Raw genomic sequence first — 52,623 nt, forward strand, 5'->3', positions numbered from 1 at the left:
CTATTGAGATAGAGGCCTGACCTGGTTCGGTAACTTCTTCTCTTTAGTACAGAGAACATTGCACTTGACTCTGGAGAACACGAACCAAAGTCCAGTATAACAAAACCCCTTGAGTAAATTGTATCACTGATAGACTTTTAGACATCTGTTTGGATGCAGTTGTAGTTGTATTAAATAGCCTCTTGCTATGTGATCTCCTTATGATTTCCATTACCAATTAATAACATGAATGTGGAAGAAAGAACTAGTTAAAAAAGGCTATTTAGAGACTCCATATTGAAAGGTTTAAATCCAAGTTGATTGAATGATTTTATTTATTTTTATTGATTGAACTTGATTTAGTTGAACTTGATTTGTAATGTCATGATTAATTTGCCAGTAATATTGATTGAATGACTTTGTTTTGTTAAATATATATGTCCTGCCACCAATGTTAATTTGCCAGTTTTTTATTCTTATGGATGGCCAAGTTAATTTGTATGGATGTTCTTGCCCATTGCTTTGTTTTCTCTATGAAGCAGGCACTCACATGTGAATTTAATTATACATGTATAGATCTATGCATCACTAGTATAGGTTGTACTATTTGTTTTGTTTGAATATTTGCTTCAACAAAACCTGCTGGAGTACATCTGTACCCTGCTTGATATTTTAAACCAAGATTTATAGTTCAGATAAGAGTCACGGTTCGACTTGCTATTGAGATAGAGGCCTGGCCTGGTTCAGTAACTTCTTCTCTTTAGTACAGAGAACATTGCACTTGTCTCTGGAGAACATGAACCAAAGTTCAGTACAACAAAACCCCTTAAATACTTAGATCAAGAGTTAAAATAAGTGTAAAATGAGATTTTGATTACAAAGCTTCAACCTCTCTTAATTAATCATGTATGGAGTGTTATTTCTCCTGTAGGACTTTGGAATTGGGTTGGCCATGTGTTTTTAATTATTGTTATCTGTTTTTAATTGATTGAAGTGAATTGTATCACTGATAGACTTTTAGACATATGTTTGGATGCAGTTGTAGTTGTATTAAATAGCCTCTTGCTATGTGATCTCCTTATAGTTTCCATTATCAATTAACAACTTGAATGTGGGAGAAAGAACTAGTTAAAAAGGCTATTTAGAGACTCCATATTGAAAGGTTTAAATCCAAGTTGATTGAATGACTTTATTTATATTGATTGAACTTGATTTAGTTAAACTTGATTTGTAATGTCATGATTAATTTGCCAGTAATATAGATCGAATGACTTTACTTTGTTAAATATATATGTCCTGCCACCAATGTTAATTTGCCAGTTTTTTATTCTTATGGATGACCAAGTTAATTTGTATGGATGTTCTTGCCCATTTCTTTGTTTTCTCTATGAAGCAGGCACTCACATGTCATTTTAATTATACATGTATAGATATCTGCATCACTAGTATAGGTTATACAAACATCTGACTTTCGCACATCTGTTAATAGTGCCAGATGCTGAGCTATTCAGTATAAGGTTGCATTAAATGTTGGATGAAATAGAGGGCATCACTGGATACATAGACTATTGTTGTTCTGACAAAATTTCCAACCTAGAGCTAATAAGTATGGCCAAGGAATTTTGTTTAGATATTGAAGGGTCTACATTTGGCTGGTTAGATATAAGGAGTGGTGAGAAAGGGTATAAGGAGATCAAAACTGACTGAGATGCCCTAACAATGTCAATGTCTGTTGGGTGTAGTAAAGATGTGTATGTTTTCATTAATCTTCCCAGTCGTGGTAGGCCATCAAATCATGGTATTGGTGTTGATGTTTGCAATGATGAAGGTGTGGGATTAGGTGAAAGTATTGAGCCTGTACTATTAAAATATGTAGCAGAGAAGAAAGATGAGGCTGTAGATGATGCAGACTTGGAGAAAATTGTAGTCATGGGTACTGATAGGGGGAAAATGGTTGATGAGGATGGTGATTTCCATGATTTAGACTATAGTTTTACTGAGGAATCAGAAGATGAAGTCATAGGCAATCTTGGTAAATCTACTGTAGATGGTGATTTAGATGGTAAAGCTGCACATGATGGAAATGATGATGATGCAGAATCTGTCTATGTTGGTTCAGAGGAGTTACAATCCTGTTCTTCCACAAATGAAGATGTACAGCTCCTACCTAGACCTAGGTATTCTGAATTTAATAATGAAGTTGACATGAAGAACCCACACTTCAAAATTGGAATGTAATTTAGAGATTTCAAACAATTTAAAGAGGCTGTAAAAACTTATGGAATTAAAAATAGGTATGTGATGAACTTTATGCCTAACACCAAGAAGAAATGCAAGGCTTTTGCAAGAAAGGGTGTCCTTTATACTTATAGGCCTCACCAATGGTGACAGACCAAAGCACAGTGCAAATAAAGTATAGAGTGCTAAAGCATGAATGCGCTAGAGATCATAATAATAGACATGTTAGTGTAGAGTGGATAGCAAAGAATTACCTTGAACAATTTAGGGCAGACCCCAGTTGGAGAGTTGTTGGCATTGTGTAAGCTGTGAAAACTAATCAGAAAGTAGACATTAGTCTATTGAAAGCCTTCAGAGCCAAGTGTATTGCTCAAAGGTGATCTAAATCTTGTTTATAGCGATTTTTTTTAATAGTTCTCAACACAACTTGTGGGATCTAAATCTAAACTTCTCCCATGTTTTCTAATATGATGTAAAGGATCATAGATGGTGATGAGGAATCACAAATGGCCAGGTTGTATGACTATAGGCTAGATTTAGTGAGGACTCACCCAGGCTCAACAATAATAATTAACTGAAATGAAGAGGTCTTTGAAAGTATGTATGTTTGCCTAGCTCCATTGAGAGCAGGTTTCTTAGCAGGTTGCAGGAAATTGGTGTCACTGCATGGATGCTTCCTAAAAGGATTGTATGGAGGGCAAATATTGTGTGTAGTTAGGATAGATGCACATGACTGCATCTACCCCATTGCATGGGCTATTGTCAGTAAGGAGAACAAGGAAAATTGGACATGGTTTCTACAAATACTTGCTCAAGACCTCATGATCAATGATAGCCACCAATGGGCCTTCATGACTGATAGGCAGAAGGTAAACGAATCCATTATGCTCAAAAACTTCCAATTTTTAATGCATTGGCCATTTTGTTTTTTTCCTAATTTTTTTTATGGACTACATGATGTCTTACATTCTATATATATATTTGGAAAATTGGATGCTTTGTCCTGGTTTTTGTTTTGCATATGTATGTGTCCCGGCTTTTAACAGTGCATCTGAACTGGTTATGTATGTGTCCTGGCTTTTAGAATACATATCATGAACTAGTTACGTACTTGTAATGTTTGGCGTGTACTTGTTAGTGTCATGGTTTTTAGTGTTATGGTTAGTGTACTGGTTATGTATGTGTGGGTTATGAACTTGTTATGTGTGCTTGAATCTTCTGATTTTGTTTTACTACAACTACATGATTTTTTATATGTGCTAAATCCTTATCAGTGTCCTGGCTTTTAGTGCATATTTAACTTGTTATATATGTGTTTGAATCTTATGATTTTTTTATTTTTATTTTTTTGTATCTCGAAAACTCTCCATCTTTTTTTTTTGTTATGGATGCTTTGTCCTTATGTGCATATTTAACTTGTTATATGTGCTTGAATCTTCTGATTTTTTTCACAACAAAGCTATGTTGACAAAAAGAGAAAAGTCTGGGTGCCCCCAAGAGTTGGAACCCCTGCTGGTGCATCAGATGTTTACAAAAAAGCTCTTTGAGTAACACAGATGCTTGCAGCTCCTTTTATTTTTATTTTTATTTTTATTTTGTTTTGTGAAGTATAACTACGAGATGAAATTTTAGTGGCATCATTTTTTTAAAGCATTGTCATGCAGTGCCTATGTATATACAACACTATCTTTCCAAAATTGACTTGCAGAAAATTTTAATAAATAAAATTTTACAAGGGCTAAAAGCAAAAAAATAAAAATAAAAATTTATCCTTTTCTCTAATCCAATTCCTTTTAATATATATATATATATATATATATATTTCTTTCTTCAAGTCCTCATCGGCCCGTGTCTTCTCTCTTCTCTCTAGTTCATTATTGATGATGAGATATTTGATGTTTCTGAAAATATTTGATTTTTGTTTATATTACTTAGTATTGATAAAAGTTTTTCTTATTTTTGTTGGGAAGGGAATAATATACGATTTTAATTTTTTTTAAATTATAAGTTTACTATATTTGTTATTTATATAATGTTTCCCCAATAAAACTTAAATTTGGATCTGAATATCTGATATTCGATTTGGTTTAAACAGGGTACTCGATTTTTAGTATTTGATTTGAAATAGGTCGGATACGTGTTGAATTTTTATCGATCAGATAAAATAGGGTTCCCGCTCCGTTTTTAAAAACCGAATTGGGTGCCTGGTTTTGCTCACCACTAACCCAAACATCTACAAAATTAGCTCTCCATTAAAGGAGAGCAAGAATCCAAACAACAAGGCGCAACAAACAAAGAAACCATGAAAACCCCCTTGCGCTAAAAGGTGATTGCCGTAGAACTCCCAAGGACCTTCCACAAATGCCACCAAGACAACCATTGATGACTCCAATCCCTCTAATCCAAGCTAGGTAGGCTAATTTTCCTTCTTGATTCAGCTCCAAAGCCTTGAAAATCCACTCCTTTTCTTTTCCCAAACGTCACCATTGAATAAAACAAAAGATACCCACAAAACCCTCATCAGAAATATTTATATCTAGCCATTTCCAGGTTGCTTACGAGCTTAAGAATGCTGTTGTAAGGAGCTGGAATAATGGGTCGCCAGTCTAACGGGATCACTTACAACTGTAAGTCCCATATGTAAGTCTTGTGTTACGGTCCAGCTTATGGCCGTAAGAAGTGTACCATAAGCTTCTCTATGACAAGACAGACTTTCCTCTACCTAATAAATAGATCATCATTATTCTTGGTTTGTTATAAATTCATTATGCATGATTACTTATATGGGCTGTCATTGGATTCTGGCTCCCTGTAACAAGCTTCACAAAACTTTAGTTTATGTTCATCAAAATAAAATTTCAACATCTAATGCTAATCATAGAATGCAATAGTTCTTGCACATTGTAAAATTGAAACCTTTGAAAGGACAGAGATGGATTTGTATCCTCCATTCTTCTATTGAGAATTGAAGCCCTCGATAGCTGCATGATACATTTGTATCCTCTATTCTTCTATTGGTGGCAAACTGACCTCAGAAGTTAGCTAATTCAGATATTCAATCTATAGTTGAAGATCATATGGGATTAATTGAGTGATGGCAGTTCAATGAAAATAAGGAGACTAAAATGCAACTGTTACCAACCTCATTGGGATGAAGACTGTGAGTATGATGCTTTGGTCATACTACATGCTCTAATTCCTAATAATATGCTTCAATTGATGCCATCATGGTCTCTTTTGATGGTAACACCACTTTGCTGGATAAAACATGAGCTATCCTCTTGGACTGTAACCATAAAGTAAAGATAAAAATCACCTGGGAAAAATAGCTAGCTCAAAATAATCAAGTATTTGACTGCCAAAGATTGGATAGTTCCACTAAGATTTATTTAATTATGGATTTTCAATTGCTTGCATGGAAAATCTTAAATCCTATTTATAATGTATTTATAATTTCAGATGTATTAGTAAACCTTGTTAGGTATTCCCACAAAAGAAAGCCAAGGAGCCACAACAGGAGGTAAAACATGCTTACATAGAGATCCATGATGAGTGTACATTGTTCACGTAATTCATATCTATTTTGACACTCTTTTGGCATGCATTAGAGCCATAATGGGGAATTTGATGCTAAATATAGTGTGTTTTGCATTAACAGGCCTAGGGCAGTGCTTAAAGGCAAGAGAGATCCAAAAGAAGCAATTTAGACCAAAAACGATGAAGTTAGAGCTCTCTCAGCATCATTACAACAAGGATAAGGCAAACTGGGTGGCTTACGAGCAGCTTATGGTCCACCTTACGGCCATAAGTATAGTCTAGAAAACCTTACGGCCATTCTTATGCCCGTAAGGAAGGTTCAGAGTTAATGCAAAGGACTTTACGGGCAAGGCTTACGCCCATAAACACCATCTATAGGAGCTTACGACCATAGTGTACACCCGTAAGGGTAGTCGCAAGAAACAGATAGAGAAGCTTTCAATCCAGCACTTATGGCTGTAAGGTGGACTATAACATATTCAAAAGATCTTATAGATGAAGCTTACGACCGTAAGCGTTTCCGTAAGGCTCGCGACTATCTTTCCCAGCTCCCTTATGGCCTAGTGATTGACAAGGGGATTTTTATGGATCCTATGTTTACATTTATCCCTTGTATCTTGAATGCTTGCCCTCCATTAATGGAGGGTTAATTTGTAGATATTTGAGCATAGTTGAACTCTAGGGTTTATATTTTGTGACTTTGGTTGTTGGATCTCTTATGCTTTAATTGATTTCTCATTTGCAATCATATCTATTTTAGTATAATTGTGTGAATGGATGCTTGATGGCTAACGAGGCAAAAGCCCTAGCTCTCATATCTTGTATTGCTAAGTGACGACAAGAAATTCCCACCTAGCATAGGCTTACTGCAATTCGAGAGGATAGTGGGTGCCCTCTGGTTAGGGTATTTAGGAGACTTTGTCTCCCATAATCCTTCCGAGTGGGTTGATGATAATCTTCGTTCTTTTTGCAATCATGTGGAGTAGATTTTAGGAGAAATCGCTTTTATACTCTGTATTCAGATAAAGAACAATCTCTCTTTAGGGGGAAGATTGTCTACTTAAGATATTATCATTAGCCCATAATAATGTTTCATAGAGTGTTAATGTAATTGTGTGGATGTCTATATCAGCTCTGAACCGATTCAATTACACTTTGCCTAAGAAATCGGGGTTTTGTATACTTTTGGAAACCTTTCGGTTCAAATAGAATTGCATGCATGCTTAGACAACCATTGTCCTGTACTTCATAACTCTAGAGGGATGCTATGCCCTGACATCATTCTCTTCCTTGAATTCTCTCTTGTGATTTTCCCGTATTTCCTAGTTTTCTTTTGGTTTTATTTTCACACACTTCACACACTTCATTACACTATTTTTTGGATTCAGAAGGATTAGAGTAAGTTCGAGGCAGCCTAAGTGAGTGGAGGTTAAGTGGTTGAATCGTTTAGGTTGAGACATGTGTATGATGACTAAGCTTAGTTTTTGTTTTTCTGTTATTTAAGCTTGTTCTGTAACTTTGTTTTAAAATAGGTTGGTTTTTATGTTTGAGTTCTTATGACTTACACTACTTGATGTAATTTTCCTTGCTAATAGAAGAGTTTTTAGCTCATGATCTCTTCAATAAAATTGTTCCTCTGGTGTCAAGGTTTCTAACATCTTTTAAAAATCTTCTCTATGATGAAAATGACAACTTCTTAAATAACAAGTAGTTGTGAGCTGTTTCTTGTTGTGATTTGGCATGTGTTTCCATAAACATAGGAACTTTTTTTATTCTTTTTGGGCTTCAACTATGTCCTATAAGGCTCCATATTATGCAATATCATCAATCATGGATGCAGTTTGGGCAGGGCACAGGTTCTTAAATAGTGTTGTTATTTATGTTCAATTTTAGTTCCTCACACTTTTGAGAAAAGATATTTCATTTGAAGACATCTGATGCTATTCTTTTATTACTCTGTAGAGGATGATACTAGCATTCCAACTGAAGTTAAAGTGCCAATTTTGCAGGCATTCATCGCCACATATATGATCGTGATTGGGCCTTCTCCTGTTAGTCATTTTGAATACCTTCACTTTTATTTTTCATCTTTCATCATGTTCAGTTTATTATTTTTCTATTTTAGTCATAAGTCAAAACCCCATGAAATTTTAACTTACTCCACTTGTCGTTATATAAAGACATTTTATACGAACCTAGTATTGGATTCTAGTGGTGTTTTATATGACTATGCAAGATGTTGTCACCTTGGTGCAAGTTTTCAATATCAATTCAACATTCCAAGCTTATGGAAACTCCTTTAGAAATGGTTAGTGATGTATAGGATAGTTTTTCTGTTAATAAAATCATTAAGTCTTTACATTCCATCGATGCAAAACAAGACACAAGACTATCTGAGCCTATTTAAAATTGATATTTCTAACTTGCTGTAACCTGAATATTATTGTCACATGTGCTTAACTTTTTTTTTAAATAAATAACATATGCATAACTTTTGCTGAGTATTCTTTGTTGGAATTTATATCCGTGATATTCGATTAAAAAGCATGGCATATATTGGAAGAAAAAAAAACAAATGAACATGGTCTCACTTTGTTTATATTTGAGTAACGTCATATGCAATAATTTAGGAGTTGTTATATCTTTTATTCACTGTGCAGTGACGAACACTACACAAAAAAAAAGTATTTTTGAGGCGGTTTTCAAGTCCTATAGAGGCGGTTATAACCGCCTCTATAGGTATAGTGTTGGTTTTTTAACCCGCCTTTAACCCGCCACGTATCAAGTCGGCTCTACACTTTAGAGCCGGTTTGTACCAACCGTTGGGGTAAGTTTTATCTATAGAAGCTGTTTTTAATAACAAGAGTATAGGCGGTTATAACCGCCTCTATAGCTACTAAGTTTTCATTACTCCTCAATAGTTTTAGAGGCGGTTATAACCGCCTCTATAGCTACTAAGTTTTCATTACCCTTCAATAGTTTTAGAGGTGGTTATAACCGCCTCTATAGCTACTAAGTTTTCATGCTCCTCAATAGTTTTAGAGGTGGTTATAATCACCTCTAAAAATTATAAGTGGTAGAGACAGTTATAACTGCCTCTATAGCTACTAATTTTTCATTAATCCTCAATAGTTTTTAGAGGTGGTTATAACCATCTCTAAAAATTATAAATGGTAGAGACGGTTATAACCGCCTCTATAGCTAATAATTTCTTGCATGTTCATACTTTTAGAGGTGGTTATAACCACCTCCAAATTTGTTCATTAATTGAATTGAATTAAATTTTAATTTTTTCCCCTATTAATAATAAATAAATTCGTTTAACCTGTAAACCATAAACATAAATTTTTCATTACATTCAAAAATATCCTAAATTCAATTTCATTGACCTTTATTGACATGTTATTAGTTAAAGTGCAATGCATTTTGAGTAATAACAAAATGTAAGAGTTTACACTATTTATGTACTTTCATTACAAAGTATTTTTTGAGTTAATTACACAAAGTAAAAAAGCTTCATGTATCCTCATCTTCAACCCTCTTGATCTTTAACTATGAATTCTCCAAAATCTGCAAAAACATTAAAAAAATCCAATCTTATTCAATCAAAATCCAATCTTGCATTTAGAATGACCAAATAAAACCTACACACAATACACTAATTTTAAAAAACCTTAATTGCAAATCTGATATTTTCAAAGGGCAGAAAGGTAAAAACAGACAAGCAAAGAAACAAACAATCTAATAATGTCAATCAATGCACTTATTGAACCCACAAATGGTTAAGATAAAGAAAAGATATTACACTGGTGTTTAACCAGAATGATCAGTTGAGTTAGAATAATGGTTAAGCATCAGTTATTAATTACACACTGAAAAGTATCCACTACCCACTCAAATTACAAATCTATCTATTTTAAATAATGCTCTAATTGTGCAAATGCTAAGAAGAGAAGATAAGTTTATATGTGGGGTGCATGCGTTTTAGCTTTTATGCAACCTTTTCATTTAAAAGTGTGTCTACACTACAACAAATGTAGACTATAGCGACTGATGTTAACAGTTGTGTCTTGCTATTCTTCTTCAATGATGGGCTCCTTGCCATTCTTGACTTGGTAGTTGTGTCTTCGATGGAATCCATGCGATGGTCTCAGCGGTGAAGGTTTGTGAGTTTTTCTTTTTTGTTTGTGGATTTTAAGATTGGATTTGGTGTTGATGGTGGTAATTATTAGCTATGCAGGGTTCATGCTGGTGAGGTTTAGAGAAATGGTGGATTTGGACTCCTATGGTGCGTTGTCGGGGTGAGATGGAGGCGGTGGTGAGAACCCTTGCAAGTGGGTTAGTTGGTTGTTTAGATGGGAGAGTAGTGGATCTGTGAGTGTTCTTAATTTATTTCAATTTCAGTTCCTTTTTTTTTTTTTGGCTGATGCTATGAATTGGATGTGAGTCTTGGTTTGATATAAACAGTTGATAAAGCTATGAATTGAGTGTGCATACATCTTGGATTGTTAAATGAATAGCTCCTTTTTTTAACATGATACCCTGTTCTTCATTTGTTTTTGAATAAACAAGACAATCTTGTGGCTGCATTCATGGTGTTGTTTATGCTGTTTAAGAATCCTAAGTCAAATGGATTTATTATGGTTGTTGGATTGTGCTCACCATGTCTAAAGTCTAAAGTCTAAAGTCTAAAGTGATGTGTGCTAACTTTTTGTGTACCAGTGGATGATTCTTGAATTTTTTGTGCTGATGTTGGCCTAATTTGTATAGGGATATGTTATGACATACGCTTCCAGGAGCTTGCAGCGTTGTATGTGGCAAGAGGTCTGTTCTTTCTTGATTGGCCAACATGCTTGCCTTATATATTTTAGAATAAAATAATTGATATTTGAAATCAAATATCTGGAAGACAGGAAAGAGTAACTTCTTAGTAAATATGTATACTTTATCGACAATATTTTTTTGGATAATTTTGAATTTTAAGAACTATGCATGTTTCTGTACTTGCTATATGACAGTGTTGATGCCAGGTGCTCATTTGATATGCTATCCTGGTGCATTCAACATGACTACTGGTCCATTGCATTGGGAATTGCTGCAAAGTTCAAGGTATCTTTATTTTGGAGCTCATTGTTGTTCCATCACCAAACTTATGGCTATGCTTATATGCAATATCCAAGGGCACATGATAAGAGCACATGATAAGAAATGTAATGTTTAGTTGGAGTGCTCTGCTACTTATTGCCTAACTAGACTAGCAAAGACAAGGATCCATAGTAATTTAATTATCACTAAGGAAAAAAATTAGATTTGAGTAAAAGAACATATCGTTAAACATGGATATAATTTTATCTGAAATTATCTTCATACCTAGGTGAGGATTACGTGTCTTTCTATTTTCTACTCCTAACTTTTATCTATTCATGAAGTTTCCAATTGTATTTGTTCTCTTGACAGGGCTATTGATAATCAGGTACATGAAACCTCCCTGGTGTGTTTTTGAGTCATTATCCATTGTAAGAAGTAAGAACATAGCTAATGGATAAAGCTTTCTAATTATGCAATTTTCCTATTCAGGATTATCTTTTTGTTGAATCAGACCTTCCATTTGTCACCATAGAACTGGATATTCAAATGTGGTAGTCGAAGTTTAGGAGTGACCTGCTTTCTGGTTAGATAACTGCTTTCTGGTTAGATAATTACCTAGTTATTATCCTTATTTTGGAGAAGTTAGAGCTTTATTATTGTGAGGTTTTTGTTGTGCTGATGCTGTGAAGGGTACTGCCCAAAAGTGAAGAATCATTTGATCTTGAAAATAGAAATATACTCATGGTGATGTGTGTCTTATATTTAAATTTGGAAATTATCATAATATATGTCCGATCGGATTAAATTACGCCTCTTGGATTCACCTTGCTCACTTGTTTCTCAGTTATTTGTTGCAACTTGTTCTCCAGCCTGTGATGCTAGTGCAGGCTACATAGCTTGGGGTCACTCAACACTTGTTGGACCAGTAAGTATTAATATTAACAATAATAAAAAGGAAAAATGTAGATGTTACTGATGTTCATACAGTCAAAATGTTTAAAATTTTGTTAAATGAATAGCTCCTGTTTTTTAAAGTGTTTGATAAACCAAGCTTAATTGTGAAATTCTTAATGATAAAGATATGTCCATCTATTTGTGGAACTTAATTACAGCTATCTACTCTATATGTTGCAGCTCAACATATGATATGGGTGGACAACTGAACATGCTTCTTTTTCTAGTGTTTGTGAATTTTGCTAATGGAAACTAGAGGGTGAAAGCTGTAAATAATGATGATGTCTGAAAGTTCATACGCATCAGTACCTTACGCATGAAATCATTGTCCCTTGAAGGGCTGGTTTGCATTTGGAAAGAATGCTTAATATTTTCAATATTATTGTTAGGTTTTTCTCAATTCTAGTTATCTATAAAAAAATAAGGGCCAAGTCCCCTTGAGTTTTTTTTGGAATATTGTTTAATACTTAGATCTTATGGTTTTGTCCTTAGAGAAAAGTGAAAATACCGGAAGCACTTCTCTTTTGAGTCTTGGTTACGAGGGTTGAGTGTGGAAAGGTCGATAAAAGGTGCTCCTCTAAAAGCTGTTTTTGCTTGGGAAAGTTATTATTATGCTGTAGTTCTTGGAAACATTTCATTATATGATGTTGATAACCCTTTGAACTTGTTTTGCACGAAGAAAATGTTCAACTCGTCAAGATAAAAGTCGATAGAGGTGAGAATAAACTGATATAGGATGACTTCAAACCAATGGAATTCACCAAATCCGTCAGCCACATGCTTTGATGGATTCTCTTTAGTAGTTGCTCTCTTAGCCATCGAAAGTCTTATTTAAAGTCAATATCTATTAGTTCTTGTGTTTTAATACTAATTGCCTTATTTAAGTTGAGATTTGTTCTTCAATTTGCTATTGTTGATGATGTAAACATTGTGTATAATTCTTTTAAATTTTAATGTTAATTTATGTTTATAAATTTTGAATTCTGTTTATAAAGGCTGCAATTATTATTATTATTATTATTATTATTATTATTATTATTATTATTGATATTAATTTTTTATCAAAAATTAAATATTAAACCAATTGCGGTGGATATATCCGCCGCTATAGATTTATTCTACCGCTATAAATCTTTTATAATCCCACCAAATAAGCCGCTATAGATGTACATATCTGCCGCAAATCTTATTGTGATTGAGGATTTAGTTGCAATTTTTGGATCCGCCTCTATAGATCTATAGAGGCAAATTAAGCCTTATAGCGGCAGATTTTTCCGCCGCTATATGTTGGTTTTCTTGTAGTGCTAAGAGCATGATTGAACCATAGTTTTTCACCAAAACAACATTTAATTAAAACACAATACTTGATATATTAAAGTTTATTTGTTAGTGTTATCATCAGAGATATATATATATATATATACATATATATGTTTTTTACATTTGAATCAGAGGTAAAAACACACCCTAGATGACAACAAGCCAGTACTTCTAATTAAAAATCAAACATGTACCAAAAACATCAATAACAATGTAGATAATAGAAGTTTGCAGTCACAACATAAACATCAATTCATGAAGGTCTAGATATAGTGGCATATGCTCATGATGTCTCACAGGTTCCATATCTTTTTATCTCTTTAGATAGACATCTCCTGGGCCTGATAAAAAGAAGTAAACAGCTGTGTTACTAAAGAAAAAAATGTGGGGACAAATGGGAATATTCAGAGGCTCGTTATGCCACGTATAGGCATCTGAGGCTTTTCTTTTTTCTTTTTTTAATAAGTGCATGGACTTTATTAGTTCTTGTTAGGTGTGGGTGTGCATGGAATCATGGATTATCTAAAAAGGCTCCTAGAGCTTCTTTGGTTCATGTAGGGCTGGTGAGAATGTCTGATAGCTTTAGCGTGCGGCGAAGAGATGAGGGGTAGAAAAGCATGAGACAAATGCAAAGGGAGTGTAAAAATAACAAAAGGAAATGTAGGAAACAGTGGCTTAAGCTTAGGCTTTTTGTGTGTGTGTGTGCTTGCTTTAGTAACTCAAGTCCATTTCCTGTGGCTTTCTTTTGTATGATAACCATTTCTCTTATCTTCTTTCTTTCCTTCTTAAGAAGCTATGATTTTTTGATAGAGGTGGTCCTGTCATGTTACAGAGAGAGTAAATTGTTTTACATCATTTACAAAACAAACTGGCACGGGACAAGAGTTGTTTGATATGATCAAGGAAAAATGACTGATGTGTATATACAAAATTACAGAAGGGAAAAATTCAGAGAACAAATGGTGATATCAGAAGGAACTACAGAGTTTCTGAACTTGCTTTCTATTCTGCATGCACAGGTTAAAAATTTTTGCCACTTTTTCTTATGCAGAGTTTATATAGACAATTAATTAATCCATCAACTATTCTGTCAACAGAACTTGCTATTCAATTCTTTAAGGTCAAACTCTCTATTTACTAAAGAAAACAAATCTCACTCATCACTGCTAAATTTTCAGTAATTTCGTGCAAAGATAAAATGCGAATTCTCTGTAGATTGATCTACTAGTGTAGGCAGTTCAGATGTCACCAAAATAGAAGCTATGCTAGTGTCAACAACCTCAGCACTAAATATGGCATTCCATAATCTACTGACGAAGAAGCAATATTCATCTGAAAAATGAGAATTCCGGAAAAGGAACAGAAATGACAGGAAGTGAATTGTTCCCCTAGTACAGCCTAATTTTATTAGCCCACCAATTCCTTCAACATCACCATGAAATCATGTTTGCTTTCTTCTGAGTGTATTACCAATTTTGCTCTGCAAGTTTTTTTAATTTTTAACTAAAGATTATTGTCTCATATGTTAAATTAACTGTGAAGATAAATAAAGTAATTAATGATTACTACAGTTCATTTTTCTTGTCATGAGAGATGATAACAACAACATTACCTGAGCTTCAATGACTTTGATCAACAAATCTTGACAGCATGGAGCTGAAAGTTCTCCAAATTATAGTACTAAAGCAACCTCTTCTCTGGAAAGCAAATTTAGGAGGATCAATACACAAGGCTATAAAAATTAACAAAAGTTAAAAATATGAAAATAGAAATAGCTAGCGAGACACACCTAAATAGTGTTCACTATCTAGAACTTCTAGGATGTGGTGGTGGTTAGCAACTAATTAGCCCCATCTGCTTCAAGTTCCTCGCATCTTCTCTACTCTATATACTTCAAATCATTAGTATAAACACACACAGAGAAAATATTGGTATTCATACATAGTAAACCCAAAATGAAAACACAAAGACCAAAAAATTAGGCAGATTAAATATTAAACTTTGTATCATGCAATCTCACAAATCAATCTACTCAAGTTATCAGGTAATTATAAACAAAATGAAGTTTATAGTAATGATCAATGATAAGGGGAATCACAAGATCAAGATGTAGTGAAATCACTACAGCTTCCCCAGGCTCCTTAATTGGAACAAACCTTGCTGATTTCTTTGCACCAACACTCTTATCCAGAACACACTTTGTTAGAATATTATCATTGTATTCTGCATCTTCAGGTCTTTTATCTGCGACACAAATTTTTAGAAATCAAATCCATTAGCAACTGAATAGGAATACTGAATGTAGCCTTTTACTGATCATAAAAGCCAAAATCTAAATCAGCTCGTTGATAATCCCTTATCGTCAGCTGTGCCTATCACCCTTTCAAAATTAATTATAACGTCGCAGGTAATGTCATGGACATCTTCCTTTAGACTTCTATACTGTTGCAGGAAATCATAATAGTCTTTCACAGTCTCCTCTTCTTCAATTACAATTGAGTCCCATTTTGCTTCCAGTTCTTTGGCTTGCTTCTGCAGGATTCAAAGGGCCATGAAAATTTTAACAAAACAATAAGAACATCCTTTTTTAGAAAAAGCCTTTCAATTTATTTTTACATCAATGAAGTGTGTAGATAAGATCACTGCATTGAAGCTTCTAGGCCAGTAATCATTCATTTGTATGGTTAAAATGATATGTTCCCCTTGCTATCAAGGCAAGAATAGGGAGACTCTAAAACTGGACAAATAATAGAGGCATGAAGTGATATAGGCTCTGGATTGGAATAGGATGATCTAGGGACTGGTTTTAATTGTTGGTGGTCAAACCACAAAGCCAATGAGATTCAAGGCTCATCATAATCTCCTGACATAAGCATAACACAGTGCTCAAGATCAAGCATCCTTCAACTTTTCTCAGCCACTAAGAATAAATAATCTAGGAACTCATCTATCACATACTAATTTGCTCATATATCCAAGCTTAAATTCAATAACTCATCATCATTCAAACCACTCAAGATGAACAATTTAGGGTCTTATTTACCATTAGACCAATCAATTCAAGGAGATTGTTCAAAGAAAACCATAACTTCTTAATGTGATCCTTCTCTCTTGCCATTCACTAAAGCAAATACAATGAAGCATATATTCTAAATCCTTCCAAAAGGTAAGCAATTCCACATATAATTTTGATGCTTTTTCATGTAAATATGTTCTTTCAAATCAGTATGAACTAGTAAAAAAAGATTGGGTATACTAAATCCATAAGCATAGGTGGCATAACCATTGGAGAAAATTTTGTGCCTTAGTAGTTAGTAACATCGTTTGATTGTGTAGTTTATCTAATGGAGACATCAGATATCAAGGGGAAGGAAGGATCCAACAACATAGACATGCCTCAATAATAAACAATATCTCATCTGGCTAAGATATAAAAAATAGAGCTTTCAAATTCCAATATGTTGATGTGCTTAAAATTTATTCCCAGTAAATTTCACATATTGTCTTCAGACATATCCTGACATCACCATATATACTCACACACCACAGTTTGAATAGCATAAACATATCCTTTACATTCTTAATTAATTAATGACACACAAAACTTGCTATGCAAAAGAAGATGAGCTTGCGGAAACTGTGTGGTTGGATGCTAATTTACATAGATTGATCAGCATAACTGTGATGAAAAAAAATGTGGAAAAAATGAAGAAATAAGTTATATGGCTTGTCTTGTTTTAACTTGGAAATTCTGAGATTTAGATGGGAAGAGGAAGGAGAGTAGAAGAAGAAGAAGAAGAATGATAGAGGAAGAAAACAAGAGGATAGGAGAAAATTATGGCTGAAGATGTCGTTCATTGTATTCCTCATTCAATTATATAGCCATATCAAGAGAATCCTTACAATCATTTCCATTTTGGCATTTCCTCAAACATGTGATATGCCAAGATATTCTAGCTAGCTGTAACAATCCCTCTAAGTTCCTATGAATGGAAATTACAACTCATTCATTTATTTATTACGTACTAATTAATAATAACTAATTACTAATTAGCACTAACTGCTCCCATGATGAAGTCTACGAATTTGGCTTGATTCTCTCCTTTGTTTCTCCTTATGCTTTGCCTATTGATTACATTGTTTTGCTGGGCCCCATCAGGATTGCTTCCCATAAAAATAAGTTGATTGCCAAAGGGAAGCACAAAGAATAGATACTCATTCATCAATTGCAGCAACTACAACAACTAAACACTTCAAAACCCTAAAAGTAACCATCCTTAATCATGTGCAATCATAGAAATCTCATCCAATTCCAATTAATAATGGCATATATGTATTAAAAACCTGGTAAAAAAAACAAGATGATTTGTTTCCCAATTTTAAATAGTTCTGCATCATGATGTTCAAGTGTTCCTAATCCATAACATCAGGAAATATTGGAAGAATAGTACAACATTATGTCAAGAAGCTCGTACCACATCGTATTTATCTTCCATAAGACTAGACATGTATCGGAGTGAAATTTTTCCTAAATATAATTGATAAAATCTGCTAGTTTAGTCTCGTACCACACAGAATTTATCTTCCATAATACATCTTTATGTCAAGAAGCTTGCAGCACACAGTATAATTCTAAAAATTACCATGAATTTAACCATGACAACCACTTTCAGCAACATGGATGAAAATTAGATGTTAGGAATATCAGCTTACAGTGCCGGTAAGAGCATATGCCACCACAAGTGGAGGTGAAGCAAGATAATAGCCCCAGTCAAAGGATGCACTCTGCCCTCAAAGTTGTGGTTTCCAGAAAGCACAGCAGCAACAACAATGAAATTACAGCTCCTAATTGACAAGGCATTTTGGGTCAATACAGATTAGAATGGAAGAAACTATGATTTCAAATTTTCATTCAAGAAAACCAAAACCACATCGGCCAGAGTTAGTTTTGGTCTTTAATGTTGGTGTGAGCTGGTGATGTGATCGAAGCATGGTATGGCGAGGTCGTAAGCTCGTCATGGGAGGAATGGCGAACCTTAATGCTCGAGCATGGCTGTGGGATGGAGATTAGCGCCAGATGCGCAGTGTGGGTTGGAGAATGGAGCTTGTACTGAAGCTCAGATGTTTGACTGGAGTGTATTAGTGTTTTGAGATACTTAATATTATATAGTATCCTGTTTAAGATTTTAGGCCAATTAGAATCAAGTTAGTGGATTATGTTGGCTAATGAGAACTAAGTTAAATGGTTACTTTTTGTGTTTACCTTTTCTAATATAAAGTAAAGGAGAAGACCGGATGCTGGTTGGTTGCTGAAGCTAGTCAAGTGCTTCTTTCTCTTGTGACTTTTACTTTGACTGGTTGTTTCTCTTCTTTGCTCTTTCTCTCCAGTAGTTTCAGGTGGTGTTAGTGACTCACCGGCGATGGGATCCTCAATAGTGTGGTATCAGAGACAATGGTGCACATGGCGAATGACACTCCGGTGAGTCTTTCACAGCACTGCATACCAGCATTCAAGGGTGATGAGTACGGTAGATGGAGCTTGAGAATAAAGACTGTTTTTCAGTCTCAAGAGCTCTAGGAGATGGTGGAGAAAGTCATTCCTAAAGGAGAAGATGATGGGAAGGCTAGATAGAGCAAGGAGAAGGACGATAAAGTACTTTGCCTTATCCAACAGTTAGTAGATGGCCTGATACCTGATAGGATCGCTAAAGCTGAGACGGCACATGAAGCCTGGGAGGTTATCAAGAAGCAGTATCAAGGGTCTGAGAAGATGAAGACGGTGAGGAAGCAAGCGCTCAAGCAAAGCTTCGAAACCTTACAAATGGAAGACGGGGAGAGCATTCAAAACTACTTTGCCAGGGTGGTGGTGATTGTTAACCAAGTGAAGGGACTTGGGGAGAAGCTCACTGAAGCTGAGATGGTAGCCAAGATGCTGCGAAGTTTACCTTCGAAGTTTTACTATGTAGCTGCTGTGATGAAGGAGTCCCGAGACCTCTCAAAACTCACTCTTGACGAGCTTTGTGGATCCCCACAAGCTCATGAAATCGGGGTAAACTGATCTTCAGGGAAATCAGGCAAGAAAGCTCTGTACTTAAAGGGTGAGAGCTCACCAGTACAGGCCAAGGAGAAGTGTAGCTCTATTCCTTCTACTGGGGGGAGTCCAACCAGAGGGCGCGAGAGAGGTTACTTCCGAGGCAGAGGAAGAGGGAGGTGGTGTAGAGGTCAAGAGAGTGACTCTAAAGCTAATATATACAGTGTTTTCACTGTAAAAAATTAGGGCATGTAAAGGCTGAATACCGTGAGAGGAGTAAATCTTTAGAGAAGTGAGCATCCTTGATTGTGGAGGAACGAGATAGCAGGAATGTCTTCATTGCTACCAGTGATGCAGTCGCAACCTTAAGCTCAGTCTGGTTGGTAGACTCAGGATGTTCAAATGACATGACGGGCGAGAGGGGTTTATTCACAAGTCTGGATGAGTCACAAAGAGTCACTGTTCGACTTGGTGATGATAGAGAGATGGAGGTACTTGGAGTGGGTCTAGTTGCTATCAGTATGAAGAATGGTGAACTCAAGCAGCTTCAAGGAGTTTAGTTGGTCTCCGGGTTGGCTCACAACTTGCTCAGCGTTGGACAGTTGCTCATCAAGGGGTACTCAGTCATATTTCATGAAGACAAGTGTATCATCACTGATAATTTTACAGGAGAATCGATGATTGAGATACCTAGGACGAGTAATAGCATGTTCCTAGTGAATCTCTCAAAGACGGAGAGACTGAATTTAGCTGTAAACAAGCATCTTGTGCCCAAGTTGTGTATCCAAGGTTTGTGCATTTGAATTATAGAAGTTTGGAGATACTTGCAAGAAGGAAGGATGTTCTTGGCTTGCCTAAGCTGCACAATGTATCTCAGTGGGAAGAATGTGCATTGTGTAAGCATGCAAGAGGCCAATTCCCAGCAACAAGGTCCAGGAGAAGTTCAAGTTGTTTGTAGCTGGTACATATGGATTTATGTGGACCGATGAGTGTGTCTTCGTTGGGAGGTAATAAATACTTTCTTCTACTGGTTGATGATTATAGCAGGATGTATTGGGTCTATTTCTTAAAGAGCAAAGGAGAGGCTTTTGATTATTTCAAAAGGTTCCATGAAATGGCGGAGAGGGGGACCGGGAGGAAGTTGAAGACATTGAGGAGCGACTGTGGAGGAGAATTCACCTCCCATGCATTCAATGAGTACTATGAAGAACTCAGGATTAGAGGGGAGTTCTCAAATCCCTACGCACCTCAACAGAATGGTGTAGTGGAAAGCAATAATAGGACGGTTGTTGAGATGGCTCGGTGTTTGCTCAAGGATGGAGGGCTCCCAACTGAATTCTTGGCCGAGGTAATGGCAACATCAGTATATTTGATTAACAGGTATCCTACTCATGCTCTCGAAGGCAAGACACCGTATGAAATGTGGCATGAAGAAAAGCCAGATGTAAGACATTTTAGAGTATTTGGAAGCATTGTGTTTGCGCTAACTCCCGCGCAGAAGCTTAGTAAGTTGGAGGAGAAGTCTGTGAAGTGTGTATTGGTGGGGTATTGCTTAGAATCCAAGGCCTATAGAGTGTTTGATCCTATAGCTTCCAAAATCATTATGAGTAGAGATGTAATATTTTACGAAAATTCAAGGTGGAACTGAGAAGCTAGTGCAAGTGGGTCCGTGATTACATTAGAGGAGCTGAATTCAAGTGAAGATGGTGACAAAAATAATCCATATGGAGAGAGGACAAATCACAGTGAAGGTCCTTTGAGCTCAAGTGATGCTGCCAGTGACTCAAGCTCTTCGGAAGAGTCCAGTGATGAATCACCACCAAGGAGGACAAGGTCTCTAGCTGAGGTATATAATTTTTGCTCCTATGCTCTATATGTAGGTGATCTACAGGTATATAGAGAGGCCATGAAGCATAAAGAATGGCAGGAGGCCATGAATGTTGAATTGGCTGCAATCAGAAGCAACAACACCTGGGAGCTAACTGAATTACCACCCGGTAGGAAGGCCATGGGTCTTAAATGGGTGTACAAGACTAAGCTGGGAGCAGACAGGAAGACCCAAAAGCATAAAGCAAGGGTAGTGACCAAAGGATACGTGCAGGAATTTGGCTTGGACTATGAAGAAGTTTTCTCACCTGTGGCTCGCCTTGAAATAGTGTGAATTATCCTTGTACTTGCTGCTCAAGTTTGTCAATTGGTGTATCATTTTGATGTGCGGTTAGCTTTCCTTAATGGAGAAATCTCTAAGGAGGTTTATGTGACTCAACCTAAGGATTACGAGATCAGTGGTAAAGAACACATGGTGTATCAATTGAAGAAGGCCCTCTACGGGCTCAAGCAAGCACCGAGAGCATGGTACAGCAAGATCAATGCTCATTTTAGACAACATGGATATGAGAGAAATGAATCTGAGCATACGTTATATAGAAAGGAAGATGGAAAAAGAAAGTGCATTCTAATTAGTCTCTATGTGGAAAACATGGTGTATACTAGTGGCTCTCAAGCTTTGATCGAGCAATTTAAAATGGAGATGATGAGAACGTTCGACATGTCAGACTTGGGTGAAATTAAGTTCTTTCTTGGATTGGAAATACATCAGGGAAGTGATGGTATTTCCATCTCGCAGAGGAGATACATTGAAGACCTTGTAACACTGATGAACATGAAACCCAACAAGCATGTGGAGACACCAATGGGAGTCAATGAAAAATTCTCACTTGAATACAATGAAGAATTAGCAGATGGTACATTATATAGGAGCCTTATTAGCAAGTTTCTATACATTGTACATACAAGACCAGATATTTACTATGCTGTCAACTTTCTATCAAGGTTCATGAGTAAGCTAAGTGTCGAGCACCTCAATGCAGCTAAAAGAGTCGTGAAGTATCTCTCAGGGACTACAAGTTTTGGCTTGTTTTATCCCAGTGGAAGAGATGGTTGCTTGGAAGGGTTTACAGACTAAGATTAGGGTGGAGGATGGCTCTCTGAATGATAGAAAGAGCACATCAGGCATGGTTTGCAAAATTGGAAGATGCTCAGTTACTTGGTCTTCGAAGAGGCAGGATGTGGTGGCTTTATCAATAACTGAGGCCGAATATATAGCTGCAACTTCGGCTGCTTGTCAATTGGTGTAGCTGAGAAGGATCCTCAGTGATTGTGGAAGGAAGTGTGAAGGGTCATATGTGCTCTGGTGTGATAATCAATCGACCATTGCTGTTGCAAAGAACCCGTCCTATCATGGGAGAACCAAACATATAGATATGAGGTTTCATTTCATTCGAAGTCTTGTAACAGAAGGTTCGATAACACTCAAGCATTGTAACATTGGGGACCAATTAGCGGATGTATTCACCAAGCCCTTGCCCGCAGAGAAGCACCAGAAGATGAGAGCTCAATTAGGAGTGAGGATGCTTCAATCAAGGGGGGGTGTTGGTGCTGAGCTGGTGATGTGATCGAAGCATGGTGTGGCGCAGTCCTGAGCTCGGCATGGGAGGAATGGCGAACCTTAATGCTCGAGCATGGCTGCGGCATGGAGATGAGCGCCAGATGCGCAGTGTGGGTTGGTGAATGGAGCTTGTACTGAAGCTCAGATGTTTAACTGGAGTGCATTAGTGTTTTGAGATACTTAATATTATATAGTATCCTGTTTAAGGTTTTAGGCCAATTAGAATCAAGTTAGTGGATTATGTTGGCCAATGAGAACTAAGCTAAGTGGTTACTTTTTGTGTTTACCTTTTCTAATATAAAGTAAAGGAGAAGAACGAATGTTGGTTGGCTGTTGAAGCTAGTCAAGTTCTTGTTTCTCTTGTGACTTTTACTTTGATTGGTTGCTTCTCTTCTTTGCTCTTTCTCTCCAACAGCTACAGGTGGTGTTAGTGACTCGCCGGTGATCCCCCCTTTCACTGTTGCTTCTCCTTCTCCTCCTCGTAGCTCCTACAATGGCGGCTGCGAGAGAGTGAGAGGAGCAATGAATAGAGAGATAAAAAAAAAGAAGGAGACGATGCCAATGGTGAGGAAGCTTCAATGGAGGCAGGGAATTAGGGTTGGTGAGCAAGAGAGTCGGGGCTTTATATGTTTTAAGAAATAAATTTTGTTTTTTTCTTTTTTTTCTTTTAATTGTTATAACTAATAAATATTAATTTATTAAATATTAATATTTGTGATGTGTCTCTGTTTAATAAAAATGCAAAAATATATTTAACATATTAATATATTAAATATATTTTTCGCACCATATTTGACACAATATTAATATATTTATATTTTTGGCACTGTATTTGATACCGTATTAATAAATTAATATTTTTTGGTACGATATTTGGCACGGTATTCATATATTATTATATTTATATTTTTGGCACTGTATTTGGCACAGTATTAATATATTATTATATTTATATTTGACACGGTATTTGGCACGGCATTAATATATTAATATATTTATATATTTGTCACGGTATTTGGCACGATATTAATATATTAATATATTTATATTATTGCTACAATATTTGACACGGTATTAATAAATTAATATTTTTGCTACGATATTTGGCACGGTATTTAAATATTATTATATTTTTATTTTTGGAACCATATTTGGCACGGTATTAATATATTATTATATTTATATTTGGCACGGTATTTGGCAAGGCATTAATATATTAATATATTTGTCACGGTATTTGACACGATATTAATATATTAATATATTTATATTTTTTGCACTATATTGGACACGGTATTAATAAATTAATATGTTTTTGGACGGTATTTAGCACTGTATTTATATATTATTATATTTATATTTTTGGAACTGTATTTGGCACGGTATTAATATATTATTATCTTTATATTAATGTATTTGTATATTTGTCACGGTATTTGGTATGATATTAATATATTTATATTTTTGCAATGTATTTGACACGACATTAATAAATTAAAATTTTTGGTACGGTATTTGGCACAATATTCATATATTATTATATTTATATTTTTTGCACTGTATTTGGCATTGCATTAATATATTATTTTATTTATGTTTGGCACAGTATTCACGGCATTAATATATTAATATATTTATATATTTTTCACGGTATTTGGCACGATATAAACATATTAATATATTTATATTTTTGGCACTGTATTTGATATGGTATTAATAAATTAATATTTTTAGTATGATATTTGGCACGGTATTCATATATTATTATATTTATATTTTTGGCACTATATATTTCACGGTATTAATATATTATTATATTTACATTTGACATGGTATTTGGCACGGCATTAATATATTAATATATTTATATATTTGTCATGGTATTTGGCATGATATTAATATATTAATATATTTATATTTTTGACACGGTATTAATAAATTAATATTTTTTGGACGATATTTATATATTATTATTGTCACGCCCCGAACCCAGCTCGCCTAACCTGGTGTGCGGACAAATGGCCGCACAGTTAAAAAGCCACGTCCCAGTAGACGTGCAAGGCCTCAAAACCCAGTTCTCAAAGCGATGAGCTATTAAACTCTTGATTTTAAAAAAAATTAAACAACAGATTATGAGCTTAATAGCCCAGTAGGTACCCACTAAAAAAATATCGGGATCATTATATTTCAAAATTCCAAAACTCAAACAAGTATAATAAAATACAAGTTTATCAGAATAAGATTCAGAAGTTTAGTTTTTCAATAAAACATAACTGATAAAAAAGTCAAGCATATATGTCCCACAAATAACTATTGCCAAAACAAAATGTCAGAGGTCATATGTTTACCCTCGGTGACTTGAGCCAGAATATCAGAGGTCATAAGTTTACCCTCGATGACCCGAGCCAGAATTATCAGAAGCCGTTATTCTTCACCGACGGAACAGTGGGAAACTATAGTTTCTATTTCACAGATACATGTCAACACGATCAATGTTTAACCCCCAATGACAGGGTTATTGCAAAGTTAGTTGGGGACTACAAGTTGCTATGTCAAAATGATTAATGTCTAAAAAATTATCAGAATAGAATTTTCACCAATTGAGTTTTCTTAGGAAGTCCTATATTTTGACATAACCCATCAGAATTACAATTAAACAAATTCTAAAATTCACACGAATGCAAAAACATATTCAAACACTAACAAAATTACCAAGGTCGAGACTAACAACCAATTCCCCTACGAACCTTAAGATTGAAAACAGTATAGTTTTGCAAATTCTAACCCAAATAAAAAAAAAATCAATCTTCTGAGAAAACTAGACATCTACATCTATAACATATCCAAAACTCCCAATGATTTGAGATCTACAGAATTTAAGACATTACTTTTAAAAATCATAATTATGCAAACCAACAATTTCAGACATTCCTCTTTCAATAAAAATATCTCACAACATATAACTTTAAATAAGATCAAACTTTAAGAGCATATAACTAACTGAAAATGGAACAATGTTCTTATAAAACATGAGTCCTGATTCAACCTCTAAGATCATCAAATTCTCAAATCAATCTTTATGCTTTCTACAGAAATGCCTTTGGGCACACCTATAGAAATCTGATCATATCTCACAATTTACAGTGGTAAAAATTCTAAAATTTGGCAGAGGCAAAGATAAATTCATCTTCTACAACTTTATTATATAAGTCTAAATCTAAATCAGAATCTACAATCATGAAATAAATTAATAAATTCTCAAGTGCTGCACAAAAAAGTTGTTCGTGTCACCTGAGTTTAAAGCCTATAATTTACAGGATACTACCCCAAAAATTCTAAAATTTGGCAGGTCCTTAGCTAACATCAAACTCTACAAGTTTATTATTTTAGTCTCATCCAAATTATGCATTTAAGATCCCTAAAATCGAAGATGTATTTCTGTGATTATCAAAAACGAAATCTGAAACCAATTAAATTAATCTCAAACTCCTCAAACAAAAGCTAACCTTACCCAACCATCACTAATATCCAACATTAATATATGGGTAAGTATCACTGGTGGCCAGAAATGTTTCATAAGTATAACGCTGTGGCCACATACATTTTTTTTGTAACGATATGGCCACGAAACTTGTCTCCAGTCATACTCATGGCCACAATTTCATATTTGGGGGCTGTTTTCGGCGAAGGTACTGAGGTAAACAGCCCCCAAACATGAAATTGTGGCCATGAGTGTGACCGGAGACAAGTTTCGTGGCCACATCGTTACAAAAAAAATGTATGTGGCTACAGCGTTATACTTACGAAACATTTGTGGCCACCAGTGATACTTACCCATTAATATATCAAGATCTAGAAAAATAACAATAATAATTCTACACTATTCTTCAAAGATCCGAGGAATAGGGTTCTTACCTCAACAATAAGGGGATTGTTCCCCTCGTGGCCACAAATATTTGCTCTTATAACGCTATGGCCACAAAACTTTTTTTTGTAACACAAAGGCCACTTAACTTTTTTTCGGTTACACTTGTGGCCATAACAGCTTGTTTTAAGGCTGTTTCCGGCGCCATGTCAGCACCACATCAGCGCCACATCAGCAAACTCGCCGGAAACCGCCTTAAAAAATGACATTATGGCCACACGTGCAACCGGAGAAAAGTTAAGTGGCTTTCGTGTTACAAAAAAAAGGTTTGTGGCCACAGCGATATAAATTAAAAACATTTGTGGCCATGAGGGTAATTACCCCCAACAATAAGGGGGTGTTTGTTTGGGAGGAGTGGAATGGGTTTCATTGCTTAAGTCATGTATACCTTTGTTTGGGTGTGCATCAATGGGATTAGGGAAGACATGGGAGAGTAATGAATTTGTACGGATGGATGAATGACAATCCTCCCAAAATTGGGAGGATTGTTGATTCCTTGCATGTAAAATGTCCAGTTTGCCCTTTACCCTTGATATGTATTGTTTATGACAAATTTATATAATTTTTAAAATATAATATAATTAATTTTTGATATGATAACATAAAAATTAATTTCATTTATTTATTTAAATAATTAATTTATAATAATTAAAATACATGATTTTAAAAGTAAATTATGTGGTTAAGGTAATTGTTATAGGTATGTTAAATTAGATAATAATTACAATTAAAAATTTATTGTAAATATTAAATTATAATAACTGAAAAAATTATATCCAAAATATTTGATTTAACTTTAACTCATTAACTCGTTATTTTATAATGATATAATTTATTTATTTATTATAATGGTATCCATATAATTTTTATAATTAAAAAATAATTATCATTTTTTATAACATTTATTTTATATATAATATCATTTGCATAAAGGGCATAATAGTCATTTTATCATTTTTTTTTTCACTTTTCACATTCCCAATAAACTACTTTTCCAATCCTTCCAACAAAACATAGTTTTCATTCACATTCCTTTTTCAATCCCCCTCATTGTCATTACTCTTCCACTCCTCTCCGTTCCATTCCTTACAACCAAACGGCCCCTAATACTAAATCAACCATGGATGACGAGACCTTTATTTCTCCCATCCTCGCCGCCAACACCATCCGTAAACGGGGAAAGAAAGATGAGACTAGGCTTTTCTTTTTTTCTAGCAAAGATCTAAATCCGGAGGGAGGTGAAGAGGCGTCTAGCGTTTTTTAACTAAAAAACACAATCAATGGCTAGGATTAAAATAATAATATCAATGGCTAGGATTTAATTAAAGGTGGGCTCACAATTATATTTATATTTTTGGCACTGTATTTGGCACGATATTAATATATTATTATATTTATATTTGGCACAGTATTTGGCACGGCATTAATATATTAATATATTTATATATTTGTTACGGTATCTGACACGATATTAATATATTAATATATTTATATTTTTGGCAGTGTATATGACACGGTATTAATAAATTAATATTTTCGGTACGGTATTTGGCAAAGTATTAATATATTATTATATTTATATTTGGCACGATATTTGGCACGGCATTAATATATTAATATATTTAAATATTTGTCACGGAAATTGGCATGATATTAATATATTAATATATTTATATTTTTTGCACTATATTTGACACGATATTAATAAATTAATATTTTTTGGACGGTATTTAGAACGGTATTTATATATTATTATATTTATATTTTTGGCATTGTATTTGACACGGTATTAATATATTATTATATTTATATTTGGCACGGTAGTTGCCACGCCATTAATATATTAATATATTTATATATTTGTCACGGTATTTGGCACGATATTAATATATTAATATATTTATATTTTTGGCATTGTATTTGACACGTTATTAATAAATTAATATTTTTGGTACGGTATTTGGCATGGTATTCATATATTATTATATTTATATTTTTGGTACGGATTTAATATATTATTATATTTATATTTGGCACAGTATTTGGCACGGCATTAATATATTAATATATTTGTCACGGTATTTAACATGATATTAATATATTAATATATTTATATTTTTGGCACTGTATTTGACATGGTATTAATAAATTCATATTTTTGGTACAGTATTTTGCAAGGTATTCATATATTATTATATTTATATTTGGCACGGCATTAATATATTAATATATTTATATATTTGTCACGATAATTGGCACGATATTAATATATTAATATATTTTATATTGTTGGCACGGTATTAATATATTATTATATATATTTTTTTGGCATGGCGTTTGTCACGGAAGTAATATAATATAATATTTTTATTTTTGGCACAGTATTTGGCACGATATTAATATAATATTATATTTGTATTTTGGCACGACATTTTGGCACGATATTAATATATTATTATATTTGGGTTTTTGGCATGGTATTAATAAATTATTTTTTTTTAAAAAATTTGTTTGGCACTGCATTCGGCACTGTCATGTATAATTATTAAATTTGTATATTTGGCACAGTATTTGGCGCGGATGTAAAAAATATTTTTTAAAAAATCATATATTTGACACGGTTTGCTAGTTCCGTGTCAAATCTTAAAACAACATTGTCATGATTTTTTTTCCGTACCGATTTGAAATTTTTCTTGTAGTGAATTTGCTTATTTACAATAACTTGAGAAAATATTTGAGTTATTATTTTCAAAGCAGCATCTATTCTATTCAAACTAAATATATTAGGGAAGTTATATGAGAAGGCTATAAACATATTATAAACATTAATATAATATAATATAATATAATATAATATAATATATATAATATAATATTTAGTCCAATTAAAGAACAAATAAAGATTGTTAATTATTTGGATATTAGAAAACAATGGTTTGCTATCTTTCACTAAGAAAATGAATTATGTTTTCTAATTCTAAATTATTTATTTGATGATTCAATGTTAAATTTGAAATCGGTATTGATTGTCCTATATCTAAGGGAACTTATGTCCTCGCCAATATTGGTTGTATCAAACCTAGACTTGTACATTTGTTGATAAAATCAAACTCACTGTTAGCTAAAAAAAAAATTAGTTGAAAAATTGCATTCAAGCAGGAAATTGGTTGAAAGATATATATATATATATATATATATATATATATATATATATATATATGAGGTTGAGTTTACTACGAACGTCCGTAGATTTGAAATATACGGACGTTTCACTCAACCGTTGGATTTAAATCCAACAGTGATGGACTATTTTGGCAATAGTAACACTATACTTATGAACAGTGAAAAGTGGGATGCACATCAATCGCAACCGTTCAATCTCATTTCTACTGGACCTACAGTGCAAGAACCAGTTAACAGTTTCGGCCACTATTCATGAACCTCTTTCTCTTTGTCTCTCTCTTCTTTAGCATCTCTCTAGGTTTTTTTAATTCTGGGGGCGTTCCTGTGAATGTCTCCAGAATACATTTACTCTATATATATATATATATATATATATATACATAATCTAATAGATTTGATTTCTATTTTAAAAAAAAATTAGAATAAAAGATTTTTCTTGTAGTGTATGCTTGAAGAAAAATATATATATGAACCCTTCTTATATTCTCTCTCTATATATACCCTTCATTCCTTCACAATTGTAAACCCACTACCAAATATTTTTGGTACGGTATTTAGCATGGTATTCATATATTATTATATTTATATTTTTGGCATGGTATTAATATATTATTATATTTATATTTGGCACGGCATTAATATATTGATATATTTATATATTTGTCACGGTATTTGGCATGATATTAATATATTAATATATTTATATTTTGGCATTGTATTTGACATGTTATTAATAAATTAATATTTTTGGTACAGTGTTTGGCAAGGTATTCATATATTATTATATTTATATTTATCACGGCATTAATATATTAATATATTTATATATTTGTCACGGTATTTGGCACGATATTAATATATTAATATATTTATATTGTTGGCATAATATTAATATTATATATATATATATATATATTTGGCATGGCATTTGTCACGGAAGTAATATAATATAATATTTTTATTTTTGACACAGTATTTGGCACGATATTAATATAATATTATATTTGTATTTTGGCACGACATTTTGGCACGATATTAATATATTATTATATTTGGGTTTTTGGCATGGTATTAATAAATTATTTTTTTAAAAAAAAATTTGTTTGGCACTGCATTCGGCATTGTCATGTATAATTATTAAATTTGTATATTTGGCACAGTATTTGGCGCGGATGTAAAAAATATTTTTTTAAAAAATCATATATTTGACACGGTTTGCTAGTTCCGTGTCAAATCTTAAAACAACATTGTCATGATTTTTTTTCCGTAAAGATTTGAAATTTTTCTTGTAGTGAATTTGCTTATTTACAATAACTTGAGAAAATATTTGAGTTATTATTTTCAAAGCAGCATCTATTCTATTCAAACTAAATATATTAGGGAAGTTATATGAGAAGGCTATAAACATATTATAAACATTAATATAATATAATATAATATAATATAATATAATATTTAGTCCAATTAAAGAACAAATAAAGATTGTTAATTATTTGGATATTAGAAAACAATGGTTTGCTATCTTTCACTAAGAAAATGAATTATGTTTTCTAATTCTAAATTATTTATTTGATGATTCAATGTTAAATTTGAAATCGGTATTGATTGTCCTATCTAAGGGAACTTATGTCCTCGCCAATATTGGTTGTATCAAACCTAGACTTGTACATTTGTTGATAAAATCAAACTCACTGTTAGCTAAAAAAAAAATTAGTTAAAAAATTGCATTCAAGCAGGAAATTGGTTGAAAGATATATATATATATATATATATATATACATAATCTAATAGATTTGATTTTTATTTAAAAAAAAAATTAGAATAAAAGATTTTTCTTGTAGTGTACGCTTGAAGAAAAATATATATATGAACCCTTCTTATATTCTCTCTATATATACCCTTCATTCCTTCACAATTGTAAACCCACTACCACCTTCTCATCAAGAACTACCTGCTAACTGGTCCAATGGCTTCTTCCAAGTCTTCAGCATCCATTTGTGGTCTCTTCCTCATCTTCAACCTTCTCTTCTTCACCTTTGGGACTAGCTATTCCGGTGGTTACTCCTGCAGCATCACCACCAAGCGGTGGCCAATGCCCTCCGCTTGGTGCATGTGTTACTCTGGTCGATTACATTCGCGAGTATACGAAACTTGAAAGACCCCCTATCGAACCATGCTGCTCACTTATTAAGGGTTTGCTAAACCATGAAGTTGCGGAGTGTCTATGCGCTGAACTTAAAGTCAATGTCGAGGAATCCATCATCATTGACTTCGACGACGACCTTCAGTTAGTCTTCGACAACTGTGGCATGCAAGCTCCTCCTGGGTTCCATTGTTCTATCGGACCTGTCTAGAACAATGGTCCGGGGTTTCATCATCAGCAAGTTGGAAATGAAGTTGGTTACTGGTTTCTCTTAATATAATATAATATAATAAAAGAGAAGAAAGATAAATAAATGCTAAATAAGAACCAATTCCATATATAGATATATATATGTGGAGGGCTAATTTATAAGAAGCTAAAATTATAATAATCCTTGTAAGCATTTCTCTTACAGTGTAAACTCGTTGAATGCATGGGAGTGTTTACGATCGAGATCTAGTACTTGATATTTAATTATCCTTGTTCTTAGTTATGCTACCATGCATGAGTGTGTGTGAGAGAGAGAGTGAGAGAGATTAAATAACCCTAATTAACTTTCTATTATTTGTTTTTCATTTTAAATCACTTATCATTAAAGAGAAAATTAAAGGGTGTTGAGTGTATATCATCACTCAAATCAAAAGAGCAGCCATAGAAAATCTCGTCCAATATTAATGGTCAATGCTTCCTGTGTATATATATATCGTTGCTCCATATATCTACCTTTACTGAAGGATTTCAACTTATTACAAATGAATGCAAAATATTTAGAAACACCCCACTAATCAACATGCAAAATAATTATCTTAAAGTAAATTAAGTGTTTATTTACAAAATGAGGTTTTTTATATAAGAAAGCTCAAATGATACAAAAGTACAATAAAAGAACAAAAGACAACTGTATTATCATGATCACTTCTATTCGTTGCTCTTCGCAGACTCCAAAGATTTCTGTGGGCCCCGGCTTTTGTCTCCATTCATTTGTAAAATCCATCCAAGCCTGGATTCCCTGCCGGAATTTTTGCAAACTTTGAAGCAATTATGAAGCCTTGTTTTTTATCACCTTTTTGCAAATAGCAATCTTGACCTTCTCCTACCTGGATTCAGAAAAAGAAAAATAAGAAGAATAAGAAGAGAAAAGGAAGGATGAGATCCATTGTAGGTCAAGAATCAAGATGAACATGTGAAGAAACCTCTTGTAGTGTGCATCCCTTATCCAGCACAAGGCCACATAACCCCATGCTCAAGCTTGCCAAGATCATTCACTCCAATGGCTTTCACATAATTACTTTCATCAACTCTAAATACAAGCACAAACGTCTCCTCAATTCCAGAAGCCCATCTTCTCTTGATGGCCTCCATGACTTCCAATACAAGACCATTCCTAATGGTCTCCCTTCTTCCCGTTTTGATGATACCCAAGACATCCCTTCTTTGTGCTACTCTACCATGACCACTTGCTTGCCATTCTTTGGCTAACTTCTTATTGATCTCATGCATCCACGTGCCAATTCTGGCTTCCCTTCGGTTACATGCATCATTGCCGACGGCGTCATGAGTTTCACTCTTGATGCTGATGTGGAGTTGGGCATCCCTGAATTCTTGTTCGGGACTACTAACGCCTGTGGCTTCATGTGTTATCTTCACTATCACCATCTTATTGCCAAGTTCTTGGCTCCTCTCTAATGACTTTTTGTGTAGGTTGGCATTTTCGCTCAATCTCAGGAACCCACCCTAAGGATTATATCATGTTTGCTCATTCTTTTGGTATTTAGCAAATTGAGGTTGTTCCTTTTGAAGCCATGTTTAGTTGCATGTTGTGTGATTCAATGGTTTTCTTATTCTAAGACCTTTTGTGGAAGGTTAAGATTTGGTGTTCGGATGGGATTCGGGGTTTTGACTTGTAACAGGTAAGTAATCCACTTAAACTCTGTCATTTTTTTTGAAATTTCGTAATTTCTTGTAACTTATGCACAGTTTTTTCAATTATTACTAGGTTATTTGCTATTTACTCAATTTTTGGAGAAAATAATAATTCTCTTATTTAATTATTTATTTTTTTATTACCTTTGTTATTTGCTTTAGTTATTGAGTAAATTAATTGCAAGTGTCATTTGAGAATATTTATTTACTATATTATTTTTTTATTTAATTAAATTCTAATTGTGATTGTATATCCGATTAACATGGATTTATCAGCATTAAACTTTGTTTTTATTGATTTTTATTTTTATATTCAATTGTTTATCTTTTTACTATTCAGTTACCCTTTAATCTATTTCAATTATTATTGTTATCCACCACTTTATTGGGACTCATTATATTCCTACATGAGTTGCTTTTAAAATTTGTATTTGATTATTTTGAATATATATATTTGAATTTTGCCTGAGAAATTATTTGAATGGATCATAGTCTTTCCTCGATTATATATTTACTAAAATTATGAGGATGGCATTTGGGAAATAAATTAGATCATTTGGTTGCTTAGAGCCAATATTTTCCAGGTTTATTGGGTTAGGTTTATGTGGATTTAAGATTGTGATGTTGAATGCTTCATGCATGAAATTGCCAATGAATTTTCAAGTTATGATAATGAGTTGAATGGAAATTGTGGCCAAAATTCAGAGGTCAAAGAGGCAGAATTTATAAAAGATTAAAATTGAAAAGTTGTAATGAATTGTTTGATCTATTTACCTGCCAAGCTTCAAGTTTATTGGAAATATAGATTAGGAGTTATGATCTATTAAAAAGACTTGTGCAGGATGATGTCTCTACGTAAAATGTTTAGGTGTAGCATGATTAACTCACTCTTGGAGACTAAATTTGGAGAACTATTAAACAAGGAAAATGTTCAGGATTGTCCTAAGTTATGTTATGCCAAGTATTTCTGCATTTGAGAGTATTTTCTTAGTGTTATGTGTTATGATGTGAGACATGTTTAGAAGTGTTATTACGCGGAGAAGTGTAAGATGTAAATTTACAGAGTGAATTGTGTAGAGTCTAACACCTTGTGAAATCTGAATATGTTGAAGCTCTATGTGTCTAGTGTCATTAAAAGAAAAGTTTAGATGAGTTGTAAGGGTGCGGAAATGATATTTGAGGAAAAAATCTACAGGGGTCTTAAGAGGTTGCTTAATTATTTAAACATTCAGACGAGGCTATTGCAATCATATTGTCCTGGTGGCGATTGAAATCTTGAGTGAGATCTTGAAATTCTAAATTTATGCTCATTTGAATATTTGAGAAAAATTGTCAATACTCTGTACTTCGACTACGAGTTTTGTTTCAATGATTTAATGTATTATTTGCTTAATTCTTTATATAATTTAATTTTTGTTTATCTATTTATTTTCCCTAATGTGGGATCTTGTATTTTATCAGTATTTTTGGATATTTGTGAACTTGAGAAATTTAAGAAATTTTGAACTCGTACTCTGCAAATATTTTGTATCCGAATGTTTTGGTCTCCAAATAAGCAATATGCAACCCTGTCAGTGGGTTCACTTGCTCTTTGTGTTATTGATTCCTATGTATATTTCAGACACAAACTGTTTTGTCCAGCCTTGAATTTTCTGTTATTTTGAGATCGTATTTTTGGGTTTCGAATTTTGGTGAATGACATATTTGGAAATATTCTTTTATTAGAATATTATACTCTGTATTTTGTTTAAATTATGATTTTGGAAGCTTATGTTATTTTGGAAATCCAGTATATTCCTAAACCACACTTTTGAATTTTTTGGTTTAGTTAATTGAAAAATAATTATGTTTTGGAGACCTATGCTCATTTATGGTGAATTATTATATTTTTTTGATTTGCAGTTTTGAAATATGGTATTCTTTTTATTACAGTATTCTTGAATATAGGTATTACCTAAGAATTATATCTCTTGATGAATTATTTATTTTGTACTTGTCTAAACTCTATTTAAACTTTGAATTATTCTCGGTATTTGAAGTTGAGTTTTACAAATCATGTTAAGTAAATATTCAATTTCTGGATTACTTACTGGGCTAGTGAGCTTATGGATTTGTTTTAAATCCTTTTCATATCAAGGGTGGTAGACCAGTGTGGGCTTTGTGATGCTGTTTGTAGCCGTTGTCTTGTCCCGTTGTAAAATTTGAGTTCTTGTCATTATCTGTTCCTGTATCCCCGTATTTGGTATTTTGGACTTCTTGTACCCCTATATTGTATACTCTATAGAGTCTGTAATCTTATAACTCAGTTGGTTTGTTTTAGTTTTGTCTACTTTGTATCAGGTTTTTAGGCCTTGCATGTTTATGGGATTCACACCCTATGGGTCTATGGCCGTTTGTCCGCACGTTGTGTCCGGCGAGCCGGATTCAGGGCGTAACAATTTCAACCTAAATATCCTGTGCTTATGTAAACTGTACTTGACAAATATTCAAAGCTACTACTGATCCATATGCAAAATACTTATAGATTAATAAATGAAGTGATTATTTTCAAAGGATAGTGCCATATATGCAAATTTCATGACATATTATTAAAATTAATATGATATAATATTTAGTAATTGATTTGACAGCAATTTCCTTGCACTACACATGCATATATATATATATATATATATATATATTCTCATCAACCCATGCAACACAAGAACCCGGAGTTAATAGAAGAAGAATTGTAAACCATTCACTGATCAGGAGCAATAATTTAGTGACTTCTATTAAACAGAATTAACTATGATTCTAACAACTTATTTATGTGATGATTTAGTGATAAATTTCAAATTGAAAGTGATAATTATAATTAATTATAATTATAATTATAATTTTATTGGTGTGATTGTCCTAGCTAGTGACACCCATTTGTGACCTTATTAATAATTAATATCAGTTGTGTCTTACCCAAAAAGCTAACTAGATTGGTACATGTGTTTTCAAAAGTGAGCACTTGCAGGTATAACCAAACCCACAGCCAGTTCATAATAAATAGATTAGAAAAGTACATCGAAGTCGGAAATTTCGATCATAACCTAATGCGGGTTTCTACTTAAACAATCAAATAAAATAAAAAGTCAAACTAAATCCTACAACTTCATTTAAAATCAACACCACAATTCATAAATTTTTTTTTTAAAAAAAAGAAATTTGTAAACAGCATCTATGCACTTCGGATTTCCATATTTCTATATTTCAAAGTTTATGTCTCGAGCCATGAAGTTGAGCTGAGGGCTCAATATCTACTCCTATAATAAACATTTAATTAAGAACGCATAATTAACTTACGTACTAATATTGATATACTCCACTTGTACACTCATCAGGTAGCTTTCACTCACTAAAAAGGTAGCTCTTTCTCTCGTTAGGGCATACATAGTATCTGACTTATTCAGAGTATTTTTACACTTTTAATAGGGTAGCTTTTTCCATTTCTCAACTTTTCTCTTTCCTTTTCATTTTCCAAAACAAATATTTTGAAATTTGCAAAAACTTTTTCAAAGAAGTAAAGTGACCAAAACTAAAAGAAGTCTGACACGGTCTAAGTTGCTACAATAGAGAGTTGTGTACTCTAATTAGAAACATAGCCAAGAATACAGTACACACTAAAGAAAATATAACTCAAAATGGAACAATCTTGCATGTGTCCACCCTAATACTAAGAAACTCCCACTACATTTCATATGCACTGTCATAAGTCTGTCTTGGCATGTAACAGAGTTAACAATGAACCTTAAACCCCTCTCCCACACTTAATTCATACATTGTTCTCACTGTATGTAACTATAAGCATACAAGGCAATGTAAACAAATAGAAGGGGAGTGGAATATGATTACTTCTCCTGTTCACATTGAAGAGGTCATTGATACTTGGAACCGGCCTAGTGTGCCCATTGTTGTGCCTTAGCAGTTGGGGGTCACTCAAGGTTAAGAAATGACCAAGTAAGCATCCCGTTTGTATTGAGGATGATGAGTGTTGAAAATAAGTCCTGCAAAGTATAAGGAAAAAACAATAAAGCTCAACAAAATAAAATAACAAAAACAGAAATAAAATCCAATAAAAGTCTCAAAATAGATACAAAATAGGCAGGACCAACCCTTGCAGGAAAACTGAATACAAAGTCTGAGAATGAAAATACAAAATGAAATAAAAGAAAGAAACTAGTGCTCAGTTGCGTCTGATGGCGTAGAGTTGATCGGAAGATGTGCAGATGATAGGGGAATAGTTGTAAGAGAAGCTAGAGTCGGAGGAAGGACCATACGGGATAAGAGGTCCAAAGCATAGAGCACGGCTAAGGTCGGCCTCAAGCCGTGCCTAGGTTGCTATGATAGTCTATTGGCCCTCCCGTAACTGTACCATGGCAACCTATAACTCCTGAATATATGATCTGCATTTCGGAGGAACTGCTCGACTGAATGATTCTGCTGGCTCTATGGCCAACGACAGGAAAGACTCGCTGTCAAACCCGTCGTCTAACTCGATCTCCTACGTCCTCATTCCTTGTTGCCGGCTGCTCGGTCTAACCCGGGGAAAGGATATACCAGGATCCGCGCCGAATGATCATCCCTCATGGAGCGGAGGGTCTCATTCCCAAGAGGAGTTGGAGTACTAACTGTCGGTAGGCCCTCAAGACGCTCCAGGAGTCCCATCCTTCGCACGAGTCGTGTGATATATGGCCCGGCGAAGATGGCGCTCAGGCGCACATGTTGGCCCTGATGTGCAAGGAAATCAGCCAACATGTACTACCTTAGGTGGATGGGGCGGTGATCCACCATGCTCTGCTGATAGGGACGTAAGTGTACGTGCCGATCGCGTAATAAAGTGTGTGTAAGTGCAGAGTGTCGGTTCACGGAAAGAAAGTGAATACTAGTAATAACTCTAAATCCGAAAAATAGTCTGAATAGTGTAGTACTTGTGTGTGAACAAGAGAAAAAAAAAGACAAGAAAATACGGGAAATAGTAGGAGGGAAATCAAGGAAGAAAATGATACCCGGCCATAGTATCCCTCTAGGGTTGTTGAATACAGGACAATAATCATCTAAACATGCAATCCTATTTGAACCGAGAAGTTTCTAAAGTTATACTAAACCCCGAATTCTCAGGAGAAGAGTAACTGGATAAATGCTGAGCTGATATAAACATCCACACAATCACATTATATACATATTTTCAAATTTAATTATAAAGGCAGAAAAACATATGGTTGAGACTTAATAATAAATATGTGTGGTGACTTATTTATTATTAAAAATTAATAATAATAATAATTAAAAAATTATTTTATTCGTATAGTGCTAATACCATTTCGATGTTTTACCATATGAAGAAAAACATTTGAGTGTAAGCACAGCCAAGAAGCTTAATTTTTCTCAAACACAGATGACATTATTATATAATAATTAAGATTCCATAAACACAATTCAAGTAGGTACATCCCCTCCATATTGATATATATATATATATATATATATATATGATGTTTGGTAATTAATTTGACCATTGGAATCCAACCCATTGAGCATATCCTTGCCCTCATCTGCCGATGCAACACAAAAGCGTTACATACACAGTTAAAAAGGAAGGCAAACGATTGTTAATTATTTGCTAATCGGAAGAAGCAATGATTTGGTAACATTTATTAAAGAAAATGAATTATAATTTTAATAAAATATTTAATTGCTGATTTAATGATAAATTTCAAATTCATGTTGATAATTATATGGGTGCGACTGTCCTACCAAGTGGCACTTATTTGTGCCTTCGCCGATAACAGTTGTGTCTAGCCCAAAACCTAGCTAGGTAAATACTACATGTATTTTAAGAATTACGACGGCCCACTATGGATACAAACAAACCCACAGCTAGCTTGTAATAAATAGATTTAACAAATGCATGCAAGTGGAAAATTTCATGCAGTCCACGTGTGTGTGTTTATATATATATATATATATATATATATATATATATAGCGTTTAAACATAACGTCTTGAGTTATTACTTATGAGGAAAATTAAAATAAAAAAGTCTAACAATTACCTTAGATTCTAAAACATCATTATAAACTAATACCAAAATTGATATAATTTTGGAACAAAACAATAAGAGGATTCTTGATGCCGGGCATATTGAGGAGCAAGCCAGTGTCTTTCTAGACAAATGGGACGTGACCTAATAAGTGTATTTTGGTAATTTATCAAGCGGTGGATTTTTAGTTTTTAAGGGTCTCACTTGAAGGAAAATGGGTCAACGAGCACAAGTCACTAGATTTGCTTGTGAGTCATGCTAGTTTTCGGCTGAATTCCATCATCTTGGCCTCGAAAACAGCAATTTTGCCATGTTAGGAAAGATTTGATTTCATTATATATTAGGCTATAAATCTCTGATTTGTAAGCCTTTTGTGGCAATAGTCTTTATTTTGTTAAACTTTTTATTTCTTGCTGATATTTGAGAATTTACCATTTTTGATAAAATTTCAAATTATCTCCTTTCTTATTGCTATTTTCACCTATTTATTGTAAGCCTACGGGTAAGAGAAAATCAGTTTTGTGATCATCATTTTCATTGAGTAATAAGATTTTACTCTTTCCCAATCCTGGTTATCGTTGATCAACAGGTGTTGGAAGGCTTGTTATCGAGTATTCGTGCGTGAATCAACTGTCTCAAGTATACCGTTGCATCAGTTTGGTACTAGAGCCGAATCGATCATGCCATCGCGAGAACGAGGTGTGGGTCAGCCTACACAAAGGCTGGAGGAGATCTACAATCAGGATGACGATGCTAGATTTGAGCAGCAAGTTGGCCGCCTCTTAGACCGCAGGGTAAAGCTGATGATGGAGGAGTTAACTGAACGGTTTACCCAAATGATGGGTAACATCAATCAAGGGTGTGTCTCTAAAAGTGGGAGCGACGACACCATTGAGGAAGACAATGGCTACTTTTCTGACATTGCCCTGGCAGGGCGACGAGGTGGGCAAGATCATGGGGGTGACACTTAATGCCACCGCGATGAAGATAGGTGTTGGGAATATGGTATACGGGTCAATATTCCAGAATTCCATGGTGGACTACAAGCGGAGGAGTTCCTTGATTGGCTAACCACTGTCGAGGAGGTCTTGGAGTTCAAAGGGGGTCCCGGATGATAGAAAAGTGGCGCTAGTGGCAACACGGCTGTGTGGGCGCGCAACCGCATGATGGCAACAACTGAAGCTCAACCGTATAACGTTGAGGAAGGACGAGATCAACTCTTGGGAGAAGATGAAGAAACACATGCACTCCAATTTCCTACCCCACAATTACCAGCACATGATTTTTTCAGTCAATTGCATAATCTACACCAAGGAACTCGCACCGTGGAGGAGTACACCAAGGAGTTCTATCAGTTGCTGGCTCGAAACGAAGTTCAAGAATCAACAGACCTGTTGGTGGCAAGGTACATTGGCGGCTTGCGGACCCAGATCCAGGATACCGTCAACCTGTTTGACCTAGTCTCCATCTCGGCGGCCCATCAGCAAGCTTTGATTATTGAGCGGCAACAGCGGCGTTCAGTCACATTAAGTTTTGGGGGGACACCTAGAGGAGGCCATCCAATTCCCTCTACTACAGGTGGGCCAGCCCACGGGGGAGTTACTTTTGAGCGTTCCAAGGGAACTAGCATGACCAGAGGAACCAATAGCACCATTTAGTGGTTCAGTTGTGGAGAAAAGGGGAATCGCCAAGCGGATCACAGGAAGTTAGGGAAAAGAGTTATGCTTGCCGAGGAAGAAGAGGATACGGGAGACATTCTTCCGCCTGTATTTGATGAAGATGTCCTTGATGAGGAGATTATTGAGGGTGACGTTGGTACAACATTGGTTGTACGAAGGTCCTGCTTGACACCCAAGACTACTGAAGACGATTGGCGATAATCTAACATCTTCCAGTCCACCTGTACTATCCTTGGGAAGGTATGCAAGTTTGTAATTGATGCAAGTAGTTGTGCAATTGAAGAGGCAATCCCAGATATTGTGAAGGCAATTGTAGCTGAATTCAAAGACGTATGTCCTGAAGAACTACCTGATAAGCTACCACCATTAACTGATGTTCAACATCAGATTAGTGTGGGCCTTCCAAATCAAGGGCGAATTCGAGGGCGAATTCTGTTCAACCTAGGGAGAATGATGCGGGCGTATTGAGGAGCAAGCCAATGTTTTTCTGGACAAATGGGGCATGGCCTAACAAGGGTATTCTGCTAATTTTTCAAGCGGTGGGTTTTTGGTTTTTAAGGGTCTCACTTGAAGGAAAACGGGTCAACGAGCACAAGTCACTAGCTTTTCTTGTGAGTCATGCCAGTTTTCGGCCGAATTCCATCATCTTGGCCTCGAAAACAACAATTTTGCCATTTTAGGAAAGATTTGATTTCATTATATATTAGGCTATAAATCTCTTATTTGTAAGCCGTTTGTGGCAATAGTCTTTATTTTGTTAAACCTTTTATTTCTTGCTGATATTTGAAAATTTACCATTTTTGGTAAATTTTCAAATTATCTCTTTTCTTATTGCTGTTTTTGCCTATTTATTGTAAGCAGGCAAGAGAAAATCAGTTTTGTGATCATCATTTTCATTGAGTAATAAGATTTTACTCTTTCCCAATCCTGGTTATCATTAATCAACAAATATTGGAAGGCTTGTTATCAAGTATTCGTGCGTGAATCAACGGTCTCATGTATACCGCTGCATCTATTCTGAACTGATAAAGAATATATATATATATGACTTTTGGAACCAATAAATGATTGATATATATGTATATATACATATTCATGCTTACGAAGGGACGTAGAAAAATGTCTAAGAGATTCCTCCGATTGTAAGTTTCTTAACAAGAAGAGGCAAATACTGAATTTTATATTATATAGTTTTAAAATATTATATTATAAGATTTAAAAAAAAATAAAGATATTTTTAGCCTTTGGTTTTGAACATATTATTTATTTTTATTTGTATATTCTAAAATTTAATATTCAATATGATCCCCATTTATTTAAAATAAATATTTAGTATTGGCTTCGGTCACTTAGCATATGTTCATATATATATATATATATATATATATATATATACACACATACATGAATCTTATAATTATTTCAATATTTTGCCATGTGATAATCTATCTAGAACTTGATATGTCATATGCCATGTTTTATTTTAACTAATATCATCTCAACATTACTGTGCTATAAAAATATTTTGTAATATTATTTTTCAAGAGATATACGATAAAATTGCAATGTTAAATAATTCTTATTTTTCACATGACAAAGACTAAACAGGAAAATAAAGACCAGGACAAACAAGACATGACTAGAGAGTTAGAAACAAAGTCCGGAAGTCAAGAAGGCTCTCTTTACCAAATGAGAAGAAGCCATGTAGTCGTATGCCACAGTGGAGTCAATCCGAAGTTTCTATTGAAGAATGATGTAAAGTATGTGTTTAATGTTTTAGCGGTCTGAGTATTTCAAAATAAACTGAACCTAAATCTGTAAAATGTTAAGCCACCAAGTCTTAATTTATTATTTCACCTAAACTTAATTTATAGATTATGCCAATAAACATCTATCATTTGTTCTTGATCAATTTATCTACTTTGTACACCAACAAACATTCTCATTTGTATTTTATTTCCATCCATACCGCTTTATATATACATATATTTTTTTTCTCTATTTTTGGTCGATTGCTCAAGGCTCTAAATCCCCTCAAATCAATTCCTCTTACTCCAAATGCACTAAATAAAACCTGAATCCAAATGATAATAATTAAGCACTAAATGGACTAGAATTTATCAAATGTAAATGCAAAATACCTCACATTATGATATAAAAATATGTACAATCTTTCATTCATTAGTGAAGAAGAGGATCAAAATACCCTTGGAAATTATAAGTATCGAACAAACTAACACTTGTGTTATTAAGTGTTGACGGTGTTTGTGTTGTGAAGAATGCTGGATTTTTTAATTAATTACATAGCTTTAAGAGATTTGAATTTGTTGCCGATTAATTGCGGCATTAGAAAATTAGGCTCTGCTAATAACTAAATATGTGTGTGTGTCTGTGTGGAGGACGAACCCTGTATATAATACATATAGATGGCAAGCGTTTGACAATCTCTTTACCTCATGTCCCAAAGCCCGAATATATCTTCTTGTCTATCATCTGCACAATTTTGAAGAAGAACATTCACTTCCCAAATGGACTGTCTAATGGCCTTTGGTTAACCTCTTGTTCTCCCAGCACTTCTTTGTTTCTGAAGTCTGTCATAGCGGTTGGTGCTTGGATGTAATTATGGAAATCCCGCTGTAACTTGGTTTTCAACGATGAGGCTCCGGACCTAAATTTAGGCCTTATTTGGATTGGCTTAAGAGAAAAATATTTTTTTTTTCAATTTGGTAGGATTTTTTAAAAAAGTGTTTTTCAGAGTAAGTTAAGTTTTTTTTATATTTTATGTTTGGATAAGTCAATTCAGAAGAATTTTTATATGTGTACCGTTGTTTGGATGTGCATTCTTAAAATGACATTTTTTAATGTCAAATTACTAAAATAGGCCTTCGTTGAGTTATTATAATAAATACTGATATTAATACTAACATACTAATATATACTAATACTAATACTAACATGCTAATAATAATACAAACACAAATATAAATACTAGTATATTAACATACTAATACTAACACTAATATAATAATATTAATACTAATAATAATACTAACACAAATACAAATATACTAATACTAATACTAATATACTCATAATAATACTAATACTAACACTAATATACCAATATTAAAACTAATACTAATACAAATATACAAATGTACTAATAATAATACTAATAATAATAATATAAATATTAATACTAATATATTAATATACTAATACTAATATACTAATAATAATACTAATACTAACACTAATAGTAATACTAATAGTAATAGTAATATAATCCTAATACAAATACACAAATGTACAAATGTACTAATACTAATATACAATTGTACTAATAATAATAACTAATACTAATACTAATACTAATAAACTAATAATAATAATAATAACACTAATAGTAATACTAATACTAATACAAAATACACAAATGTACTAATACACTACTACTACTACTACTACTACTACTACTAATAATAATAATAATAATAATAATAATAATAATAATAATAAACAAAAAGTATAAAAACAAAGTTATTCCTCTATTTGATAAGGGTAACTTAATAATTTTACAACCTCTATGGGCTTGTTTGGATGAGCTTTTGGAAAACCCAGAAGTGCTTTTTTATAAGTTAAGCACTTCTGCGTTCAAAAAAAATTGTTTGTATTGGCTTTTTTCAGAGCGAGTCGTAAAAAGTCGAAAAACAGCTTTTTTTCGAAGCTAGTCATGAGCGACTCGAAAAAGCTATTTTTTTAGCTTATTTTTACTGACTTTCGCTTACGTAAAAATCTAATACAAACACAAAATATAAAAAATTGCTTAACTTACTCTGGAAAAGCACTTTTTTCCAGAAGAACTTCTACTAAACTTAAAAAAAGTGCTTTTTTGAGAAGCCAACCCAAACAAGGCCTATAACAGCTTTTGAGAAGTGCTTTTTTCAAAAACACCACACTGCTAGCATTTGAAAATAGTTGTTTTTCAGCTTTTTTCATAAGCTTTTGCTTCGCCCAAAAGCCCAAACAAACATGTTTTTTAAAACCCAGAAGTGCTTTACTTATAAAAAAGCACTTCTGAGCATAAAATAAGCACATCCAAATAACCCCTTAATCGCAAAAAAAATGATAGCTCACATCAGGGAGTTCTCTTCCTCTCCTCTTCCGTGTACTAGTAAATGTTTAATTCTTCACAACTTGATAACGGGCGCATAGATGAATTGGCATGTGCGTACATGGAGAAGTTCGATACAAGGGTATTTTGGTAATTTGGCGGGCTATGGGATTTTATAGTTCTACCGGGTCCATTTGACGAGAAACGGGTCAAGGAACACAAGTCACCAATTTGTGTCCCGCAAACTCGTGAGTGATGGGGATTTTGGCCAAATTTATTCGTTTAGCCCCCGGCCCGAAAATATTGATTTTTTTCTATTTTTTTAGTAATAATTGATTCGGTTTTAACTTTGGCTAGTAATCCCAGATTGGGTCGCCGTTTCCGGCAATATTCTTATTTTGTTAATTTCTTTATTTCCTTCTATTATTTGGAAATTTGCCAGTTTTGGCAAATTTTTGAATCTTTTAGTATTTTGAATAAGTCTATTAATTGTAAGCCTAGGGGGAAGAAAGGGCAATTTTTGGAATGAAATTTTATTCTTGAGTAAAACTTTACCCTCGTTCTTCCTTCCTGGCTATCTTTGATCAATAGGTTGGAAGGCTCCTGACTGGCATCTACTCCCGGATCAACAATCCAAAGTACACCGCTGCATCACAACTTCTCTTTTAATGATGGACCTTTCATGTTCTCAGCTGGTGCCTGGAAGGAGAACTCTAATACTGGAGCTGCAGGATTTCTGGTTGCAAATCACAACTCTTCTGCCCTATTGGCAGGCAGCTGTCCATTTTTTCTGATTCTAATGCTTCATCAGTGGAGGCCATGGCTTTGTTTTTAATTAGCCATGGAAACCATCAAGGAAAGGCACTCTTCTATTCAACATATATTTATTTCCAGCAGAGAACTTCAAGATGCATCACTTCTGGCTTAAATCAACATCAATGGTGGGCAGACACTTGGATTAGGCGCATCAACTAAACCTTATATTAACTATTGGTAGCTTGGAAACCCATTATATTCCATGTAATTGGAATGCTGCAGTTCTCAGATTAGCATTGTATGGTCTGAGCATACATTCTATTTCTTTATTTCATATACCAAGGCAAGGACCTGCCCCACTAGCTCATGAAACCTTATTAGCTTTTGTTCTTTTTTGTATTCTTTCCCTTCCTCGTCTTGCTTTCCTTTGTAACTTTTTGTTTTCCGATTATCTTTTTCTAATAAATAGGGCCTGCTGACTCTTTTTATATATAAAAAAAGTGTAAGTACTTTGAAACTGTTGGTATATATATTGAGAGATGGATAAAAAGATGAGAGATGACTTAATTTGTCATGATAACTCATTTTCAGCAAGGGAAGATAAGAACAAATGTTTAATATATGAATTTATGTATCATTAAAATAGGTTTTTTATAAGATCAATTAATTGATGAACAAATTGTGAACAGTTTGAATGTTCATTTTGTCGGAACCGAGCCTTGGATATAAAGCTTTTGAACCATCACCATGTACTTATGCACTGAAAATTTAGTAAGGATGCATGGAATGCATAGAAAGATATATATATATATATATATATATATATATGAGTCATACTATTTGAATCGAAAAAATTTCACGAAAACCTCGCACGACTTACATGGTTGCCTTACGTGGCATCCACGTCACTTCATTTTTTTATTCTCTTCTGGTGCATTTCCATTGTCTTCTTCTCCATCTCCTTCGCACAACTCTCGTCTACATTCTTCTTTTATCTCCATTTTCACCGACCACCAACCACTCCTTTCATCATAATTTATCGCTATTCACTCTCTTTCTCTTGTCATCGATCGGATGCATCATGAGCTCAAGCACGGTCGAAGTTCATGGAGGATGAGCAGGGAATCTCGGCACCATCCAAGCTTCCCCACATGGAGACGAAGCCGAATACCGGAGAAGAATGACTTGGAGTCTTGCCCTCTTGCCCTCGTCTGCTACCGCTGTGCGGCGGTGGTGGTGTGGTGGAGTTGGAGAGGATGAGAGGAGTAAGGATGGTGGTTGTCGCTTTGAGAACAATCACTAGTGGTTGCTCGCTGAGATTCGTGCCGATTTATTAAACTCGTCGTTCAGGTTCAGTTTTGGTGGCCAGGCAGAGGCAATGGTGCTGCTGCTTTTGGTATGCCCGGAGTGTGGTGGCGTTGAGGATGAGGGTGCAAGGGTGGAGTCGGTGGAACGGTGTATCTGATAGAATTAATCTTGTTAGTGCATATATGACCCTATGTTATTTATATTTTATATTTAGATATTATTTCATTTATGCATTTATGTTTGTAGTTATAACCCTTAGTATTTCAAAAATTGCATTTGCAGTTAGAATTATATTTAGATAAGCTTCTTAGTTTAAATTTGTTTAGTTTCTTGGTGGAGAAGAAATGTAGTTTGAATTCAGTTATTATTATCAATATAAAAGATAAAAATATGGGGAGTTTTGGTTGATCGCGTCAAAATTATCTCATCGTGTTCTTTGTGTGGTTTTTTTTTTCTCTGATTTTCCTAACATTTGGTACCAGAGCATGGTTCGGAGTAGACACCAAAGATCATGTCAGGTTCATCATCAAAGAGTGAAACAACCGTCGGTACGACATCATTGAAAGCTCCAACAAGAGATGGGACGGTGACCCTCCAGTATCCGTTGCTCATGAAGAGCAATTACTCGGTGTGGGCACTCAAGATGAAGGTGTACATGCGTGCGCAAGGCGTGTGGGATGCTATTGAGCCTATTGATCCGAAGGAAGAGATAGAGACGCGGAAGGATCAGATGGCCCTTGCTGCCATCTATCAGGGTATTAGCGAGGAGACGCTCCTTGTATTGGCTGAGAAAGAGACGGCCAAGGAGGCATGGGAGATGTTGAATACAATGCACATGGGCGTCGAGCGCGTCAAGGAGGCAAAGATCCAGACTCTGAGAAGCGAGTTTGAAGGTCTACACATGCGTTAAGCGGAGACGGTTGATGACTTTGCCACAAAGTTGACCATAATAGTCAACAAAATTCGTGCATTGGCAGACAAGGTGGAGGAGGCTTATGTCGTCAAGAAGCTCCTTCGTGTTGTCCCTTCCAAGTTTATTCAGATTGCATCGACAATTGAGCAGTTCGGCAATCTCCAAACAATGACCGTGGAGGAGGTCATCGGGTCGCTCAAAGTTCATGAAGAGCGATTTCGGGGTTACGAGGATGAGAAAGAAGAACACATCCTATTGACAAAGGCCGAATGGAAGGCAAGAGAAGAAGGTGAAGGTACGTCGAACTCGTTGAAAGGACGAGGAAGAAGCAACTGGCATGGCCGTGGCTATGGCCGTGGTCCTGGATGTGGGCGTAATGATGGAGGCCACGGGACTGACAACAATCATTAAGAAAAGAAGTTCGACAAGTCAAAGGTGAAGTGTTACAATTGTAACTAAATTTGGACACTTTGCCTATGAATGTCGTTCTAAGAAGAAGGATGAGAGGGCCCTTATTGCAGATGAGCAAGAAGATGATGAACCAGCATTGCTTATGGTCGAGGCATGTGAGCTCTTGCAATCTGTTAAAGAGACAACTGAAGAGGTAAAGCTTAATGAACAGAAGATGAAGCTAACTTTGGGGAGTGATGAGAAGTATGAGAGTGATGTATGGTATTTGGACACTGGGGCGAGCAATCACATGACCGGGTGTATAGAAAAATTCAACGAGCTTGATGGAACTGTGAAAGGCACAGTGAAGTTTGGAGATGGAACGATTGTTGACATATGTGGCCGTGGATCAGTTCTGTTCAAATGCCAAAACGGTGAGCACAGGGTATTGACTAATGTGTACTACATTCCAAGGCTTAAGAGTAACATTATGAGCTTGGGACAACTGGATGAGCATGGCTGCAAAACAATCATGGAAAATGGATACATGTGTATTTATGACATGCAAAGAAAGTTGCTGGCGAAAGTAAGGAGATCAAGAAATAGGTTGTACATACTTAACCTCAACCTAGCCCAACCGGTGTGCATGTTGGCAAGCTACAAAGAAGATGCATGGGTTTGGCATGCACGATATGGGCACCTAAACTTCCAAGCATTGAGAAGTCTGGCACACAAGAAGATGGTGGAAGGTCTGCCAGTTCTGGAACATGTAGACCAACTTTGTGATGGTTGCATGGTGGGTAAACAACGGCGTACCCTATTCCCTCATGACTCAAATTATCGTGCAGAGAAACCACTGCAACTTGTTCATGGTGATTTGTGTGGACCAATTACACCGACAACCCCTGGAGGTAATAAATTCTTTTTATTGGTTGTTGATGATTTCAGCAGATACATGTGGATAGTGATGCTCAAGACTAAAGATGAAGCTTTGAGTGCTTTTAAGAAAATCAAAGTGAGTGCTGAGATGGAGGTAGGTCACAAGATGAAGGCCTTGCGAACTGATAGAGGAGGAGAGTTTATGTCCAAGGAGTTCAGTCAATATTGCGAAGACTTTGGGGTAAAACGGTTTCTCACTGCACCATATTCTCCACAGCAAAATGGTGTTGTTGAGCGGAGAAACCAAACCATTATGGCAATGGCAAGGAGTTTGTTGAAGAGCAAGAATGTGCTGGGAACATTCTGGGGAGAAGCAGTGGCGACAGCGGTGTACCTTCTTAATCGTGCCCCAACACGAGTGTAGTCGGGAAGACACCATATGAAGCTTGGTATCAGAAGAAACCAAAGGTGCAACATCTACGTACCTTTGGTTGTGTGGCACACGTTAAAACAGTGAACACACACCTCAAGAAGTTAGAAGATCGAAGTACTCCCATGGTATTTCTTGGTTATGAACATGGGTCCAAGGCCTATCGAGTTTATGATCCTAAGACAAGAAAGTTGCACATCAGCCGAGATGTGTTTTTCAATGAGGAGAAGCAATGGGATTGGGAGTCATGTCTTGGGCATGACACCACTTTGTCTAATCAAGGTAACATATTTACAGTAATGCATAAAACTGACCATGTTGTAGGAGAAGATGAGAGCCATGGACTGGATATTCCAGTGTCACCCACAACGGGCGCAACACCCACCTCGGCCACAACGATCTCATTGAGTGCCCTTTCATCATCTTCTGTGGAGGGGCCAAGTCATTTTCGGTCTCTCCAGGAGGTGTATGATGCCACATCCGAGGTGGAGCCAGAATATGTTGGACTATGCTTGCTAGGTGAGGAAGAGCCAATGAGCTTTGAAGAAGCCCAGAAAGAAGAAAGTTGGAGATGTGCAATGCAAGAGGAGTTGAAAGCTATTGAAGATAATGACACATGGGAGCTAGTAAACTTGCCAAGTGGGCACAAACCCATTGGATTGAAGTGGGTGTACAAAGTGAAGAAGGATTCACAAGGTGCAATAGTGAAATATAAAGCTCGTCTTGTAGCAAAGGGGTATGTGCAAAAATAGGGAGTGGACTTTGATGAAGTTTTTGCACCTGTTCCGAGGCTTGAGACAGTGAGATTGCTCATTGCCATGGCTGCTCAAGATGGTTGGGAGGTGCATCACATAGATGTTAAATCGGCATTCCTCAATGGGGAGCTTAGCGAGGAAGTATACGTGTTACAACCGCCTGGTTTTGTTAAGAGGAACCATGAGTATAAGGTGCTGAAATTAAGGAAGGCAATTTATGGACTTCGACAGGCCCCTAGGGCATGGAATTCCAAGCTTGATAAGAGTCTTTTGTCACTTGGGTTTGAAAGATGTCCACTTGAGCATGCCGTGTACAAAAGAAGCCTAGGCGAGTCAAGTTTGTTAGTTGGAGTGTATGTCGATGACTTGATCATTACAGGTTCCAATACTGCTGACATCACAAAATTCAAGACACAGATGAAGAAATTATTCAATATGAGTGACCTAGATCTATTCAGTTACTATTTAGGGATAGAAGTTCAGCAAACATCTCAAGGAATAACACTGTATCAATCAGCCTATGCAGCCAAGATACTAGAAAAGTGTGGCATGAGTGGGTGTAACCCGACCCAAACTTCCATGGAATCTAGGTTGAAGCTTAGCAAACTGAGTACAAATCCACCAGTTGATGCTACTCTATATAGGAGCATTGTTGGAAGTTTGAGGTATCTTGTTAATACAAGGCCGGACATAGCATATGCGGTCGGGATTGTAAGTCGATTCATGGAAGGTCCTACCACTCAACATATGGCTGCTGTAAAGCATATACTCAGGTATGTGAGTGGTACATTGAATTTTGGATGCCACTATAGAAAGATAAAGGATGAGAAACCGCAACTAGTTGAGTATAATGATAGTGACTTAGCTGGCAATGTTGATGATCACAAGAGTACTACTGGAGTTGTCTACTTTCTTGGTCCAAATCTAATCACTTGGATGTCACAAAAGCAGAAAGTAGTGGCACTATCATCTTGCGAGGCGGAGTATATTGCTGCAACAACGGCTGCATGTCAAGGTATATGGCTAAATCATTTATTAGCTTATTTGATGAAGCAAGAGTTGAGCTCGGTGGTTCTTAAGGTGGACAACAAATCTGCAATTTCCCTTTACAAGAATCCTGTCCATCATGATAGGAGCAAGCACATTGACACACGATACCATTTCATTCGGGAATGTATCGAGAGTAGCAAGATAGCAGTAAAGTATGTGAATTCAGATGACCAGCTCGCTGACATGCTGACCAAGTCGCTTGGGAGTGTCAAATTCTTGGAGATGCGCCAGAAGATTGGGTTGCGAGATCTGAAGAAAAATCAACAAGATTAAGGGAGTGAATGATAGAATTAATCTTGTTAGTGCATATATGACCCTATGTTATTTATATTTTATATTTAGATATTATTGCATTTATGCATTTATGTTTGCAGTTATAACCCTTAGTATTTCAAAAATTGCATTTGCATTTAGAATTATATTTAGATAAGCTTCTTAGTTTAAATTTGTTTAGTTTCTTGGTGGAGAAGAAATGTAGTTTGAATTCAGTTATTATTATCAATATAA

The 52,623-nt window shown here is 34.9% G+C and overlaps 1 protein-coding gene and 2 long non-coding RNA genes across 12 annotated transcripts; 2 read left to right on the forward strand and 1 right to left on the reverse strand.

The window, feature by feature from the left end:
- Window positions 1-9,290: 9,290 nt before the first annotated feature.
- Window positions 9,291-18,245, reverse strand: LOC120279607. Of its 7 annotated transcripts, none has more exons than XR_005541961.1 (6): window positions 18,152-18,245; window positions 17,830-17,961; window positions 15,273-15,648; window positions 14,906-15,000; window positions 14,729-14,813; window positions 13,250-13,457 (listed from the first exon to the last, which is right to left on the reverse strand). It is a non-coding gene; the product is annotated as an uncharacterized LOC120279607 (long non-coding RNA). The 7 variants fall into 7 exon arrangements; XR_005541962.1 differs by having other exon boundaries at window positions 18,048-18,245; XR_005541963.1 differs by having other exon boundaries at window positions 18,045-18,245.
- LOC120279608 lies at window positions 9,828-12,718 on the forward strand. Of its 4 annotated transcripts, none has more exons than XR_005541967.1 (6): window positions 9,828-9,916; window positions 9,995-10,128; window positions 10,525-10,578; window positions 10,785-10,863; window positions 11,212-12,365; window positions 12,476-12,718. It is a non-coding gene; the product is annotated as an uncharacterized LOC120279608 (long non-coding RNA). The 4 variants fall into 4 exon arrangements; XR_005541966.1 differs by having other exon boundaries at window positions 11,212-11,767; window positions 11,977-12,718; XR_005541968.1 differs by having other exon boundaries at window positions 9,831-9,916; window positions 11,687-11,767; window positions 11,977-12,718.
- Window positions 18,246-22,609: 4,364 nt separating the features above from the next.
- Window positions 22,610-32,057, forward strand: LOC120278628 (14 kDa proline-rich protein DC2.15-like). Its single transcript, XM_039285365.1, has 3 exons — window positions 22,610-22,709; window positions 23,011-23,105; window positions 31,692-32,057. The coding sequence occupies exons 1-3, from the start codon at window positions 22,610-22,612 to the stop codon at window positions 32,055-32,057; spliced, it is 561 nt and encodes a 186-aa protein (XP_039141299.1).
- The last annotated feature ends 20,566 nt before the right edge of the window (window positions 32,058-52,623 follow it).

The sequence above is a fragment of the Dioscorea cayenensis genome, chromosome 16 (genome assembly GCF_009730915.1).
Source record: "Dioscorea cayenensis subsp. rotundata cultivar TDr96_F1 chromosome 16, TDr96_F1_v2_PseudoChromosome.rev07_lg8_w22 25.fasta, whole genome shotgun sequence".
Taxonomy (NCBI): Eukaryota; Viridiplantae; Streptophyta; class Magnoliopsida; order Dioscoreales; family Dioscoreaceae; genus Dioscorea; species Dioscorea cayenensis.

Excerpts from the sequence above, each read along its gene's own strand:
- LOC120278628 (XM_039285365.1), top strand. The coding sequence starts at position 22,610 with ATGGTGTGGCGCAGTCCTGAGCTCGGCATGGGAGGAATGGCGAACCTT. Across the intron at positions 22,710-23,010 it reads GCGCCAGATGCGCAGTGTGG|CTACAGGTGGTGTTAGTGAC; the intron begins GTTGGTGAATGG and ends TCTCTCCAACAG. Across the intron at positions 23,106-31,691 it reads ACAATGGCGGCTGCGAGAGA|CATCCATTTGTGGTCTCTTC; the intron begins GTGAGAGGAGCA and ends CCAAGTCTTCAG.